This window comes from Myxocyprinus asiaticus, chromosome 46, assembly GCF_019703515.2.
Source record: "Myxocyprinus asiaticus isolate MX2 ecotype Aquarium Trade chromosome 46, UBuf_Myxa_2, whole genome shotgun sequence".
Classification (NCBI taxonomy): Eukaryota; Metazoa; Chordata; class Actinopteri; order Cypriniformes; family Catostomidae; genus Myxocyprinus; species Myxocyprinus asiaticus.
Genome location: NC_059389.1, coordinates 13,867,709 through 13,939,797, shown reverse-complemented (window position 1 = coordinate 13,939,797; position 72,089 = coordinate 13,867,709). Strand labels below are relative to the sequence as shown.

The 72,089-nt window shown below is 37.4% G+C and overlaps 3 protein-coding genes across 8 annotated transcripts; 2 read left to right on the top strand and 1 right to left on the bottom strand.

Moving 5' to 3' along the window:
• Window positions 1–17,489: 17,489 nt before the first annotated feature.
• vac14 (vac14 homolog (S. cerevisiae)) lies at window positions 17,490–35,125 on the bottom strand. 5 transcript variants are annotated; one of them, XM_051689523.1, is made up of 19 exons: window positions 34,517–35,125; window positions 33,670–33,853; window positions 33,388–33,555; window positions 25,674–25,736; window positions 25,407–25,514; window positions 25,109–25,218; window positions 24,865–24,986; window positions 24,629–24,778; window positions 22,665–22,808; window positions 21,918–21,981; window positions 21,514–21,658; window positions 21,329–21,394; window positions 21,096–21,243; window positions 20,799–20,931; window positions 20,452–20,626; window positions 20,071–20,189; window positions 18,733–18,812; window positions 18,482–18,632; window positions 17,490–18,218 (listed from the first exon to the last, which is right to left on the bottom strand). In XM_051689523.1, exons 1-19 carry the CDS (start codon window positions 34,618–34,620, stop codon window positions 18,059–18,061), a joined length of 2,394 nt encoding a protein of 797 aa, XP_051545483.1. In that variant the 5' UTR covers window positions 34,621–35,125; the 3' UTR covers window positions 17,490–18,058. The 5 variants fall into 5 exon arrangements, with proteins under 5 accessions (XP_051545483.1, XP_051545484.1, XP_051545485.1 ...); XM_051689524.1 differs by having other exon boundaries at window positions 24,641–24,778; XM_051689525.1 differs by having other exon boundaries at window positions 33,670–33,820.
• A 1,286-nt stretch (window positions 35,126–36,411) lies between these two features.
• zpd (zona pellucida glycoprotein d) lies at window positions 36,412–40,325 on the top strand. 2 transcript variants are annotated; one of them, XM_051689529.1, is made up of 8 exons: window positions 36,412–36,435; window positions 36,944–37,051; window positions 37,137–37,345; window positions 37,655–37,812; window positions 37,896–38,138; window positions 38,305–38,485; window positions 38,597–38,702; window positions 39,960–40,325. In XM_051689529.1, exons 3-8 carry the CDS (start codon window positions 37,172–37,174, stop codon window positions 40,070–40,072), a joined length of 975 nt encoding a protein of 324 aa, XP_051545489.1. In that variant the 5' UTR covers window positions 36,412–36,435; window positions 36,944–37,051; window positions 37,137–37,171; the 3' UTR covers window positions 40,073–40,325. The 2 variants fall into 2 exon arrangements, with proteins under 2 accessions (XP_051545489.1, XP_051545488.1); XM_051689528.1 differs by lacking the exon at window positions 36,412–36,435 and having other exon boundaries at window positions 36,987–37,345.
• Window positions 40,326–40,534: 209 nt separating this feature from the next.
• mmp15a (matrix metallopeptidase 15a) lies at window positions 40,535–56,174 on the top strand. The gene is made up of 10 exons (XM_051689887.1): window positions 40,535–41,193; window positions 43,728–43,876; window positions 44,493–44,615; window positions 45,874–46,178; window positions 46,639–46,800; window positions 47,831–48,099; window positions 49,172–49,310; window positions 50,034–50,181; window positions 51,106–51,221; window positions 52,906–56,174. The coding sequence occupies exons 1-10, from the start codon at window positions 41,077–41,079 to the stop codon at window positions 53,370–53,372; spliced, it is 1,995 nt and encodes a 664-aa protein (XP_051545847.1). The 5' UTR covers window positions 40,535–41,076; the 3' UTR covers window positions 53,373–56,174.
• The last annotated feature ends 15,915 nt before the right edge of the window (window positions 56,175–72,089 follow it).

Sequence of the window (72,089 nt, the reverse complement as noted above, 5' to 3'; positions counted from 1 at the left end):
GTTTTGGATGTGACCAATGCCTCGGGTTGAACCAGGCATTGGTGGATAGTGGTTTGATTACACCCGGTATCCACCAACGCTTGGTGAGTACCCCCCTTGACACTTACCGGTATCCGGTACGCTCCGGCCCGGTCGGGGGCAGCCTGTGGGAGGTCAGAGACCCGTACCACCGTCCCCAGCTCCATCAGAGGGCACTGATCTCGGAAGTGGCTCGGGTCTCCGCACCTCCAGCAGGCTGGCCCAGGTGCTACACCCGCACTTGCGTCGGCGGGCGCCCCCCCCTGAGGGGGAGAGCGGCGGGGCATTGGAGTAGGGGAAGGTGTCGCCTCCCACACCCGGGGAACTGGTCTCAGGGGCTGAGTTCCTCCTCGTCTGCGTGGGGCAGGAACGGGACCTGGAGAGAGAGCAGATGAGAGAGAGAGAGGGGAGGGGGAAGAAACAGAGGGAGGAGAGAAAACGTAGGAGGGATCTTCCGCCCTCGGGATCGCAGCCATGTGGTCCTCCGCAAGTCGGATAGCTTCCTCCAACGACGCCGGGCGGTGGCACTGGACCCACTCCGCCGTCCCTTTTGGCAGTCGAACTATGAACTGTTCCAGTACCACCTGGTAGATAATTCCCTGGACGTCGCGATCCCCCGCTAGCAGCCATCTTCGGCAGGCGTCACGGAGCCACTGGGCAAAGGCAAACGGGCGGTCAGAGCTTTCCAACTTCAAGCTCCGGAAGAGTTGACGACTTTCCTCCGGAGTGCGACCAACCCATTGCAAGATGGCTTTTTTTAGATCTCCGTAGGCCAGGAGGCTCGATGCTGGCAGTTGTTGAGCCACGAGCTGGGCTTCCCCGGACAATAGTGGGATCAATCGGGCTGCCCATTGGCCGAGCGGCCAGCCCCAGATCTCGGCGGTCCGCTCAAACAAATCCAGGAAAGCCTCGGGGTCGTCCGCCGCCCCCATTTTCTGTAATGCTGGCGGGGGTAACGGCGTGGGTGTGTCCGGGGTCGCGGCTGAGGATGCCCCCTGGCTGAGGAGGCTCCGGATCGCCTGCCGGTCCTCGGCTTGAGCATGCATGAGCTCGACAAACCGGCGGTCTTGATCTTGTCGGAGCTCAAGCAGCGTTTGTTGGTGGTTCCGATGTAGGCTGGCGAGGGCTTGGAGGATCTCCGCCAACTGGGAGGACTCTACGGGACGACCTCCATCCATCTTCGACCCAAACTTCAATCCCGGGTTTCGGCACCAGTGTAAAAGAGGACGCAAGAAGCAGTTTTCCTTCTTCAGGTGAAGCTTTATTTCCCCTCTTCCTCGACACCACTTTACAGTTACCTTTATACGCTGTCTAAATCCTAACACACACTGTTTCTACAAATAAACTTTCACTACTAGGGAATCGTTGCTCTGGCTTGGCTCTGTCATATCCAGTCTCTCTCTTGACTGAGCGTTGTGTCGCTCTCTTTATGCCGCTCTCCCCGTGCTCACTGAAATTAGAGACAGGTGTTAGACATAATTTAGCTCAGGTGTAAGCGCCCTTACCGCTTTCTCTCTCCGGAGAGATGCTTGACCACGCCCCCGCTGCCACACCCATACAGTTCCTTGAGTGCCCGGTCTGTGTCGGCTTGTGGCGGGATGTACACAGCAGTGATAATGACCACTGTGAATTCCCTCGGTAGCCAGAATGGTCGACACAGAAGCATGAGAAATTCCAGATCAGGAGAGCAGAAAGACTTGATAGAATGTACGTTCCTCTGATCACACCAGGATTTGTTGATCATAAAACATACACCACCACCTCTGCTTTTACCTGAGAGGTCTTTCGCTCTGTCCGCTCGGTGCACGGAGAACCCTGTGGGTTCAATAGCTGAGTCTGGAATCTCAGCAGACATCCAAGATTCCGTAAGGCAGATAATGCAGCAGTCCCTCGTCTCTCGTTGGAAAGAGATCTGCGCTTTCAGCTCGCAGAGCTTGTTATCCAGACACTGAACATTTGCCAGTAGAATACTGGGTAGCGGGGGTCGATTTGCGCGGTGTCTTACTCTGATGAGAACGCCGGCTCTGTTTCCCCTTTCCCTCCTGCGTTTCCGCAGTCTGAGCAGCACAGACAAAGGGCTCCGCTTGCGTGTTTGTAAACAGTGGGTCGGCATTGAGGAATTTTAAGTCCGGTTTACAGTGTGAAATTGCTGAACCAATGTCCAAAAGTGTTTGTCTGTCGTAGACAATAAGGCAGACAACATCCAAGACAAAAAACATAAGAATTGTAAACAAAACAAACAAAACACTACCATGTTGTGTCAGAGCTCGCAACGCAGCAGCCATACTCGGCGCCATCTTGAGCGGATCGATCAATATTATGTAGTTTAGAGATGATTTAGATACATTTTGAATGTTACAAATGGCTATATCTATTTAAATAAATGTTGTATTCTTAAAATTTTCTGTTTGTCCAAGAATCCTACTGCAGCAATGCAGGTCTTTGGTATTTAGAAGCTGCTAGTTTAAGACCTGTGAGGAGTCTGTTTCTCAAACTAGAGACTGTGATATACTTCTCTTTTTGTTGTGCATCTGGCCATCCACTTCCATCTCTATAATGCATGGAATAGCCTTAATCTCTCTAAAACAATAGACTTTAGCAGAAAATAGAATTGCAGGAGAAATGTGTTTTTGCCTATTTTAAAAAACAAAATTTGACTTGCAAGTGTAAAGCAACTTGTAAGAACTCAATACCTCAGCAAATGAGGAAAAAACCCACAGTATTGTGATTTCCGCATGGTAGTGCAACTATTTTCAATTGTTCTAATAATAAGATGACTTTAGAGTACTTTTGTAAGGAATAGGTGTCACAGTATATGTTTGCCATCACGGGTAAAGAAAAAATGGAATAAATACCACTTAAAACAGTTATTTCAAACCGTAATAATAATTTGCGATTAATGATTTTGGCAGTATTTTTAATCAATTTAAGGCATTTTTGGTGAAAAGGAAACATTAAATTCTTTGAAGAACAAAAATGTCTCTGTGTTCTAAAAATGGGAGCGTATATACCAGTGTTTCTCAACTGGTGGGTCGTGACCCAAAAGTGGGTCGCAGGTCTATTGGGACTGGGTCACCAATGGCAGGAAGAGAACAATGCCAAGGTTCTCCCATTGAAAACTTCTTGGCAGCCGCCCAAGTGAAATTTAGGGCTGCCGATGTAAATTTAATGATAATCTCGTGATCAGCTAAGGGCTTCTCATCTGCACTGCGATATTTTCGTGGTGCGATGAAAGCTTTCACGTGAATGTCACGGAACCAGCTTGTGCTAATGTTTTGCTCTGCTCTCCGGAATCCCCTTGATATTGCGGCACGCAGACCTCAAAACTGATGTGATCCATTTGAATTCTATGTAAAATTTTCTAGTTTAAATCGCAATGAAGTAAAACCTCTCAAACAGTAGGCAGTAGGGCTGTTCGATTCCAGAAATTTGGGAATTGACACAAATGTTATAGTTTCATGTTAAATAATCTATTAGGTCGAATCTAGACCTCACTTTTATAACAACAGTGGCAGTTGTAGTTAAAATATCTAAAAGTGCTTTGGCTAATATATATATATTTTTTTCATAAATACGATATTATTATTATGATTATAGTGATGATTATTGTTATTAAAGACTAACTACACTGACCTAACCACGGTAACAAGGAGCTATCCATGTTCTTACCTGTGCTTAAATGTCATTATTAAGTTTAGCAAAATTATTAAGTTTTCCTCCTGTGTAATATATGTTCTGTTTGAATGATGTTTGAAATTAGGAAATAAATGGGATCATAAATATAATGGGCTCATATAAATAAATAGGCTCTTAAATTTTTAAAGTATCTTTTGTTGTTGACAGCAACAATACACCAGCTGCCCTTATACAACAGCTGATACTCCTAATATATACAGGTTACGTTTTTTACTATGTTTATACTATGGTGGGTCGCCACTTGATGTCCAATGTAAAATCTGGGTTCCGAAGCAAAACTGGTTGAGAACCACTGGTTCTCTTCAGTTTATTTCTACAGCAGCAGTACTTTTACTTAAAATAATAATAATAATAATAATAAAAATAAAAAAATCAGTACTCTTTCCACCACTGCCTTTCCTTATGGTGCTACTGTTGCGTGAGCAACCTCCCAGGTTCTGGTCCCATGGAAACCAGGAAGTAATCACGTTCACATAAACAATAGCGCAGTTCAGAGGTTGCATTTTAACTCTAAAATTACATTGTTACACCACCGAGAGTTAGGTTTTGGTTTGGGGTTAATAAAATATGAATTCCTGTTGATTGTATTACAACTCGCTTTTGGTGCCACTCTGTAGACGTTTCACCCGGAAACTGAAGCTCACACTTGCCCGTACATCCAACAACACTTCCAATTTCGACCACAGGGGGCATTGGTGCAAATTTTGGTAAGCACAGCCCTACTGTCGCCAAATTCACAGTGCAATCATTCTGGTTGTTTATTGTAGTGTAGTTTCTCTGATATTCTGGTCCCTTCATGGCTCGGTCCCTCATTTAATGTAATTCTGTGGGTTCTTGGCTGTTTTATCATCTACCAGACTCAAATCTTAAGTCTGATTGCTGAGAAAAGTTTCTCCTTAGTATGCATATCTGAAGATTTGAGGTACAATTATGTCTGTAGTGCAAACAAAAGTAGAACAAACCCTAACCTAAGAATGAGCAATATTAATAAATAATGCTTACATTTTCCAAACTTCTTAATGGTGAAAGTATGTAGAAATGAAGTTGCAGTCAGTGATCAATTTTGAATCTGCTATAAATAATGCAGGGAACAGCGTTTGATTATTTCTGCATCAATGCACAATTGTTAAATATAACATACATCATAATTTAACCTTTTGTGCCACTGGGCCATAGGCTGATTTTAATTAATAATTATTGACTTGGATTTATTGAATTAAGTCTTTGATCATACAGCATGAAAAATAAATTTTTTTTTTTTTTTTTTTTTGTTACTCTCAAACTATGGTTAAAAATGTAAAATGACACAGTAAAAAAAAAAAAATCACAAAGAATACTATTAATTAAAATGACACATGACAGAATCATTTCAGACTATTCAGCTGAAAATAAACATTGCATATCCCTGAGCAGAAACAACAAACCACTTGCCTGAGGGCAGCAAGGAAAGTGGGAACTGGCTACAGGGTCACTCACTTATTATTATTCTGTGAGATTTTAATAAAGCTAACCTCACCCGTGAACTGCCAAAATACAGACAGCACATTACATGCCCCACCAGAGACAGAAATACATCGGATCATTGCTACACAACAATGAAGGATAGAGCAGCTTTGGGACTCTCTGAACACTGTCTGGTTCAACTTCTTCCAACCTACAGGCAGAAACTAAAATCAGCTAAACCTGCAGTAAAGACTATAAAGAGATGGACCAATGATCAGAGCTGGAACTACAAGCCTGCTTTTACTGCACTGATTTGAGTGTATTTCAGGCTGCAGACACCAATCTGGATGAGCTCACAGATACTGTGCCATCATATATCAGTTTCTGTGAGGATATGTGCATTCCTACTAGGACTAATTTAACATACAAAAATGACAAACCATGGTTTACAGCAAAACTCAGGCAGCTTCGTCAGGCCAAAGAGGATGCTTACAGAAGTAGGGATAAAATCTTGTACAATCAGGCCAGGAACACACTGAATAAGGAAATCAGAGTGGCTAAAAGAAGCTACTTTGATAAGCTGAAAAACAAGTTTTCAGCTAACGACCCTGCATCAGTGTGGTGAGGCCTAAAAGACTTTACTAAGACACCATCCCCCAAAACTGTAGGGAACCAAAAACTGGCTGATGGCTTGAATGTGTTTTACTGTAGATTTGAAAGGCCCTGTCTCACACCCCACACCCACTCTGACCTTCACTTCACACAAAAATCAACACCTCCGGCCTGGATGAAGGAGCACCACCTGCAACTCATCCCAGGCAAGACTGAACTCCTTGTCTTTCCAGCCAACCCTGCTGTTGAAAACAACATCACCGTGCAGCTGGGTACAACTACAGTAACGCCTTCCAAATCAGCCAGAAATCTAGGGGTAACCATCGACAACAGACTAAATTTCACAGACCACATCTCAAAGACCGCAAGATCATGTAGATTTACACTCTACAATATCAGGAAGATAAGACCCTTCCTCTCTGAACATGCCATACAACTTCTTGTCCAGTCACTTGTCATAACTAGACTGGACTACTGTAACGCTCTCATTGCAGGCCTTCCTGCATGTGCAACTAGACCCCTCCAAATGATCCAGAATGCAGCAGCACGTCTGGTCTTTAATGAACCAAAGAGAGCGCATGTTACACCACTCCTTGTCTCTTTCTACTGGCTGCCGGTTGATGCACATATCAAATTCAAGGCTCTGATGCTGGCATACAGAACAGTCACTGGGTCTGCTCCAGCATACCTAAAATCATTTATGCAGAGCTACGCGCCCACTAGAAGCCTGCGGTCGGCTAAGGAACGTCGCCTTGTTGTACCAACACAAAGAGGCACCAAAACACTTTCCCGGACTTTCAGCTTCATCATACTACGTTGGTGGAACGACCTTCCCAACTCCATCCGTGAAGCTGACTCACTCTCTGTCTTCAAAAAACAACTAAAAACACATCTTTTCCATGAGCACTTAACCAGTCATTAAAAAAATAATAATTCCTGTTGCAATTTATTCTGTTTTGAATACTATTCTGATACTAGTGAAACTTTGTAATACGGCACTATTCATATCACTGTCTCCTTAAGATGATTCACTTATGTTTTCCTCTTTTGTAAGTCGCTTTGGATAAAAGCGTCTGCCAAATGAATAAATGTAAATGTAGTCTGTTTATATTCATCCAACATACCCTACCTCTTCTGCCATACATTCCCTTGCATCTGTATATAACAGATTTGTATTTGTACACACGTATACATATATATTTTGTCTTATTGTGTATTTCTACGTATAAATATATACTTATATTTTCTATTCACTTTTTTTTTTAAATTATTATTCTATTTTTTATTATTATCTCTGTCTTGTTGTTGTATTTTTTGTGCACTGGAAGCTTCTATCACCAAGACAAATTCCTTGTATGTGTAAGCAAACTTGGCAATAAAGCTCATTCTGATTCGTCATCTCTCAACAAAGCCAGAGCCCACAGGACATTCACATTGAGACACACACACACAGTATGAGGATCCTGGAAAGCAATTTACACCGATTCTCATACAAAGCAAGAGACTGCCACCTATGTATCATCTAAACTTGGACAGAGAACAACGGCCTTCCTTTGAGCATGTAGAAAGATGATGATCTGTTCTGTTGTCACTGTCAAAGATTGTCATGACACACACACACACTGGCCACCTAGTGAACACACACACACAGAGAGAGAGAGAGAGAGAGAGAGAGAGAGAGAGAGAGAGAGAGCCCTCAACACAAGACATTTACAGGTGCATCTCAATAAATTAGAATGTCGTGGAAAAGTTCATTTATTTCAGTAATTCAACTCAAATTGTGAAACTCGTGTATTAAATAGATTCAATGCACACAGACTGAAGTAGTTTAAGTCTTTGGTTCTTTTAATTGTGATGATTTTGGCTCACATTTAACAAAAACCCACCAATTCACTATCTCAAAAAATTAGAATACATCATAAGACCAATAAAAAAAACATTTTTAGTGAATTGTTGGCCTTCTGGAAAGTATGTTAATTTACTGTATATGTACTCAATACTTGGTAGGGGCTCATTTTGCTTTAATTACTGCCTCAATTCGGCGTGGCATGGAGGTGATCAGTTTGTGGCACTGCTGAGGTGGTATGGAAGCCCAGGTTTCTTTGACAGTGGCCTTCAGCTCATCTGCATTTTTTGGTCTCTTGTTTCTCATTTTCCTCTTGACAATACCCCATAGATTCTCTATGGGGTTCAGGTCTGGCGAGTTTGTTGGCCAGTCAAGCACACCAACACCATGGTCATTTAACCAACTTTTGGCAGTGTGGGCAGATGCCAAATCCTGCTGGAAAATGAAATCAGCATCTTTAAAAAGCTGGTCAGCAGAAGGAAGCATGAAGTGCTCCAAAATTTCTTGGTAAACGGGTGCAGTGACTTTGCTTTTCAAAAAACACAATGGACCAACACCAGCAGATGACATTGCACCCCAAATCATCACAGACTGTGGAAAATTAACACTGGACTTCAAGCAACTTGGGCTATGAGCTTCTCCACCCTTCCTCCAGACTCTAGGACCTTGGTTTCCAAATGAAATACAAAACTTGCTCTCATCTGAAAAGAGGACTTTGGACCACTGGGCAACAGTCCAGTTCTTCTTCTCCTTAGCCCAGGTAAGACGCCTCTGACGTTGTCTGTGGTTCAGGAGTGGCTTAACAAGAGGAATACGACAACTGTAGCCAAATTCCTTGACATGTCTGTGTGTGATGGCTCTTGATGCCTTGACCCCAGCCTCAGTCCATTCCTTGTGAAGTTCACCCAAATTCTTGAATCGATTTTGATTGACAATCCTCATAAGGCTGCGGTTCTCTCGGTTGGTTGTGCATCTTTTTCTTCCACACTTTTTCCTTCCACTCAACTTTCTGTTAACATGCTTGGATACAGCACTCTGTGAACAGCCAGCTTCTTTGGCAATGAATGTTTGTGGCTTACCCTCCTTGTGAAGGGTGTCAATGATTGTCTTCTGGACAACTGTCAGATCAGCAGTCTTCCCCATGATTGTGTAGCCTAGTGAACCAAACTGAGAGACCATTTTGAAGGCTCAGGAAACCTTTGCAGGTGTTTTGAGTTGATTAGCTGATTGGCATGTCACCATATTCTAATTTTTTGAGATAGTGAATTGGTGGGTTTTCGTTAAATGTGAGCCAAAATCATCACAATTAAAAGAACCAAAGACTTAAACTACTTCAGTCTGTGTGCATTGAATTTATTTAATACACGAGTTTCACAATTTAACTGAATTACTGAAATAAATGAACTTTTCCACGACATTCTAATTTATTGAGATGCACCTGTATATCCAATAATAGCTCCAAAAGCGCTCAACTCGCAGGATTACCCTTTGTTCCAGTTATTACTGTTCGCAACAAGCATACATCTCTGTTGAGTTCGTTTATCACCAGACACTCGGTTGATTCGCGCAATGGCAGTGACGAACATGTGTGGAAGAGAGACTCAGCGTGTGCATGTTTTAAGTGACTGAGTGAACACACAAACTGTTATCAACGCGCTCGAGCAGACTGCCGCCGCACTCATGTTATGTAAAGTGGTTTATAATCAGATTTATATTCGCGGATTTGTCGTTTAATTCATTATTTTTATCCGTTTGCCATTTCTTTTCCTCTATAGCGGTTCAGCAGTGTATCAATACTGAGAATTACCGTAAAGGCTCTAGACAATTGACACCTTAAAATTCATACACATTCAAAATCTTTGTGATGACAACATCACGAGGGCCAAAAAAGATGGTTTGCGGGCCAGATGCAGCCCGTGGGCCACCTGCTGAGTACCATGGGTTTAGTGCAGGGTCGGGAACCTATGGCTCGCGAGCCACAAGTGGCTCTTTCTTAAAAATCAAGTGGCTCGCCAGGTGTCTCACCGTTCACCAACACATGATCATTTAAAACTTTCTAGAGATCATTTTCCTACAGAAAGTTTGGGTGCGATTGCAAAGCTTGAAGTCAATGACACTGTTTTGATTTCCTTTCTTCCGAATCTGTCATACAGCCTACTCCTGGTGAACCAGGTTTGAAATGAACACCCGCCAAATGCGGATTTTTCATGTGGAGTATTTTGCTGATGTACCAGCCACTGTGGAAGGCGACCTGTAAGACTTCTCGGAGTTATATACTGTATGACAAGAAATTAGACACAAAGAGGTGCGTTTGACGAAACGTGTGATTATATTTTGAAGAACAGACGAAAGAAAAGCCGCCCATGCGCATCTGATTTGATATATGTGCGCAGTGAGCTCTTCTATTCACGAGTGCAATGAAAGCGCTTCTCCAAGACATATTTATTAGAGACATTCATAGAGTTCTGGGCCTTGTTTCCCAATAACTATTGATCTTAGCTGTTAAGAGCATTTTCTACGAGCGATTTTATGAACGTTTGTTATTTTTTATGTGTGCCCAGGGTGTGAATTAGCACCCGCCACCCGCAAAATGCGACGAGGCTCAATCCAGTTCGCCAGCTCCTCATCCAAATGTATTTCATGCGCGAGTAAGTTTGCTCATCTACCGCAACAGGTGGGTGACCTGTAAGACGTCTCTGAGTGACACATGACAACAAATACTGTTAGTCAAAAGATACGCACTTGAAGAAACACACGTTATTATATTTTTAAGAACAGACAAAAGAAAAGCCGTCAATGCTCGTGTCTGATTCGCTGTTTGTTCAGAGGCATGCAACGGGACGCTGTCTCATGGAGCAAGCGCATGTAAAGAGTTATCACTCCTTTTTCTCTGTTTCATTCAACTGAAAACTGTTTGGAAGAATAATATAATCTATGAGAATACTGCACATGATCTCCGATCATCTCGTGAGGTACTGTGAGTTTCGCTTTATTTCCACGGAGCAGTTCGCTCTTACACACTCTGCAGGTTCAGAAATATATACAGGTATCTTTGTATTAAAGAAACAAAGACGAAAGTGATTAAATCATAAAGTAATACAAGACACATTCTATTTGTGTAGTTCTATTTTCTTTTCTTTAGGTAGCATAAACTGTATTACCAAAACGCAGAATTTTTGGGAACACAAGGGAATTTATTAGGCTTATTTTATTATGATTATTATTATTATCTTTAAATTTATAATTGACTTTTTGTAGGCTATTAGTAATTTTTCACCTGTTTTCGCCTGATGACAAAAGGGGCCGTTGGAGATGGTAAATGTTTGGATTTGGGGAGGTGGTTATATATAAGATTTTTTAATCACTTCATTATTTTAATTGCTTTTTTCGTTTCGTTTAAAGTGCAATTTGAATTTAGAAATGTCTTTAAGTTTTTCGTGTTTCAATAAATTACATTTTAAAGCAAAATCAATAAAGCAAAAATATTCAACGACCTTGGGGGTTGGCCATATAATGGGATATCGCGATATTTTAAATGCGATTATCATTAAAATATTTTTTACATATCACACTGCCCAAAAGGGAAGTTACATTTTTCATGAACAATTGTAAAATGAAGTAATTTTATGGAGACCTGCACAAATACGTGTACTCAATTCCATATTGCAAAATGTTACCTATTAATTTTTGCATATTTGTTTGTTTTTGAGTAGTCTATGGGCAATATAAACATTTTATTTTATTGAAAAACGTTGTTTTTGAAAATAGTAAATTATTATTTTGTCGTATGGCTCTTTCGAAAAAAAAAAAAATGCATCAACCAAAAATTAAAAAATTGGCTCCTTAGTGAAAAAAGGTTCCCGGCCCCTGGTCTAGTGGGTTGACTGATTATCTAGCTGGGTGGCTGTTTGTCTTTCTGTAATTTCTGTATAGCTTCAAATTTCTGCCTTTCTGTATAGCAACAAAAGGCTGTGTCAAGTCAACATCAAGGCTTGTCTTGACAAACTTTGCCTGTCTACTTTTTTTAGCATTTACATTTGGTGGCAGTAATGGCACACAAATGACATACTTCCCTTTTGCTCTCAAAACAGCCTCAGTTCTTCATGGCATCATGGATTCCACAAGATGTTGAAAACATTCCTTTGAGATTTTGGTTCATGTTGACATGATTACATCACACAGTTTCTGCAGATTCGTCAGCTGTACATTCATGCTGCGAATCTCCCATTCTACCACATCCCAAAGGTGCTCTACTGGATTCAGATCCGGTGACTGGGAAGGCCACTAAAGAACACTGAACACATTGTCATGTTCATGAAACCAGTTTGAGACAAATTTTGCTTTGTGACATGGTGGATTATCATGCTGGAAATAGCCATTAGAAGATGGGTAAATTTTGGCCATGAAGGGATGCACATAGTTAGCAACAATACTCAAATAGGCTGTGACATTCAAGTGATGATTAGCCGTTTTTCCACTATCAGGCCAGTGCGAGCTAGGGCTATCAACAGGCCAGCCGGGGCCCAATAACCTCGGACCTCAAGCCTCAAGACCAAAATCGATCTGTGTTCCCACCATCAGGCCAATAACTCTGCCGCGTTGCCCAAAAACCTGCCCTTAATTTGCTGCTGTGGTGCCAATGTCACACACCCTGCCTAAGCAAGCAAGAGGGAAGCTAAAGCGGAGGTATCATGTTATCTATTTATCTAGAATGTCGAATTCATATAGAATGTAAACAGCAAGATAAGTTAGCTTTGACAACTCACCGACTGTAATTGCCATGGTGTCCCGAGTGGTCTCTCCACTAACAGTGGGATGATGTCCCACCACACCATCTATGAAAGTTCACCGAACCATGGAAAGTAATTTCTTTGTGCACTGCTTTGTCCATTGGGCGTTTTAATGGATTTGTACTGTGCCCGCATTTTTTTAAATAAATTTTTCCCACGAACCTATACCGTTGTGCACTGGATACACAACCTAGAAAGTTCGGTGAAACTCCACCTTTGACGTTGAACCCACCTCTATCCCCAGTTGGCTTTGTTTGGCCCAAGGGTCATCAGCAGGCCAAAGGCCAGCGGCCCCAGGAAGGCACCAAGGAGGCACGATGAAGCCCCAGAAGTGACAGTGGAAATGTGGATTCATTGTGTTGCCGCAAAATTCTGACAATACCATCTGTGTGCCTCAGCAGAAATCAAGATTCATCAGACCAGGCTACGTTTTTCCAGTCTTCAACTGTCCAGTTTTGGTGAGCCTGTGCCCACTGCAGCCTCAGGTTTCTGTTATTGGCTGACAAAAGTTGAACCCGACATGGTCTTCTGGTGTTGTAGCCCATCTGCCTTAAGGTAAGACGTGTTGTACATTCTAAGATGCTATTCTGCTCACTACAATTGTACAGAGTGGTTATTTGAGTTAATGCATGATTTTATGCATTGCACTGTTGTCACACGATTAGGTGATTAGATAAGAGCATGAATAAGTAGGTGTACAGGCGTTTCCAATAAAGTGCTCAGTGAGTGTAGATGGCTTCAAAGCTTATAGAAATGGACTAAAACCACAAAATTCCAACTCTGATTTCATGGGGTCTTTAACATCAACTGGATATTTGAAAGCTTTCATTAATTTGGTAATTCAACTTTTATAGTGCAGTCTTTATTACAAGAGGATCTGATGAAATATAAACTGTGCTGAGTGTTGCTACAACTCAAGAAGATGCACCTGACTGCATGAGCCCAGCCTGAGAAGTGGGAAATGATAAATATCAGACATTTTCTGCACAGCCAGAAAACAGCAAGCCTTGGGGGATGTAGGGACAGACAAAGAACAACTGCACACAGCATATCAGAAAACACTGGTGCCGGCTATCTATTATTAATCCAACATCACTTATAGCTGGAAAATAGCAGTGTTTTCACATTCAGCTGTCTGTTCTTGATGTCCATGGTTTCATCAAAGCTTTCATGCAGCTCAAGTGAGCTTAGGTTTGAATGAATGAATGTTACATTTATATAGTGCTTTTCTGACACTACACTCAAAGTGCTTTACACAGTGAACAGGGGACTCCCTCAACCACGACCAGTGTGCAGCATCCACCTGGATGATGCGACAGCACCCATAGTGCACCAGTACGCTCACCACAAACCAGCTATTGGTAGTGAGGAGAGAGTAGAGTTATAGAGCCAGTTAATGGATGGGGATTATTAGGAGGTCATGACTGAGAAGGGCCAATGGGGGAAATTTGGCCAGGACACTGGGGTTACACCCCTACTCTTTATGAGAAGTGCTCTGGGATTTTTAATGAACACAGAGAGTCAGGACCTCGGTTTTAAGGTCTCATCCAAAGGAGATTTGGCTGAAAGTCAGTCAAGTGAGAAGCTTCGAGAAGATTAGCCTTCACAAATATTGGTACAAGGTGCCACAAGTGCAAGGCAATGTTTGGAATAGCATACTACCATGATACTCTTACTGCTGGGGCAGTATACTGTATGTTTGCACATTGCAATGCACCCAACTTGACATTTTATTTCCCGCCACTATTTTAAGATCTCTTTTTCTTTTGTTACAAATTATTTGCTTGGATTGCCAAATGTTGACTGAAATTTTAAATGCAAAAAAAACTTTTTATTTCCCAGATGATAACTGTTTGCTCTATGTTTTTGTTATTATTTTTCCTTTGCTTTTTGAAGATTTAAAGGGAGCTCCCTGAGTACTATCATATGATGTTTCTAGGGAGAATTATGATGCGAGAAGAACCCCTGATGAGCCAATTAAACCTTACAGAGCATATATATATATATATATATATATAGCAGTATATATACACATGTCACAGTCTGTCTCCCCCATATTCTTCAAGGACTCTTATTTTGAAGTTTTTCCCAGCACTACATTTCCCAGAATCCACTGCCCTCATCACTTCCATCTGTTTCCAATCCTCCTCACCTGTCCTCCATTCCATCATTAGTCATTGTTTGTATAAATACCCTCTAGTTCTGTTAAATCCTTTTGTCACTCCTTGAAGTGTTGCGTTGAGTTGGTGAAGTGTTATGTAAAGACTTATTGTTAGTTCCACTCCAGCATTTGTTCTACTACAACGATTTTAATTAAAGGATTTAAAGAATCTACTCCTGCGTCTCTCCACCACTCCTAGACACCCAACTTTACAACACTGGTGGCCAAACATTTGGAATAATGTACAGATTTTGCTCCAATGGAAAGAAATTGGTACTCTTAATTCACCAAAGTGGCATTCAGCTGATCACTATGTATAGTCAGGACATTAGTAACATGAGAAAATTGCTATTACAACTTATAACAATTTCAGAACTTAAAACTAAGAGTTCTCATCAAAAATCCTCCATATGCAGCGATGACTGCTTTGCAGATCCTTGGCATTCTAACTGTCAGTTTGTCCAGATACTCGGGTGACATTTCACCCCACGCTTCCTTCATCAATTGCCATAGATGTGGCTGTCTTGTTGGGCACTTAACACCTTACAGTCTAGCTGATCCCACAAAAGCTCAATGGGGTTAAGATCCATAACACCCTTTCCAATTATCTGTTTTTCTGGTGTCAGTTTCTTTGCCCACTCTAACCTTTTGTTTTTTGGTTTCAAAAGTGGCTTTTTCTTTGCAATTCTTCCCATAAGGCCTGCACCTCTGAGTCTTCTCTTTACTGTTGTACATGAAACTGGTGTTGAGCAGGTAGACTTCAATGAAGCTGTCAGCTGAGGACACGTGAGGCATCTATCTCTCAAACTAGAGACTCTGATGTACTTATCCTCATAGTTATATCTGGGCCTTCAACATCTTTTTCTGTCCTTGTTAGAGCCAGTTGTCCTTTGTCTTTGAAGACTGTAGTGTACACCTTTGTATGAAATCTTCAGTTTATTTGGCAATTTCAAGCATTGTATAGCCTTCATTCCTCAAAACAATGATTGACTGATGAATTTCTAGAGAAAGCTGTTTCTTTTGCCATTTTTGACCTAATATTGACCTTAAGACATGCCAGGCTATTGCATACTGTGGCAACTCAAAAACAAAGACAATGTTAAGTTTCATTTAATGAAACAAATAGCTTTCAACTGTGTTTGATATAATGGCAAGTGATTTTCTAGTACAAAATTAGCAATTTAGCATGATCACTCAAGGATAAGGTGTTAGAGTGATGGCTACTGGAAATGGGGCCTATCTAGATTTGATCAAAAAATGACTTTTTACAAATAGTGATGGTGCTGGTTTTTTTTACATCAGTAATGTCCTGACTATACTTTGTGATCAGTCGAATGCCACTTTGGTGAATTAAAGTACCAATTTCTTTCCAAAACAGCCAAATCTGTACATTATTCCAAACTTTTGGCTGCCAGTATATATATATATAACATGGTATGTGTAACGTTCTCCTGTGCAAGACTTCAATAAACTAATAAATGTTTTATCAAACCATTTATACTGTCCACTTCAAAAAGAGACTCTCTGCACTACTGAACTTTTTATTGTTTTTCTATTTAGAATTCTGTTTCAGGCTGTGTAAACAGTAAGTATTGCTCTTGAACCTCTGAGGAAATAAATCTAACATTAGAGCTGATCAGTTATGTGGATTGTTATCTAAAACAGGCTATTAAGTTATTTTGTGATCTTTAAAAAATGGTGAAAAGCTTCATTTGTTTTCTTATCTTTCAGTACCCCTTGGCAGAATATAGCAAACCTCCTCATAAAAATTTGACTATTTTATACCTTGTCGAAATTAGAAACCTACTTGCTTGTCATGAGAAATAATGTTTGATCACTGTTAGATGTCATATGCAGGCTGAAATGAGAATAACTTTATGGGAAACAGACATGGTGGATTTGTTTTTCATTGTGTGGATGAGTCTTACAGTGTTCGTGGCAAATCTGCAGTGGCAGGATGTGAGAGAAAGTGTTATGTTTAATGGTAAAGTTTGATGTTTCATGTGGAATGGGAAATGTTCAAAAGTATCCCTGATCAAGGGATGAGAGAGTGAGAGTAATTTCAAAAGCAGATGGGTGGATCTTCATGTCTACTTCAAGGAAACGGCAGTTTTGCCATTCTTAATATCATGTCACTAGTCTAGTGACACTAGAAGAGCATACATTTGAAAAGCTAGCTGTTTGATTAAATGAGCCACTTCCTATGGCAACAAAAAACAAAAAACAGGTTAGCTAAATAGACAAAATTGCATTTCATTTTGTCATTAGAGCGTGAATATTTTGTCTTTCTTACAAAAATGTACTGTGGTAGCCATAGTTTCCATCAAAATTCATAGTCATTATAGTAATTGCTACGATAAAACTGTGGTAGCTTGTTGTTGGCCACCACTGTTATCAGGAAATATGAGGAATGCTTATTAAAGGAGATGGTGTTTCATTATTATGGTTTTACAGTAAAAATTTGGCTGAATTTTGGTCACCATAGTAACTTTGAGGCGAAACGGACATTTAATCTTTTTTTAAAGAATATACCTTAAGAATATAATTGTATTCTCTCCTTCAGGAATTGGGACTCCGGTCTGGGAGTGACAGGCGGGGATACTCACCACTATACTAACGAGGAACGTTCATGTTTTTATTTTGACTGTATATATAAAAATATCTACTGTAAATACTGTTATAAAACTGTCATATTTCTTATGTTGAGCTCTGATTTTTGATTTGTTGGAATGAAAATTTGTCGCTTGAGAACACGCTAATAATGATTTTCATAGCGAATGTACAGTTTTCTAAGCGTGCGAGTCAGTAGGTTATTCTAAAGTTATACAATATTGCCATATGTTGGAGTGTCAAAAGACGAGACAACCTTTTTTATTAGGTCCACCTGGGTTTAGGAAACATGATAACAGATTGAAAAAAACAAAACAGAAAGAAAAAGTATTATACACGGTCCACTTTATTGTAACTTTGTCTTCACATTACAGAGGAATGACTAAGGTTTGCATGTTAGGCCAAGAGTGAATGATGTTGGGTATGGTTTGTGTAAGAGATAAAATCTAGTTAAATCGCAATACAAAGAAAAAAGACAAATATCCACCCAAGACAGCCCACTGGCTCATTTACAGTACATGTCATGAGCAGATGTCTGCTATATTCATGTTTTAGATTAAAAGTTCCTAATTAACATATAGGGGCACATGCAAGGTGTTCTGTATAAATGATCTGGAGAGGATTCCATTTGCTTGGGAATGATATAACCATTGGACCATAATCTGTAACATATTAAATTTCGTTCAAGTGTTCATGTACTATATACAATCTCCAGCACCTTAACATAAAGCACTTTAAGTATCATTAAAAAAAAAAAATAAGACACAAAAAGTCCCTCATGCATGTAGTAGCTTGAATACATTAAAAACCAAATGAGTTGAATGTGAATGCCAACTACAGGCCCTGCTGAGATTGAAGTTCACTGAGATTGCACTTCATTCACTACATAAGCTTTCTGTCTGGGTGCTCTGAGCGGCCCGCCCTCTGATGCCTCACTTCCAGATGTTTGCCCTGGACTTGGTCAAAGTGCTGGAGCAGTTCATTGTAGTCTATGTGTGGCTGGGCTAATCGTTTGTCCTTGACAGGTGCCTTTGGATCTTCCCTGGAAAATGAAGTAGTTTACAGAGTTTGACAACAGCACTGTTTAATGCCAAAGTGAGTCCCCGTTCCCAACCCGTTTTACCTCTGTAATATGATGTATTTTTAAGAAAAAATATATAGGTACGTTACTTGATTTCATCCAAAATACCAATTTACTGAATTATTCACAAAAAGACCAGGAACATGCACTAAGAAAGCAGTGTCATTTTTGATATCGCAATGACTTCAAAGGTTCGGTTTGTTCAGTCTAGTGTTGGTACTCACACAGTCCTCATGAGTTCAGGGTTTGGCACACAGCTCAGCCGATGTGAAAGCAGTTGGAACGCTTGACTCTGAGGAAGCAGCATCAGCAGGCCGTACAGAGCTTTGATGAGATAAGGGTTATGCTCTACATCCAGTAACTGCAAACGGAGATCTGCAAACATAATGAGTGTTAATCTTAAAAGCTGAAAAAGTATAGTACTGATAATATCAGTATGATGAACAGTTTTATGTGATGGAGGAATGGAACTCACAGGTAAAGATGGGGCTCTCAATTAGCTGCACGAGTTTATCCACCTCCATGAGGAAGTCCACAGTCACCTCCAGATCTCCACTGATCAGATCAAGTCAAGGGGTTAATCGTCATTTAAAATTATTCTTGGGTTCCCACACATTTTGAACAATTACTTTTTTAAAGTATTTTTTATTTTATTTTAAGTTTGACATTTTTGGATTTTTCCAGGCATTCCATAACTGTAGGAACCTTGTATTTCATTGTTTAAAGCTGAAGTGTGAAATTTCTGCGCCACCGAGCGGAATTGCGAAAATAAACATTGTTTACAAACAGTATTCAACATACATCTTCTGTTGAACAAACAAACAGCTAGTCCCGGCCCCGACTCACGCTATTGGTTGATCAATGTTGTTGTGTCGTGCTGGACGAGTCGCTCAAAACAAACAGGAATATTTATAGTGCCACAGAGACACAGTGTTTACAGTTTGAGAAAATTAACCTACAAATAACTTAGTTGTCTCTGCATATTAAAGGGATAGTTCACCCAAAAATGAAAATCCTCTCATCATTTACTCGCCCTCATGCCATCTCAGATGTGTTTGACTTTCTTTGAACAAAGATTTTTAGAAAATATTTCAGCTCTGTTGGTCCTCACAATGCAAGTGAATGGGGGCAGGAACTTTGAAGAAAAAGCGTATAAAGGCAGCATAAAAGTAATCCATAAGACAGTGGTTGAATACATATCTTCATAAGCGATATGATAAGTGTGGGTGAGAAACAGATCAGTATTTAAGTCTTTCTTTACTATAAATTCTCCTCCCTGCCCAGTAGGTGGCGATAAGCTTGAACAATGTGAATGCCACAAACAAAAGAAGAAGAACTCTTGGGAGAGAAGAGTGCTTAGGAGGGCTGTTTAAAAGTGGAGATTTATAGTAAAAAAAAAAGGACTTAAATATTGATTTATTTAATCACCCATACCTATCATATCGCTTCTGAAGACATTAATTAAACCACTGGAGTCGTATGGGTTACTTTTATGCTGCCTTTATGTGCTTTTTGAGCTTCAAAGTTTTGGACCCAGTTTACTTGCATTTAATGGACCTACAGAGCTGAGATATTCTTCTAAAAATCTTCATTTGTGTTCTGCTGAAGAATAAAAAGGCATACACAGATGGCATGGTGAGTACATGATGAGAGAATTTTATTTTTTTGGGTGAACAATTCCTTTAAGATGGGATAGGAGAAATAATTTAACGTCGAAAAAGTTACACACTTTAGCTTTAAGACTACCAAAAAGAGTCCAGTATAGAGTCAGTACGGAACAGAATTATATATGACACTTAACAGCAGAGGATACAATTTCTGGATTAGGTCATAGGCATGGCGATAGTTCTGGGTCAGGAAGCAGAGGGACACAGTGGCCACTGGATTGTGACACCAAGAGCGATAGAGGCAACAGAAAAGAGCACAGCTATCCTGAAGAGTCAAAAGAAATGGTCAACAAAGCTAACTGTGCATTTTTATAAATTAACTCCAAGATGAAATATTAAGTGTCAGATTAGGTGTCTTCTGGAATTCTAAGAATGTTCGAAAAAAATGAAGTATCTAGCTTTTAGAGAGAGTTTACGCCTCTCATTTACACTGGAATTACTTTTGAAAAACACTCCAATTTGGAGAACAATTATGTGAGGAAACATATTAGTGTGGACATGGTGTTAGTCCTCCTAGCAGGTGTTACCTGGGTGTGTAGGTCTTTGAGCTGGTTTCGCAGCTGGAACAGTTCGGCAGAGGTAAGCAGAATAGTGTTAAGTGTTTGCACCATGGTGGAGGCAAATTTCAGATCTTCCTCCTTGAGTAAAATGTCTGCCATAGAGTGGAATATGTTTTCCGCGTGCAGGAGGAGACATAACTGTCTGTGAAGGGAGGTAAAAGATTCTTATCAGCATTGGCAACTTAATCTGTACAACTTTAAATTGTCATCGGTATAGAGTTAAAGGGGTTTCTATTTGGACTAGAACTATTCTCCTGGAACTAAACTTTGAGGAACTGCTGATTATCTTTATTACGGAACTAGAGTGGTTTTACCTGATAATGAAGGCTCCCCTCATTTCTAGAAGTTTCCTCTCTAAACTGAAGCGTTTTAGCAAATTAATCATGAACTTGTAGAAGTATGAATTCATGCTCGGGGTGGAGGGAGACAAGTCAGCCATCTTCGATCCTGTAAATCAAGTGTATATAATAGCTATTTTAGATCACTACTGTTTGCACATATGCATACACTTGGTTTATTCAAACAAAGTTAGTTTCTGATTTTTACGGGTTAAAAAAAAAAAAAAAAAAAGACTGAGGGACAGGAAATGAGTATCTGACCTTGATACTTACCCACCACCATTTGCTGCCCATCTTTGACTCCGCCTGGTATATGGAGTTGCGATTTGCTATCCGAGTTGTCACATGATCCAGAAGTGTCCGTCTGTCCAGCAGGCGATGATGCAATCTCTGCTAAAACCTCTAGGTCTTTTAAAATCACCTGTGAGAGATATTCATTGTTCTTTAAAATGGCTGTGCCTGGTAGATTAGTGCTGAGACAATTCGAATTAATGCAGAGTACTTACTTCATCGGACTCGTCTGACAATGTCTTTAGTAGCATGGGGAACAAACTATCTGTGTGCTTGAACATCTGCCATGGAGATACATTTGCATGAATTACTTTTAAGCATTGCACAAATTTTAACTATTCATTGGAACAAGTATATATTAATTAAATTTCTCTCATGATTTAGTGAAATTGTGTATCACCTTGCGAGGGGTCTTGATGTAGAGATGGTACAGCCACTTCAACACAGCAATGCGAGTCATCATTCCAGTGGATGAATCATGTAAATGTCGGTCCAGTACCTGTACTATGCCATCCAGGTCCAAAGTTACAGTAGACCTGTCAGAACTACAGATCACAGAAAATGCAAACAGTTAGAAACCAAATGGAAATCATTCGTCTGCTCTTTTAACTGGGCTGTTATCTGTTATCATATTTATTCCGAATATTTATTTATTTGGGTCTAATCAGTGATGTGTAAAATACTAAGCTTTAAAGCCAGTGGCTGATTCATCTGCTTAGAATTAGGAGTAGCCTAATGAAATGTTGTTAGATCCTGAAAGAGAAATTCACTAAGTGTTTTCTTGTCAAAACTGTCAAAGGGTACCTTGCTGGCGTAAAGAAAGAGATGTTGCTGAAACCCACTGACTCCTGTGACTCATTGAGGGAATCTAAAAATAAAAAGAGAGATATCATTTCATACTAGGCAATGTTATCAGATTACTTTTTTTTAGTATTGCAATGTATTTAACATATGTGATAAAATGAACATATTAATGAATATATAAAAAATAAAAGAAATAATTAATAATAAAAAAGTATCTTTGCTTATATCTAAATATACATCACATAATTTTTTTTTTAAATAAAGAGTACATGTGTGAAATATAAACCTAAAAAAAAGAGAGGTTGCATTGGCTGGGAATCAAACCCGAGTCTACACCTACATGGCAGGCAAGAATTCTACCACTGAACCACCAATGCATTTCTCTTGAAATACTGCCCCCTGCCTTCCAAAATTAGACTGCTTCTTCATTGCACAGGGGTATTTTTGAGGCGCTGTAAGTGGCACTGCTGTATTTCTACGTAAACCTATTGCACATTCCTCTTATTAATACGCAGGGGTCGACACTAAACATTCAGGAAAGCATTGGTGGATCAGTTGTAGAATTCTCGCCGCCACGCATGGGCGGGAGGCCCAAGTTCGATTCCCAGCCAATGCAGCCTGTCTTTTATTTAGGTTTATATTTCACAATAAAACTTAAACCATAAACAGGTTTTGTGGAAAAAAAAAAAAAAAAAAAAAAAATTTTCAATCACATGTAAATTAAAAAAAAAAAAAAAAAAACTTCACCATTCAGATCTCCCTCTTTCTTAGATGGAGTCTCGTCACTAGGAGGGGAAATTTTGGTCTGCGAGTCTTCATCATCTTCATCATCTTCAGGAGTCACAAGCTTCATCAGGCTGTGATTACATGCACTGGCAGCCTCTTTAGTGCCTAGAAATACAGTTAAAGTCAGAAGTTTAGGAAGAAGGTGTATACCTTAGCCAAATACATTTAAACTCAATTTTTCACAATTCCTGACCTTTACTCGTAGAAAACATTCCCTGTCTTAGGTCAGTTTAGAATGTGAAATGTCAGAATAATAGTAGAGAGAATTATTTATTTCAGCTTTTATTTCTTCCATCACATTCCCAGTGGGTCAGAAGTTTACATACACTTTGTTAGTGTTTGGTAGCATTGCTTTTAAATTGTTTAGCTGGGGTCAAACATTTTGGGTAGCCTTCCACTATCTTCTCACAATAAGTTGCTGGAATTTTGGCCCATTCCTCCAGACAGAACTGGTGTAACTGTGTCAGGTTTGTAGGCCTCCTTGCTCACACACGCTTTTTCAGTTCTGCCCACAAATTTTCTATCGGATTGAGGTCAGGGCTTTGTGATGGCCACTACAATACCTTGATTTTGTTGTCCTTAAGCCATTTTGCCACAACTTTGGAGGTATGCTTGGAGTCATTGTCCATTTGGAAGACCCATTTTGCAACGAGCTTTAACTTCCTGGCTGATGTCTTGAGATGTTGCTTCAATATATCCACATAATTTTCCTTCCTCATGATGCCATCTATTTTGTGAAGTGCATCAGTCCCTTCTGCAGCAAAGCACCCCCACGACATGATGCTGCCACCCCCATGCTTGCAAGCCTCACCCCTTTTCCTCCAATCATAACAATGGTCATTATGTTAATTAGGTTATGCCAACCAGTTAAATTTGTGTTTCACCAGACCAGAGGACATTTCTCCAAAAAGTAAGATCTTTGTCCCCATGTGCACTTGCAAACTGTAGTCTGGCTTTTTTATGGCGGTTTTGGAGCAGTGGCTTCTTCCTTGCTGAGCAGCCTTTCAGGTTATGTTGATATAGAACACGTTTTACTGTGGATATAGATACTTGTCTACCTGTTTCCTCCAGCATCTTCACAAGGTCCTTTGCTGTTCTGGGATTGATTTGCACTTTTCACCCCAAACTACGTTCATCTCTAGGAGACAGAATGCATCTCCTTCATGAGTGGCATGATGACTGCGTGGTCCCATGGTGTTTATACTTGCGTCCTATTGTGTGTACAGATGAATGTGGTACCTTCAGGCATTTGGAAATTGCTCCCAAGATGAACCAGACTTGTGGAGGTCCACATTCTTTTTCTGAGGTCTTGGCTGATTTCTTTTGATTTTCCAATGATGTCAAGCAAAGAGGCACTGAGTTTGATGGTAGGCCTTATAATACATCCAGGAGGTACACCTCCAATTCAGTACACCTCCTATCAGAAGATAACTGGCTAATTGTCTAAAGGCTTGACATAATTTTCTGGAATTACCCAAGCTGCTTAAAGGCACAGTTAACTTAGTGTATGTAAACTTCTGACCAACTGGAATTGTAATATAGTCAATTAAAAGTGAAACAATCTGTCTGTAAACAATTGTTGGAAAAATTACTTGTGTCATGCACAAAGTAGATGTCCTAAACGACTTGCCAAAACTATAGTTTGCTAATATTAAATCTGTGGAGTGGTTAAAAAATGAGTTTTAATGACTTCAATTGAAGTGTATGTAAACTTCTGACTTCAACTGTAGCTTATTAAGGAAAAAGATCTGAGCATTGAGTATGAAACATCTGTTTGTGAATGCTAGAAAAACAATACACAGACATTTCGCTGAATGCCACTGTAAGCGAAATGTCTAACAAAGATTTATCATTTTAGCTGAGTCTATGCAAAACACGTATAATGCATTTTGCCCTTCGTTATGTAAATATCAAATGTAACATGCAATTTAGGATACTTTTCTTGCGATCATCATAGGAAAGGCAAGGCAGCACTGCTGTCAATATGCCAGAGGAATACGGCAGAACCACTCTCCCTGCGAGCTGGATAAATTCTCTCATCCAGGTCATAGCCGTCAATTGGATGAGATCGTTAGCTGCAAAAAACAAGAATAAAATATGTTATAGAGGATGCTAGATGCCTAGTTCCAAATCAGCCTAAACATTATTACATCTGACTTACTGGATTTTGATTCATCTGACACTTGACAGTGGATGACTAAGATGTTGGCCATTTCTGCAAACTTGACACTGGAAGGATTCTTCTTGATTTCTTTCAGGAATTCCCCCAAAACCACCTCACACCTAGTGCACAGTCTCTGTTAATATTCTTTCAAAAAGAAGAAAAAATACCAGGAAGGAACAAACGCAGAAAAGAGGAAGAGGGAGAGACAATGGCAGGTAAATGGGAAGATGTTGAGACGAACATTCGTCTGATCTCTTTGCTGCTGTCCCCAAGAATCTGAAAGAGTCCATCTAGAATTTCTGGCAGGTAGTCCAGGAGGTTGATATCAGGTACTGACTCTAACACGTGGATCTGGAGCAGAGAGTTTAAAAAAAAAAAACAACGTTACAGGAAGTTTCATTAGCATTTAAGGCAACTATTTAAAGCAACAACAAAATAACAACCAAGCAATGTACTCTGATGTACATCACATGTACTCTGATGTATTATAAATGTTATGGTAAATATACTGCGCAAAACAGTTTAAGTGCTCAACTCACCCAGGAGATAATGAATTGGCGGGCATACTGGTTGTTGGAGTAAATCCTCTCACGCAACAGGGGTACAAATGCCACTAGATCAAATTTGTTACTCTCCGTCACAATGTCCTTAAAATAAAAAAAGACAAATAAATGCTGAGTAGACATCACAGAGGTTGGTTTATGCCATTATGTCATGTGATTCCTTCAAGCTGTATCTGCTTAACCGTTGTGTTGATGGTATGTATGCAGTTTTAAAAATTGTAATTTGTCTTATTTCAGATTCACCTTAAGAAGCCGATCCAGGAGCTCAGATCCACTCTTTACATTGGGGTCAGGATCTGCAGCAAGCTATAGACAACATATCATGTAGGGCACTGATCAATTTGACTATACAGAAGGAAAAACTAAATGATTGTGTACTCCCAATGAGAATAGCAGAGGATACCAAATTTAAATTAACATGCCTGTGCTGTTATCTCTAAAAGGTTATATATTGTATAAATTATAATAAAAATAAAGAATAAAAATATTTTATTATTAATAATAATGTAATAGTAATTTAATAAGTAATATAAAATATATATTAGATTTTTAGTATAACAGTATAATAAAATAGAATACAAAACTATATGTATATACATATATTGTATGTACAGGTGTATCTCAATAAATTAGAATGTCGTGGAAAAGTTCATTTATTTCAGTAATTCAACTCAAATTGTGAAACTCGTGTATTAAATAAATTCAATGCACACAGACTGAAGTAGTTTAAGTCTTTGGTTCTTTTAATTGTGATGATTTTGGCTCACATTTAACAAAAACCCACCAATTCACTATCTCAAAAAATTAGAATACATCATAAGACCAATAAAAAAAACATTTTTAGTGAATTGTTGGCCTTCTGGAAAGTATGTTAATTTACTGTATATGTACTCAATACTTGGTAGGGGCTCATTTTGCTTTAATTACTGCCTCAATTTGGCGTGGCATGGAGGTGATCAGTTTGTGGCACTGCTGAGGTGGTATGGAAGCCCAGGTTTCTTTGACAGTGGCCTTCAGCTCATCTGCATTTTTTGGTCTCTTGTTTCTCATTTTCCTCTTGACAATACCCCATAGATTCTCTATGGGGTTCAGGTCTGGTGAGTTTGCTGGCCAGTCAAGCACACCAACACCATGGTCATTTAACCAACTTTTGGTGCTTTTGGCAGTGTGGGCAGGTGCCAAATCCTGCTGGAAAATGAAATCAGCATCTTTAAAAAGCTGGTCAGCAGAAGGAAGCATGAAGTGCTCCACAATTTCTTGGTAAACGGGTGCAGTGACTTTGGTTTTCAAAAAACACAATGGACCAACACCAGCAGATGACATTGCACCCCAAATCATCACTGACTGTGGAAACTTAACACTGGACTTCAAGCAACTTGGGCTATGAGCTTCTCCACCCTTCCTCCAGACTCTAGGACATTGGTTTCCAAATGAAATACAAAACTTGCTCTCATCTGAAAAGAGGACTTTGGACCACTGGGCAACAGTCCAGTTCTTCTTCTCCTTAGCCCAGGTAAGAGGCCTCTGACGTTGTCTGTGGTTCAGGAGTGGCTTAACAAGAGGAATACGACAACTGTAGCCAAATTCCTTGACATGTCTTTGTGTGGTGGCTCTTGATGCCTTGACCCCAGCCTCAGTCCATTCCTTGTGAAGTTCACCCAAATTCTTGAATCGATTTTGTTTGACAATCCTCATAAGGCTGCGGTTCTCTCGGTTGGTTGTGCATCTTTTTCTTCCACACTTTTTCCTTCCACTCAACTTTCTGTTAACATGCTTGGATACAGCACTCTGTGAACAGCCAGCTTCTTTGGCAATGAATGTTTGTGGCTTACCCTCCTTGTGAAGGGTGTCAATGATTGTCTTCTGGACAACTGTCAGATCAGCAGTCTTCCCCATGATTGTGTAGCCTAGTGAACCAAACTGAGAGACCATTTTGAAGGCTCAGGAAACCTTTGCAGGTGTTTTGAGTTGATTAGCTGATTGGCATGTCACCATATTCTAATTTTTTGAGATAGTGAATTGGTGGGTTTTTTTTTTAAATGTGAGCCAAAATCATCACAATTAAAAGAACCAAAGACTTAAACTACTTCAGTCTGTGTGCATTGAATTTATTTAATACACGAGTTTCACAATTTGAGTTGAATTACTGAAATAAATGAACTTTTCCACGACATTCTAATTTATTGAGATGCACCTGTATATATAATATATACAACATTTCGGTTAACATGCCTGTGCTGTTATCTCTAAATGGTTACATAAGTAATAAAATAATACAATAAAATAAAATAAAAGAATTAATAAAATATTAAAATATTTTAATTAATAAATTAATATGTAATATAAAATATATATTAGATTTTTAGTATAACAGCATAACAAAATGTAAAATATTAATTAATAAAAATAATTAATGGTACAGTAGCAATGGAACAGTAATGGAATAATTAATAATGTTACAGTAGGATTAATGTTTACAGTAAGACAAACGAAATTATTGTGCACTCCTAATGAGAATGTAAGACGTTACAAAATTCCAATTAACATGACTGTGCTTTTATCTCTAAAAGGTTATATATACAGAGGATGCATTCAATTGATTGAAAATAACTGAAAAATTACAGTAAAGGCATTTATAATTTTACAATTGACTATTTCTTTTAAAATAAAAGATGTATTCTTCAAACTTTCTGTTCATCCAAGAACCCTCTACTTTCAGCAATGCAAGTGTTCGGCATATGTTAATTAAAGCTGCTAGTTTAGGACCTGTCAGGAGTCTTTTTCTCAAATTAGAGACTCTGATGTACTTGTCTTCTTGTTGTGCATCTGGGTTGTCCACTTCTCACTCTGTCCCGGTTAGATCAACTTTGTTTTATTCTTTCAAAACAGAAGTGAATGGAATAGCCTTCATCTCTCAAAAGAAAAATAGACATAAATTTGAGGAGAAATATATTTCTTTTTGGTTATTTTTAAAACTGAAATTTGACTTGCAAGTGTAAAGTAACTTTACTGTAAAGTAACTAAAAAAATGCAATACCTCAGCTGGAAAAAGACACTATATTGCAATTTTCACACTTCATTAAGTAGCACTACATTTTTAACTGTTCTAAAAAAAGAAATGTTAATTTAGTATGAAGTTAACATATTAAATGATTTCTTAAGGATAATGTGACATAACTTTCTTAGTAGACTGGAGTAATGGCAGCTGAAAATGGGTCTCTGCCATTATGGCTAATTGAATTTTTTTATAAATCAAAACATAAATCTGATTTCAGATTATAGAGATTATATCTCTGTAATCTATAACCACATTACACTTGAGAAATTAAAAGTCTTGGTCGAAACTAAACATTCTGAACACTTTTTTCTTTTCTTTTTTTTTTCTTAAAAAAATTACAGCCAAATCTACTGGATATTTTCCTTTATTTTAATGAATGGGCATTTGCTGTCAGCCATGCTAAACCATGGCCCCAGCATTGTGCACGTGCGTATGTAAAGACTGCAGAACAGACATTCTCGAAGAAGAATAATCTGGCCCATTCACCAAATGGCCCAGCATTTATTTGTGCATTAAATTACACACACACTTACAGCTGAAGTCAGAAGTTTACGTACACTTAGGCTGAAGTCATTAAAACTCATTTTTTAACCACTCCACAGATTTAATATTAGCAAACTATAGTTCTGGCAAGTCGTTTAGGACATCTACTTTGTGCATGACACAAGTAATTTTTCCAACAATTGTTTACAGACAGATTGTTTCACTTTTAATTGACTATATCACAATTCCAGTGGGTCAGAAGTTTACATACACTAAGTTAACTGTGCCTTTAAGAAGCTTGGAAAATTCCAGAAAATGATGTCAAGCCTTCAGACAATCAGCCATTTATCTTCTGATAGGAGGTGTACTGAACTGGAGGTGTACCTCTGGATGTATTTTAAGGCCTACCTTCAAACTCAGTGCCTCTTTGCTTGACATCATTGGAAAATCAAAAGAAATCAGCCAAGACCAAAACACCTGAAGGTACCACATTCATCTGTACAAACAATAGTATGCAAGAATAAACACCATGGGACCACGCAGCCATCATACTGCTCAGGAAAGAGACGCATTCTGTCTCCTAGAGATGAACGTAGTTTGGTGCGAAAAGTGCAAATCAACAACAGCAAAGGACCTTGTGAAGAGGAAACAGGTAAACAAGTATCTATATCCACAGTAAAACGAGTCCTATATCAACAGGAAGGAAGAAGCCACTGCTCCAAAACCGCCATAAAAAAGCCAGTTTGCAAGTGCACATGGGGACAAAGATCTTACTTTTTTGAGAATTGTCCTCTGGTCTAATGAAACAAAAATTGATCTTTTTGGCCATAATGACTATCGTTATGTTTGGAGGAAAAAAGGTAAGGTTTGCAAGCCGAAGAACACCATCCCAACCGTGAAGCATGGGGGTGGCAGCATCATGTTGTGGGGGTGCTTTGCTGCAGGAGGGACTGGTGCACTTCACAAAATAGATGGCATCATGAGGAAGGAAAATTATCTGGGTATATTGAAGCAACATCTCAAAACATCAGCCAGGAAGTTAAAGCTCAGTTGCAAATGGGTCTTCCAAATGGACAATGACCCCAAGCATACCTCCAAAATTGTGGCAAAATGGCTTAAGGACAACAAAGTCAAGGTATTGTAGTGGCCATCACAAAGCCCTGACCTCAAACCGATTTGTGGGCAGAACTGAAAAAGCGTGTGCGAGCAAGGAGGCCTACAAACCTGACTCAGTTACACCAGTTCTGTCTTGAGGAATGGGCCAAAATTCCAGCAACTTATTGTGAGAAGCTTGTGGAAGGCAACCCAAAACGTTTGACCCAAGTTAAACAATTTAAAGCCAATGCTACCAAATACTAACAAAGGGTATGTAAACGTCTTACCCACTGGGAATGTGATGAAAGAAATAAAAGCTGAACTAAATCATCCTCTCTACTATTATTCTGACATTTCACAATAAAGTAGTAATCCTAACTGACCAAAATCTAATATCACGATATGAGTAATTTTATATCACAATAACGATACATATAACGATACAGTAAAAGTTTTCTGGAAAATCAATAAAAATGGGTAACAATCTATTAAATAACCATATTGTAATGCCTATTTTTGGAATTCCAGTCAGTGAATTAAATACTTTATAAATAAAAACTACTTCCTCTTTATTTGGAACAAGACAATGTCAAAGTAAATAAATAAATAAAAATCGACCTTACCAAAATGCTAAATATAACAGTATGCCACATTTCAGATTAAAATGTTGTTGACCAATTACGAGTGATTATCGTGCGATACAGTTTGCAGATTACATTTTTCTGCTCCATTTCGTCTTTTGTGAACCCACACCACAGATGTCGCACCTGTTTTAACAACAAGCTCCTCTTTTCTTGACCTGTTTGGGAGTCGTCCTGTTTTGTGGAGATTTCGTTCTCCATTCCTGAGTCAAAAATGACTGAGTGGCATGAGTGATCCCACTCTGAGCTCTCCTGTCTCTGAAGCACAAATATCGGAAAGTCTGCTGGACTTGCGTGCACTTCAGAGCTCCAGAGACAGAGCGCCAAGGTCACGTGAAACAATTGTGTGTCAAATGAGAAGAATATTTAGCTCTTTTAAAGTGCCAAATTTGCTTGGGAGGCCGCAGAAAAATATTGAGTGCCGGAAAAACCCTGTCCATGATTCTTCAATTCTCTCAGTCTCACGTGAAGTGAATAGGCTCCTTTGAGATGAGCAATTTCTGCGCAGAACCGATCACTGGTGATCACCAGCAGGTGCATGTCAGTTAGAAATCTGTCTGACTTCTTTAATGTTTTAAGGCAGTTGGCAAACCAGCTTAAGGTGCATTTCCACCACCTACTAGGATGGAGTGTGGAGCCTTGATATTTAGGGAGACCAAAAAAAAACCAAAAAAAAAAAAAAAAACCAACAAAAACGAAAAACACATTCTTAAATCCTGTTCCTCAAGTCTGTATCCTTCAGCTATACTAGCAGAACTTTACTCTTGAATCCTTATTTTATAGACTCTGCAGTGAAAGCTGAGAAATTCCTAAAGACTTTAGTGCATCTATAATCTGTAATCTTTCATTCTCATATCCTATACACTATAACAGGACATGTTCAACTGTTTCAAGAAGGCCACATCTAGCACAGTAACCAGATTCATGTTTGCCTGTGATGTAGAGTGACTGATTAAGTGAGAAGTGCCCAATTCTGAGTCGAGATATTATGGTATCTTCTCTTCTATTGCCATAATTGTTTCTCTCAAACCCAACTAACTAATCTTTGGATAATAAATAAATGTCACCCCTTTTTCTCTGTTCCATTTTCCTTGTCACATCCTATTTACAGCCCCTTTAATTACTCCTTTAACATCAATTTTACTCATTGGATCACTAAACTCTATATCAGAGTGTCTTAGAGCCTGTTTAGCTATATGATCCACCTCCTCATTTCCTTCAACCCATACATAAGCGGGTACCCATAAAAAGGAAATTACAGTGCTTAATTGATATATCCTATATATATATCCTATATAGACTTTGAAGTATATCTAATAAAATGTCCTGCCTAGATGAAGATTTTCCACTCTTTAAGCTTGATAATGCCGAGTAAGAGTCAGAACATACACTTCAAGTGGATGGACCTCTTCAACCCACTGAAGAGCCAATATGATAGCAAGCATTCCGTGTTGTACACTGAAAGATGATTTGATGTCCTTTTTGATATTCTGTATCTGAAGTATGGTATGTACACTGTATTGTAACCATTTCCCGTATTCGTGATCTCTACCGTACCTTGCACATCACTGCTTCCCTTTACAAACAGCTGCCACATACCCATACTTTTGACATTTAAAGCATCTAAGCAGAGGGGGAACATATGGTCGGACAACATAACTTATAAAGCCAAGAAACACTCTCTCTGGCAGCTTTTCTTTGTCAAAATGCACCATTATAGAAAGGCTTTCCAACCTTTCTTTATTTCTGACATACTTCAATCGCTTGACATCTACTACTGCTGCCCCGGATAAACTTCTCTTGATTATTTCTTCTGAAACATCTGTGGGAACCCCTGTAATAACTCCTTTCGTCCATTTCTTATCTTCCAACACAGAATACACAATTTTCTGTCCCAACAATGACTCAAGCCCTAGTGCTGCTTTTTGTTGTTTACCATTCTTGCAAATAAAGCAACAGTTTATCGTTTCGTAACATTTTCGCACCGTCAATTTACCCAATGCTTTAGTCACTCTCAATGGGTTCAAATCATTCATATTCTCTGACATGAATTGTATCATTACCTTGAATTCTTCCTTTTTACTTTTATGCTGTTGTTTTTCCCTTTCGCTATCCGATCCTGAAGGTTGACCCCACAATTTCTTCCTTTTCCGATTTTCTACTATGGTCCAATTACTTTTCCTCCTACTACCTCCTCTTTCCCCGCCACAACATTCATCCTCCATTTTCAGCTCACTTCCAGATTCTACGTCACGTCCCTCCATCTCTGCTCCAGTCACAACCCAGTGTAAACTGTGTTTACAGTAGGAAAATCTAAACGATTGTGTACTCCCAAAGAGAATAGCAGGTTACAAAATTTCAAATAACATGCCTGTGCTGTTATCTCTAAAAGATTATATATATTATATATATGAAATAAAATAAACATAATTAATAACATATTAATACAATATTTTAATAATTAATAATTAATAATAATTTAATAAGTAATATAAAATATATATTATATTTTTAGTATAACAGCATAATAAAATATTTAATATTTATTAATAAAAATAATTAATAGGAGCACGACATGTGATTATTTTTTAACCTTTATTTCTTTTTCTTTTTTGCTTCTTTCTGGAACTTTACATTTTGTACCAAGCATGCATCTAGACATGAAAGGTCACCACTTTACCTTACTAAGCCCATCAAACAGCACATTGAAGTGGGGCAGCACGGCTCCCCTAGCAACCTTCACTATGTTGTAAAGAGCCTCACAGGCGTAGTACCGCAGACGGCTATCAGAATCATTGAAACAGGTAAGAACTGGATCAATGAGTTCTTTCAGGTACAATCCAGAATCCTGAGAAAACACAGCATGTCATGTGGAAGATAAAATAAACATAAGTGATGCCACCTAATTCTGAAAATATCCACAAATAAAGGCTGTTTCTATAAAAACCAGTAGTTCACATACTTTTCCCAGGGCAATGGAGCACGCAGCCAGGCCGATGAGGCCCCCTTTTCTGCTGTGAGGGTGCTGGGAGAGCGCAAACTCTGAGGCCAAAATCTGGATGACATGTCTGATCTGTGCAGAGTTGTTCTGGGCTACAAATTCCCTTACAAGCCTGGCAGAAGAATGCGAATCAGAAACCTCAGTGCTATTCAAGTGAATTACCACAACAACAAAAAAAAGTAAAATAACTAAAACATATTATTCTAATGTTTCATCTCAATACTCTAGCACCAGGGGTCCATGGACAGATTCATAAAACATTACAAATTGAAAAATATTCTATATAGACCTATATGATATTTATTTCTAATGAACGGTTGAGCATTATAAAATGTAGTAAGTTATTAATCAAAGTTATTTAAAAAAACTACAGAGAAAATCTTGCTCTTTTATACTGGGGAGGTCCCATGATCTGTAAAAGTAGGAAACTCCTGCTCTAGTAGACATTCACTTTAATAGAAACACTTACATTTATAAATCAACTTTTCCTTCAGTACTGTTTGAAAATGACTGAACTATGGGTAATTGATCTAACATGACTAATGGGATCACATGGCATGTCAGATGATTAGCTCTCCCTTGGAGCACAGCAGCAAATACTGATCCCCATTTACTTATTACAAAGAGGTAATAACTACATGTGCTTAATTATCATTTGCATGCAGTGGAGTGCGTGTCAGTGTCATAAAATGGGAATAAATATGTCATACAGCAACTGCATGCAGCTTAATCTAATATTTGTGCTCTCTAAAAGCTTATCTTCTTTCAGTTTAACAGTAGTACAAGTAAATAATAGACGAAGACTCACTTTTCAATCTCGAGAGCTGCCACCTTCCTCTTCTCGTACAGTTTGTCGTTGAGGGCTCTCACAATGTTAGGGGTCAGGGGTGAAAAATCCTTTTCTGTGTTCATTTTTTTAAACTGCCAAAAGCCTTCTCAAATTACGCATAGAACACTATGAACTGTAAAAACTGACCTTTGAAAACAGCTCAGTGAATTTTCAGAGTAAACAGATACATTAGATGAGAGTTCAGTTAATGTATCTCTAAATTAATGTAACAATGTTACATCCAAGAGCTATTGTCATCACTCGCGACGCCTTAAAATCTGTTTGCATTCTAACCTAAACAAGCATCACTAGCACTTATAAAATAACTGGACCTGCTGCTATCTGCGACATTAAACTGAAAGAGCTGCCGTTACAGAAAATGCAGAATAAAAGCCTTACAACATTTCTTAAACGAACACTTAAATAATTCAGAGCCTATGACGCGATGACATCTAAACGGAGCAACAAATCAGATGAATATTTCCTCGCAAGTAATGATGACAGTAGCAGATCATCAGCGTTTTTTAGTACAAGCTTTTGATCACAACCGCCATAGGTCGCGGCTCACATGACTTCCTAAAAACAGCGGCTGGTAAATTGAGCGCCGATCAATGGATTTATTTTGATGACGTCATGAGAGTCACGTGGTTTTCAAAACCAACAGGAAGTGGACTTTTCTTTTTGATTGAGCATTTGTTATTTATATTTGTTTTATTTATTTTTTTAATGTAATGCTAGTTATTAATTTTTATATTATATATTGTATTTTTATATAAAATATAGAAATAAATTATATAACTATAATTTAAAAATTATAATTTATTAAAATGAATTAAAAAAAAAGATTATACAGCAAGATATGTTTAAAACTACTTATAAAACACAAAAAAGAAAAAGAAAATTAAAAAACAGTGCCAGGGAGAGGTAATAATATATATAACAAAATAAAGGCACAAAAAGTACATAATTCAAATAAATGCTTTATAAAGCTCACAAATATATAAAGTGTTAATAGGTTTTATGTTCAGAGTTACTAACATTGTCAATGTACAGCCTTGCTTCACTCAAAAAAAAAAAAAACAAAAAAAAAAATTAGGTTTACAAAGAAATGTGCATTTGTAAATATGACATTTAGTCAGTATTATATAAGATGAATTAAACAAAAATATTTTTAATCTTCTTTAGGATAATCAGTAAAGCCAAAAGTACTACAACAACAAAAAAAGCTTGAACAATTGATGTTTTCATTAATACAATGTACATTACACCACAATGTAACTAAATGATTGCAATGCCAAAATAAATGCAACATAGTTTCATGGTAGTCACTGCAGAAAAAATGGTATATATTTATATATTTTTTAAATTTCTCTAAATCATGACTTGCTGAATAGAATCTGTGTATAAGTTTTATAAACACCTCCCTTGTTTCTGAAATGGTACGTGGGTAAAGGAATAGTTCACCCAAACATGAAAATTCTCTCATCATTTACTCATCCTAATGCATATCTTCAGAAGCGATATGATAGGTGTGGGTGAGAAACAGATCAACATTTTAGTCTTTTTTAACTATAAATTCTCCCCCTGCCCAGCAGGTGGCGATATGCAAGAAAAATGTGAATCTCCAAAAACAAAGAAGAAGAATGTGAACGTGAATGTGCAGATTTATAGTAAAAAAGGACTTAAATGTCGATCTGTTTCTCACAAACACGTATCATACTGCATCTGAAGACAAAAAACACTGGAGTCATATGGATTACTTTTATGCTGACTTTATGTGATTTTTGTACCCATTCACTTGCATTGTATGGACCTACAGAGCTGAGATATTCTTCTAAAAATCTTTGTTTGTGTTCAGCAGATGAAAGAAAGTCATACACATCTGTGATGGCATGAGGGTGAGTAAATTACGAGAGAATTTTCATTTTTGGGTGAACTATCCCTTTAATGTTACTAGTTGTCTTGTTTTCTGTCAGCAGGTGTCACTCATTAAATTAATTTAGGATCTCCTTTCTGAAGTATTTAATCCATATTTACTTTTTTTGTGAATCCTTTCACTTGTAGATTACTTAAATAAATCGTAAAAAAACGTTAAAAAAAAAAAAAAAAAAAACTACATATTTCCAATTACTGACATAAAACGGTTTAAATAAATAAAAGTGTCAGGATTATTCCATCACAAATGACACGCTTTCAGAATTTAAAGGTGTGAACCCTTCACGCGCAATTTTACTAAGGATAAATTATAGGCAGACTCAAACTTTAAAATGTAATTTTCCTCTCACAGGTGTTTCTGCGTCTTCTAACTTTTCTGTGTGCTGTTGGCTCCGTTCCTGGTAAGAGAAAACGTGACGGACAGATGGCGTCGTAGTTAACTACTCACTAAAACTAATTTTGTTTACACAGGTGAATGTGATATTTCACAGTGTATTGACCCAAGCACCTGCACTGTGTCGCCAAACAGGAGAACATGTAAATGTGCATTTGGTTACTTTGGAGATCTTTGTGACCAGGGTAAAAGAGTTTATCCAAAGTCTCCGAATTCATGTTGTTTTAATCACCAATTTAAAATCACTGAATGGAATGTTTCTTTTTAAAGTCGCAACAGTTAATGTAACGTGTGGGAAAGACTTCATGTCCATCCTAGTGGGCGAAGAGTTCTTCAAGTACCACAAAGTGGACGTGGACTCCGTTCATTTAACAAACACTACCTGTCGTGCACACAAAGAGGAGATCAATGGATCGTCTTTCTTCGCAGTGCAAACACCAATGCTCCAGTACACTGTCTGTGGAGGTAAACCTCTTGAGGTGAGAGTGACAATGCCTTTGCTGGCTTTCTCATTTCATTATTGCTGTTTCTATTCTTGCTTGGCCTACCAAAAACATGAAAGCAATCTAGAAACCTGACTACCCAGGATAATTACCAACCCGTGTGGGTTCTAAAGTAGCCTATTTATAGGCTTATACATGCCTTTTGTATGCAAGTATGGCCTGTGTGAAACATGGAACAAAATAACTCAGGATTGAAACCCAGGGTTTCAAGTGTGAAAAGCCAATGACACTGGGTTACAATCCATTAACCAAAATATAACTTCAATTGATTTCTAACTCTAACAGAAAAACATAACGCATGTTGCATACTCCCTAACACTGATGTCTGACCCATCTATCAATGGGGAAATTGTGCGAAGTCCAGCTGTTCAGATCGAGTACAAATGTGTCTATCCATACATCCGTAGACTCAGCCTGGCATTTCCTATCTTCTCTTACTCCAGGTAACGCACTAATATTTATTGCTATAAAAGAAATGGGTGTATATTCTGTGTACTTTTGGTCTTTGATTTTCTTTTTTCTTAAGTGAAGTAATGTTCAAGGTGGATGAGGTGGATGCCAGGGTGGAAATGAGTTTGTTCAAAGATCACACATACACCGAGGCTTTCACCAGTGCACCTACAATAAAGCTCAGCGATCAAGTCTATGTCCAGATCCAAGTCACAGAGCCAGAAGACTTTTTCCATCTGAAAGTGAATGAGTGTTGGGCCACTCAAACAGCTCAGTCTCATGACAAATCAGGCTTTACCCACACACTGCTGGCAAATGGGTGAGTTAGTACTGGGAAGTTTACTAAGAATTCCCTTTATTTTAATCTTGTTGTAAATAATTAACCCAGATGGCTGTCATTAACACTCTTAATCGACAAGTAAACATTTGCCTTTCATTATATTTTCTTGAAAAATTTTTCGGTTCGCTCTCCATTATGCTTTAAGGTGTGCAAGTGACAAAACGACTTCATTCGTAAAACACTCGGCTCAAGAAAGGGGAAATGGCGAGGGATCGACTGTCCGATATTCCTTTGATATGTTTCGTTTTGAAAGCGAGCCCCACGGTTTCTACCTGCACTGTACTGTACATCTTTGTACAGCAGAGGATAAAAATTCTTGTATTTCTGTAAGCATAAACTGCACAATTTTCTTATCGCAAACAACCAGATGCCTTCTATGCTAGTTCTGTTTGTTTACTTGATAACCTTTCTTTTTTAATATTTATTTATTTTTATAGGAGTGTAAATCTGTATCCAAAAGGGAGGTGGTTTTGAATGAGCAGGCACAAAACCTCCTGTCTTACGGACCAATCAAACGTGAGGTCCCAGATAGGCCCATGCCAAGTAAGTTTAAACTGTTTTGTACAACATTTTAATATATGGATACCTTTTTAATGCAATTGAGATACAACAGGTACAGTGGCCACAAAACGTATTTGGATACATTTAGATATCGAAATCAAGTTAAAGGGAAAGTTCACGCAAAAATGAAAATTCTCTCATTTACTCACCCTCATGCGATCCCAGATGTGTATGACTTTCTTTTGCTGAACACAATCAAAGATTTTTAGAAGAATATCCAAGCTTTGCAGGTCCATACAATGCAAGTGAATGGTGGCCAGAACTTTGAAGCTCCAAAAAGCACATAAAGGCAGCATAAAAGTAATCCATAAGACTCCAGTGGTTAAATCCATGTCTTCAGAAGCTATATAAATGTGGGTGAGAAACGGATCAATATTTAAGTCCTTTTTTTACTATAAATCTCCACTTTCACATTCTTTGTGTATATAACCACCTACTGGGCAGGGAGAAGAATATATAGTAAAAAAAGGACTTAAAGATTTTTGTTTCTCACCCACACCTATCATATCGCTTCTGAATATATGCATTTAACCACTGGACTCCACTGTATGGATACATTTTATGTAGCCTTTATGTGCTTTTTGGAGTTTTAAAGTTCTGAGCACCATTCACTTGCATTGTATGGACCTACAGAGCTGAGATATTCTTCTATAAGAAAGTCATATACATGTTAAAAGGCATAAGGTTGAGTAAATGATGATAGAATTTTCATTTTGGGGTGGCATGTATTAAAGAATGGTAGCACAAGAACACTTCTCTTAAAAAAAACATTTCACAAAAAGATGTTTGTAAGGTTTCAAATGATAAAACTATATAGATTTTAGTAATTCATAATAAGTATATTTGGACACTTTCTAGTTGTCAGTGTTTTCAACTACACCTGTGGATATTATTGTGTAAACTTGAGGGGAACTGACTTCATACATCCAGTAAAAATGACCTTGTGAACAGTTGGTTAAAAGTAATTGCAAAAATGCTTTAAAAAAAGTGAAGTTAGTTCTGAGAAAAATGGTCTAGCATCATTTGTTTGCAGATGCCACTAGATGACATTTTAATCTGCACAGTAAAATTCACAAATTTAAAGTGTCAATCATTTTTGGGGCCACTATATTTCAACTGGCAAGGAGACTGGGTTAATTACCAAATGATTGTTCAGATTAGGCTTATTGTTATTCCTACAATTAGAGGAATGCAGCTGTTTTTCGTTGTTTGAACAGGATTGATTTGATCTCATTTTAGATATCCTGGCATTGGTAATTCCGTTGGGAGTGATTTGGACTCTGGGCATCTTCCTTCTCATCCTGATCAGCATCGCTAAGGCTGGAATTAGACGACACATGCCAAATAGTTAAATAAACTTGCTGTTCTGCAGCACATAGTTGGGGGGGGGGAACTGTAACCAAGTATGCACTGCTAACCTTTGTAATGTTGGAGAGAAAATCGAGTGGTCTTTATCCAGCAATTGTTTTATTTTATTCACATCATCTTGAACGTGTTGTCCTGAGATGGGCATTGATTAATCAAATTGGCTTCTACTTTATTTTTGTTTCCATAAGAAACATTTACAGTACTGAATATGAACACAAGGTGGCAGTGGGGATTAAAAAATTGGAACAAATCACATTTAACGCTTTGAACTGTTTTCATTCTTTAAATAAAGCGATTTCAATACATTGCACACTTTTTTTTATTTTTATTTTTATTTTTAAATTATTTTTATTCTAAAGCGATTAGTTATTAGCATGTAAAACAATAACAAAGGGGATTGTGTAGAGAGAATCGGGCGCGGCTGCGTGCTGCAGATCCTCATGAGGTTTCATGCTCATATTTGGCGTCCTCTGGAAGCTTGAAGCCCATTTCGCCTTAAATCGTCGACGCGCCGCCTGGTCCTCGCCAGTTCCAGATGGTATCAACCGGGCGGCACGTATCAGCAAAGACGATACGGTCATGCAACTATCAACAAGTAGCTATATTCTTCATTATGTAGTGGGTAGATAGCTACTTGTCAGGCCAACATTATAGTTTTCCCAGGACTGAGTTTACAAGCTTTTGCGCCGTTGGAGAAGGGAAGTCAACTTTTTGTTGCAATATTGCGAAACTGGCTTCTAATTAGCGGGCAAGTCGAAAGTAGCGAATAACAATGTAATTACAAACTGGACGAAACTAGAGACGTGTCCATTAGGTTGGTGGGTTTGTAGTGCCTTTTGTGTTTCAAGGAGAACAATGGTTTTGTTTTGATGAAGAAAGACTGTATACACAAGCTCTCAGATTGCAGAATAATCTAAGGACAGTGTGCCAGGGGAGGAGAAGCTTGTGTGTTTAGAACTGAGCAGCTGAGCGCACATTGCGCGGAGAGATGTCAGCCCGCAGCAGTAGATCTCACCGGTCACTGAGAGCCGTGACTGCGATTTTCATCCTGCTGTTTGTCAACATTGTTGGAACAGCTGCAGAAGACGACGCTTTTAATGCAGAGGTTTGTAGGGTCCTCAAAGCCATTGTTTGAATGTTCTTTAAAGTGCAACTGATTTATGTGAAACAAAATGTACTTATAGTGAAACAATGCAATACATGGTCAAAGATTTGTGTTTTCTTTGGCTTTGGGAGAAAAAAAGTATTTTAGGCTTAAGTTAGGCTAGGTGAAAATACATAAATATTTACCTAGTGCATTTAATTAGCTATATAGATATTACTTGATTATTTTATATTTTTATAGAACAGGCTAGTGTAGACGGAGTGTAGTTTTACCTATTTTTGCTGTACTGCACAAATACAGAGCAGAATAAACATGCAATTATTATTATTTTACATGAGATACCTTTATCTGTCTACCAACAAAATAAATGCCAAAAACCTGCATGCATTGTTCTGTTTTCTACAATTAGTGTTTGAAGACAAGTAGTGCTTTTGTTGCAACTGTCCCCATATCAGGTACAGTTGTAATGTCCTAAATAAGGCATTATGCCTAACTTAAGTGGAATATACTGATTCATTTTATACTCTTGATTGTTTTCAAATATTTATAATGCTTGAATGTGCATTATATCTAACACAGCTGGAATTACTGTTAGTTTTCCTAACCCTGACACGAGGCATCCTGTGACATACACAAGCATGCAAAGAAAAATACACATTTACAATCATATTTTTGGTCTAGATCTACTTTACAGAATCATTTTCATGACATAGTTCTATCTATCCATCTGTCTATTTGTATCTATCTGTCTATCTACCTAAGTAAAAGCCAACAAAACTCTAGAAGCATTGGCAACAATGTTTCTTATGGCACGGTTATAGCTGTAACGCATTGTTAAATCTGTCCCCTGCTGATCATCTTGCCTGTTTGCCAGATTTTATTTATTTTTTTTTTTTTTCTTCGGTGACCTTACATCCTAGGATGTCCCAAAATACATTAAATGTAAGTAGACAAATCAATAATTACAACAAGCAAAGTTTCCTTTCATGGTCAGTCAAGGATAATGATTTATTCACAATAAAATAGGAGTAAGAAAATTGAAAAAATAAATTACCTCCCAAAACTGATGTTCTCTAATTATTTCTCATAAATGTGGACTATGTTCTTCAAATTTTCCACGCAGAGCGAGGATGCAAATGTGAATATGCATACTGAAAATGAAAGTTCAAACTTGCATTAGAATGGAAATATTCTCTGTGTTTCAACTGTACTCGGTCTACCCTACATATATATATATATATATATATATATATATATATATATATATATATATATATATGTGTATAAATATATGTGTATATATATATATATGTATGTGTGTGTATATATATATATATATATATATATATATAAATACATTATTGAGAGTAAATGAAAGTGAGGGAAATAAAATGGGAAATAAAAGAAAGGGAAAATGTTATTGTTACTAAACTTTTCCCACATGTTGGCCAGTATCTTAAAGGAACACTTAGTGGGGCTATTATAATTGTTTTCACTCATTAGTTTTTAATTGTTTATCTGTAAATCTGGTGAATGTTTCCATATCCACAGCGTCAGTTGTCTCACATCTGTACTCACTCATCTGGGAACACATCCAGCTGCTGATTCCTGTTTATAAGTTCATAATCCTAACATTCAAGACTTGTTTCTGGTGCACAAATGATATGTTATCTTTCTTAGATATGGTTTGCCTTTGTTTTTAGGCAGAATTTACAGTATGTAGTTTAGGGCTTATCTTGTTCTAGAGCTCCATAACATTTACCATTGCATTATTAAAGGAATATTCCAGGTTCAAAACAATTTAAGCTCATTTGACAGAATTTGTTGTATAATGTTTACTACCAAAGAAATACATTTCAACTCATCCCACCTTTTCTTCAAAAAAAGCAAAATCTGTGTTACAGTAAGGCACTTACAATGAAAGTCAATGGGGCCAATTCATAAATGTTAAAATACTCACTGTTTCAAAAGTATAGCCACAAGACTTAAACAATATGTGTGTTAACATAATTTTAGTGTGATAAAATCATTTAACTTTTTCTGTGCAAATTTATATCCAATTTTACAACTTCGTTGCCATGACGACGTAATGCCGTAACCCAAACTCTAAAACGGCCATAAAAAATATTAGAAAAACATTTACAGCTCAAATAATGAGTTTTAACAGAATAATTAAAGTGGTTTTTATTACATTATAAGCTTCATATTTCTGCATTTAAACTCTTCAAAAATTGGCCCCATTCACTTCCATTGTAAGTGCCTCACTGTAACCCAGATTTTTGCTTTTTTTAAAAAGCAAATCAACATTATGCTACCAATTCTGTCAAATGAGCTTAACTTGTATTGAACCTGGAAGATTCCGTTAAGGTTATTTGGAGACAAAGCAGTTATTCTGCCCATAACAAGATGGGGCCTGTATTTGTGTCTTATTTTTCTTTTATAATTCATCCTTTATCATACTACTCAGTAGTCCTTTCAGTTCATTGTCAGCTTTCCATTTTAAACAACTTTTGTGTCTCTGTTGTCTCTTGAAGTCATGGCTGAGAATGTATGGCTACCTGTCCCAGGCTAGCAGACAGATGTCCACCATGCAGTCAGCCCAGATACTTTCCAGTGCCATCAAGGACATGCAGCGCTTCTATGGCCTGGAGGTCACCGGACAAGTGGATGTGGCCACTCTAAAGTATGATTTCCTCTGGTGCACCCTCTCATTGAATTGCCCATTAAACAACAACAAGAGCTCAGTCTGTTTTGTTTGAGCGGAGTAATGAATGTATACTTTGAAGTTAACTGTGAGGGAATGGAAAAAATTGATTAGTGACTGTCCTACAGTTGTGTAACTGGGTCACACGTAGCTTATGCATTGCAGTAACGGTTCAGTGATTTTAGTATGTTAATGGAAAGATATTACATTTTATTTTAACGCTAACATATAACATTATTTGAAGAAAGTGTCCCTAACCCTAAGTAAAAGTAATAGTGATGATGTCTTCGGCAAGCACCACTTATAACCACTCTTCTTGTAAAAGTAAACAGACAAGATTATTTCAGTACCTTCACGCAAAACCGTTAACCCTTTATACACGTTAAATATCTCATGGGCAATTTCTACATTTTTTAGAGATGCTTAAGTTTAACAGTTACCCAAATGCAGTCTCATGGGATAGCGACTGACCCTTAAGTCCTCATTTTTAATTTGTAAAAATGCTCTTAGGCACCAGTAGTTTGACAGAAGTAGTTTTCTCATGAGCTTTTGACATTTGGTGTCCCCAGACATGCTAAGATCTCTGTATTTTCAGAGCTATGAAAAGACCTCGCTGTGGAGTACCCGATCGTTTTGAGGAGTCAACCGAGGGAGGTTCACGTCGCAAGCGTTTTGCACTTACTGGCCACAAGTGGGATCAGGATAAGCTCACTTACAGGTGAATTAAAACTCAATACATTGCAAAGCAATTTAGACAACTGTGGTGCAGTGGTAGTGCATGTGGTTATAGTTTTAAAGGAATATTATGGATTCAATACAAGTTAATCTCAATTGACAGCATTTGTGGCATAATATTGATTACCAGAAAAATTCATTTTGACTTGTCCCTTTTCTTTAAAAAAAAAAAGCAAAAATCTGGGTTCCAGTGTGGCACTTACAATAGAAGAGATTTGGGGCCAATCCTTGAATGTTAAAGTACTCACTGTTTCAAAAGTATATACAAAAGACATAAACAATATGCGTGATAACATGATTTTAGTGTGATAAAATAACTTACTAACCTTTTCTGTGTAAAGTTATAGCCAATTTTACAACTTCGTTGCCATGACGATGCAATGTCATCAAACCCTAAAATGACTGTAAAATGACGATTTAAAAAAAACTTTACATCTCAAATAATACATGAGTTTTAACAGAAGAATTAATGTCGTGCTTTAATAAAAATATAAACTTCACATTTCTGTCTTTAAACCCTCCAAAAATTGGTCCCATTCACTTGCACTGTAAGTGCCTCACTGTAACCTCAACTTTTGCTTTTTTTTTTTTTTTCTTCAAGAAAAGGAGGGACGAGTCTACATTATTTTTTGTGGTAATCAGCATTATGCCAAAAATGATGTTGAAAATTGAGCTTAACTTGCATTGAACCCGGAATATTCCTTTAAATCCAGCCTACATCAAGTTTCGAGCTATTTGGCACTCAAATAATACAAACTTTTATACTGAATTTTACTTCTTAACAGAAACAAAATAGCAATGTTCAAACAAATACCCTATAAGATAAGTCTTATAAAATAGTATAGATGACACTTTCAAGGTAGAATATGTGTGTCTATGTGGCAAACTGTGATTTCTCACAATGGAGGAGATCAGTTATTATCTGGCTAATTTATTTAAGCTTTGTTATATTTATGATACAATTGTCATTCACTGCGTGATTTCCCAATTCCATTCCTTCTCTTTCTCCACCAACTTCCTGTATCTTTCTTGACTTTTTGTTAAATTAAAGGCAAATAGGCCATAAGCAAAAGTTTCATTTCAACTTTCAGTAATAATGTGCTGAAAGAAAAATGAATTTAGGTTGACATTTAAGGGTTTATGAACTTTTCTATGGAAATACTGATATGGGTTTGGATTATTTTGGATGACCAAATAGTAAATAAACCCTTTCTTTTTCCTTTTTCCCCTTCCTTTTTCAGCATTCAGAACCACTCACCTAAAGTTGGCCAAGAGCTAACTCTCGAGGCTATTCGCAGGGCCTTCAATGTTTGGGAGAAGGTAATGCCTCTGCGGTTTGAGGAGGTCCCGTACCATGAGATAAAGAATGGAAGCAAAGGGCCTGACATCATACTAATGTTTGCCTCTGGATATCATGGTGATATGTCTCTGTTCGATGGGGAAGGAGGCTCTCTGGCTCATGCTTTTTTCCCTGGTCCCGGAATGGGTGGAGACACACATTTTGACATAGACGAGCCGTGGACCCTAAACCAACGGGATGGCTCAGGTGTGAACAATTAGCTGGGTTTTTTTTCTGCACTCAAAGTCACTTTGTTTTCTCCCTATGAATGAATGAATGAATAAACGTTACATTTATATAGCGCTTTTCTGACACTACTCTCAAAGCGTAGTGTCGGGTTAGTTAGTTACTTTTCAGCAGAGAACCTTGTGATGTGAATGTTGAAGTGTGTATTTTTATGTTAAAATACTTTCTCTGATTTCATTTTACTATGCCGAGATAACTGTAATAAGCCTTAGGTTGATTTCCCCAAAAAGTGTAAACATTATTAAGCAATCAAATCATTGCTCTCTTTGTTTGAGCAACCCCTCAAGTTCAACCCATCTGGTTGAGTTTGGGGCAGGACTATCCGTTTGGCTTGACCAATAGAAGACTGAGGGAGTGTTCAGGAAACCTGTTTGAAATCCATGTATGGTTTAGTAACTTGGATTGCTGTTTGTGGTTGTAGGTGTTGACTTGTTTCTGGTGGCAGTTCATGAGTTGGGCCATGCTCTTGGGTTGGAGCATTCCAATGACCCAACTGCCATCATGGCGCCATTCTACCAGTGGATGGACACAGAAAGCTTCTCATTGGCTGAGGATGACATAAATGGCATTCACCAGATCTATGGTAAGTACTCTGAGACATTACCTGTTTCAGTTAACTTAACTTAGTAATTTCTTTTGGATACTGTCAGTCCATTCAGCTGATGTTTCATCTGAAAGTTTATATTAGCGCTCCAATGATCTGTGTAACAATAGAGCAATAGAACATTTATCTTGCATTTTACATCTTAACAGAAACAAAGAAGCACTATAAATGCAAAATATCCTTTGATAAGTCTTAAAGTCAACATTTACCCTATTGTTTTCCATTCCGTGCATTATTCCATGCTTTGTGGTCTTTCATCAAATTACTTGCTGCACCTCTTTTCTTTTTGGATGATGTCACCATTCCAAGCCCTCTTATTTTTCAACCCCTTTTTTCCAGCTGCATGTTTTTTTCACAATCCAAACAATTCCCAGTGTATAAAATCAAGTCCCACCCTACATTTCTTCTTGTTGAACACATTACGATAGTTAAATGTCATATTGCAGGGTAAAATATGTTGTGAACACCATATGTTGCAATATGTTAACTTTAAGGAGCATTAATACTTGATTTTGCAGCGAAAAAGCAGAAGCAAGCAGTCAAATAGGAATACCAACAGTACAGCAACTTGGCGACATCCACCAATGTAGTTGCAGTCAATGTGAACACCCGTTTATACAACAGTCCAAATGATACTTTCTCAGTGGAAAATGTGTTTTTGGTGCAACTGTGGAGGACATCAGTTATTTTCTGACCAATTTGCCACATTTACAATACAGCTGTCATCCACAATCATTTGTTTTACAACTTTGTCTTCGATTTAGCTGCATTCAGTTCTGCCCTAATGGAAAACTGTCAGTCTAAACTTCATTTCACAGTGTATGTATCTTCGGTTGAGTCTGTTTTCTCCATTGAAATGTCTTCCAATGCTGTGCTGACTCAATGAGCCTCTTGGGCTTCCACAGCTGGTGTTCGATGGAAAAAGTGTGGCACGCTCTGTGTGTATGAGTGTGAGAAGATGAGCTGTGAAAAGGGGCAAGTGTGAAAATGTATGCGTTTGTATGTATAGGACCTCCAGAGATTGTGACCACTCAGGCACTGCCTACCACAACCATGTTTACAACCACTGCTGAGCCAGAGACCACCACCACGATGGCCTATCCGAGGATAACCAAACCCTCACTGCAGCCCACTAAGCCCTGGGTGCCTCCAGTCGACCCAACCAGGAGGACCTACAGACCCCAGCCGACAGCACGCACGGATCAGGACGCACCTGACATCTGCGAGGGGAACTTTGACACGGTCACCGTACTGAGAGGAGAGATGTTTGTGTTCAAGGTTAGGACCTTCAGTAAATGCTGTTATATAAAACCATTTAGTTACTAGTGGTTCTTGCTAAGGCAAGTATCTATTTTACAACTGCACATACCATTAGACAGGAATGATACCCAATTTGTGTGGCTTGTTAAGAAGTAGAGGGGTGCTATTACTGTTCTAAGTCACCGGTCGTGTGATTTTCACTTGCCAGAAAACAAAATGATAAAAAATATCCCATGTGACCTCAGCCATATCTAGAGACCAGAATATCATAGAAACTTGGGGTTGGGCTCTTTTTGACTGGCTCTTTTTTTATTTTTTTTTATTTTTTGTGGCCAGCACATTCTCAAAAACCTTAGCAAATGGGGGCCAATTATATTGACGCTGACTACCACCCCTGGAGTCGCAAGTTCGAATCCAGGGTGAGCTGAGTGACTCCAGCCAGGTCTCCTAAGCAACCAAATTGGCCCGGTTGCTAGGGAGGGTAGAGTTACATGGGGTAACCTCCTCGTGGTCGCTGTTAATGGGGCATGTGGTAAGTTGTGCGTGGATTGTAGAGAGTAGCATGAGCCTCCACATGCTGGGGGTCTCCACGGTGTCATGCACAACGAGCCACGTGATAAGATGCGCGGATTGACTTGTCTCAGAAGCGGAGGCAACTGATACTTGTCCTCCGCCACCCGGATTGAGGTGAGTAACCGCGCCACCATGAGGACCTACTAAGTAGTGGGAATTGAGCATTCCAAATTGGGGAGAAAAGGTTTTTAAAACCTTAGCAAATGCATAACAACACCTTGGCAACCACCCTAGCACCCTAGCATCGGTGATGGTGACTATTGCATGGGCAAGAAGCACTTAAGTTTTTTTTTTATGTAAAATCTTTAAAGTTTTTCATACCAATTTTAATGCAACTTTATCCCTAGTTTGCTGAACTGTCTTGTATTTGTTTTTTTTATTACAATTTTTATTTTTTTTTGTGTGTGTGTGTGTGTGTGTCTAAAAATGTAGCTGTCCAAAGAAGCATAAATTTCCCAGGCTCTCTGTGGTGTGTTATGATCAAATAAAGAGTTCTCAAGTTGTTTTTCTTTGGTAGGGTCGTTGGTTCTGGAGGGTTCGGAGGAACAGGGTTCTGGATAATTACCCAATGCCTATCTCCTTCTTCTGGATGGGGCTTCCTGAAGACATAGATGCTGCATATGAACGACATGATGGAAAATTTGTATTCTTTAAAGGTCTGCATCCTGAAGTAATTCCAGGACTTTCAGTAGCCAGAGAAAAGTCTATTTAGTCTGCACAAAAGCAGGGATGTAAATCGTCTTAGTATCATGATGATAGGGTATGTCATCTCCTAAAGACACAAAGTCAAATTCATTGAATATTTCCGAGATATCAATCTACTTCTCTTTTAAACATCTGTTGCCATTGCTGTAACAGCATCTTGAAGTCAAATTATGTCACTCGTAAAACACTCAGAAATGGGGGAAGGAAAACCTGGCAGCATCGTAGGACTCGGCCTGCATTGCGTCAGCTTCGGCCCCAGATGCTGACTGATCTGGATTTATTTTAAGAGAAGAAACCTGGAGCACTTGCAGTAGGGAAGGTGTAGTGGGATGAGCGTTAGTCTCTTGTAGCCAAACCTTTGTCTAACTGGTAAAAGGTCTGGTCTACATTGCATCTTATTCTGGCCAAGTACCACCTACTTAGACAAGAAGAGACAGTCTGACCGACATATAAAGTGATCAACCACAGTTTTTGTTTTTTCAGATTTCACTTTTGCATTTGTTTGATGGGAACTATGCTTTTATGCTGCACAATGGATCTTCTGTGCAATCTCTATAAGTGAACAGAAGGCTGTATGATATCATCTCTCAGTCATGCAACCCCTGCCATTTATGTTTTTCCCTCTAATGTGGCTTTTGTCCATCCTCTCTCTGTGTTCTGTATTGCTCCTGCAGGAAGTAAATACTGGCTTTTCAGAGAGGCAGATGTGGAGCCTGGATACCCGCAGGACTTGTTTCGTTACGGTCAAGGCATGCCTGACAGAGTGGACACTGCAGTGTGGTGGGAACCATCTGGTTTTACCTACTTCTTCAGAGGAGACAGGTAAACATGCTGAGGCCTTGGTGGAAAAGGCCAGAGTTGTCAAGTGGTAGAGAGTTAGCAGTCAACAGCATAAAATAACATTCACTTTAAACTGTTTATCTTTAGAGAACAGTTTGATGTGGATAGTTCACCTAATAAGGAAAATTCTGTCATTATCTATTCACCCTCTCGTCACTCGAACACTGTATGATTTTTTTCTTCTTCTGTGGAACACAAAAGTTATTTAGTTTAGTTATTTAGCAGAACAATCGGATGAATGAAAAAAATATATATTTTGCATAAAGAAAATATATGTTAAGATGTTTTTGCACTAACATTATTTTTTAAATAAAAATCAAGCACATTTTATCACTAAATTCTCATTAGCATAATGCAAAAAACATAAATAAATAAAATAAAAAATGATCATACTGTAATGTCTAAAGGTTTTTTGTAATTTCCATTATCTCATTTTTTGTAAATGCCTTTTTTAAACTCAGCATAAATTAAAGGCAGTGCCAGAAATGCTATGTATAAATACATTAAAATTTCTATAAAAATTTTTTTTTCACATTTTAGTTTTGACAAAGATCTTTTGCATTTTGTAATGAGAATATAGAGGATAAATGTGCTTAATTTTCATGACAAAGATGCCACAATGCAAATATGGTTATAAAATAGGCTTAGTTTTGATTTATTTTCGTTTTATTTTATTTTATTGGACAAAGTACCAAAAAAGTAGTCCCTTCTACTCATGTACTGTATTCCATATGTTCTAAAACCATACAATAACTTTGTGTAAGGAACAGACCAAAATTTTTAATTCGCTGAAAATATTTTGACAAAATTATATTTTTTTGGTGTGTAATATACCTTTACTGCATTAGCACACGAGAAGGCATTTTCAACTGTAAATTTTTTCCTATTGCTGCTTTTATCTTGCAGATATTGGCGATTTAGTGAAGAATCCCGTGCCGTGGATAAAGATTACCCCAAACCAGTGAGCATTTGGGGCGCCATTCCTGGCTCCCTGAAAGGGGCCTTCCTCAGCGATGATGGATGTAAGTGAGGCAAAGGGGACAGGTGCCCAAGAAAATGTTAAAGCTGAATGCAAGGAAAAGAAAAAAAAAATCCATTAATCCAAAGCCGAGTGGGAAAGAGTGACCTCATCGCTGAAAATCTAGGGCGCAATAAGACCTGACTTGAAAGTGTTCTGCTCTCACTTCTAATTTCACGGTTTTTTTCGCCTTTGCCACTTCTTTTTATAGCTGTAGTATTTGGTGATCTTACGATTGGCTAGAATCTTGTGTAATTAAACGTTTGGTGATGACTACTATTACTAGAAATTTCCATTTCCACTAATTTATTTAGAATCGGTCGGATAATTTTATCACGTCTTAGTCACTAGTCTATTTATTATTATTGTGCTTGCAAGGCGAATTTCTTTTTATTTTTTATGCACAAATTTATGCAATGAATTGATTCAGTCTGAACCTAACTTTTTGTAGATATCAGTCTTAGGTGTGCTATCTATTTATTTTTGTAAACAAATAGTTATTTACTGGACTTAAGAAATGTAAGATTACATTTAGAAAATCTTCCATTTACTTACATTGGTAGAATGTTCAGAATTCAGAATGTAACAATGACATCATTGTAACATTTGTATAAGAATTCCAATTAGTCTTCTGTCTAACACATATTATGATTATTTTAGACTTCACATGGTCTTACAATGAGGTGCTTATGGTGCAAGACACAGAAAAAACAGCGACTCAATGTCCAAAGGTGTCAGCCTTTGCACTTCACGGGCACAAATGCTGCATTTTTTTCTAGTGCACAGGCTTAAAGTGATCGTTCACCCAAAAACAAAAATTCTCTCATCATTTACTCACCCTAATGCTATCCCAGATGTGTATGACTTTCTTACTTCTGCTGAAAACAAACAAAGATTTTTAGAAGAATATCTCAGCTCTGTAGGTCCATACAGTGGAAATTAATGGTGGCCAGAATTCCAGAAGATCCAAAAAGCAGATTAAAGCAGCATAAAAGTAATCCATATGACTCCAGTGGTTAAATCTCTATCTTCAGAAGCGATATGATAGGAGTGGGTGAGAAACAGATCAATATTTAAGTCCTTTTTTACTATAAATCTCCACTTTCACATTCACTTCCACATTATTTTTCTTTTGTTTTTGCCGATTCACGTTCTTACATACTGCCACCTACTGGGCAGGGAGGAGAATTTATAGTAAAAAAGAACTTAAATATTGATCCGTTTCTCACCCACACTTCTAAAGATATAAATTTAACCACTGGAGTTGTGTGGATTACTTTTATGCTGCCTTTATGTGCTTTTTTAACCTTAAAAGTTCTGGCCACCATTCGCTTGCATTTTATGGACCTACAGATCTGAGATATTCTTCTAAAAATCTTTGTTTGTGTTCTGCAGAAGAAAGAAAGTCATATACATCTGGGATGGCATGTGGGTGAGTAAATGATGAGAGAATTTTATTTTTGGGTGAACTATTCCTTTAAGAAAACTAGACATGCACTGAGTGTCATGACAACGTCTAAGTGGCTCTGATGTGGCATTTCATTCATTTGCCCAGAGCCTAGAACCTAAGCTTACCTAAAATTTTAACTAATATTTTGCTGCCTTGCAAGCGCAGCTATTTTCTTTCAGGAAATCTAATATTAAATTACTAACACTAATATGCATTTTATCCAACTCTTTTTACACAGTGTACACTTACTTCTACCAAGGCACCAAATACTGGAGGTACGATAACAAACTAAAAAAGGTAGATGCTGGATACCCCAGATCTGTTTTAAACGATTTCATGGGCTGCCGGGTGCACTTTGACGCTGATTCAGACACAGAAGTAAAGCCTGGCCACAGGTGGCCAGAGACTACAGACAAGAATCAGAACCCTGATGACTACAAAAATGATGATGATGAGGATGTTGCTGTTGAGGACGAAGATGATGGAAATAATAATAATGATGAAAAAGAGGAGAAAAAGGAGGTGGACGTTGTTCAAAGGGTGAATGAAAATGAACACATTACGACCCTCATCTTGGTGACAGTGCCTTTGGTCCTGGTGCTATGCATTTTGGGAGTGATCTATGTCATTATTACCACTCTTCAGAGAAAAGAGACACCCAAAGTGTTAGTTCACTGCAAAAGGTCCCTGCAGGAGTGGGTCTGATGCTCACTAACAGATATTGGCTCTGTTCCAAAACAGAGTGAGCTTCCTTCCGAGACAGTATTTTTAGGTATTGCATGCACACTCCCAACATGAAGGCTGTTTGAGTTGGCCGCAGTGTTATGCTGCCTTTTAAGATGTCTCATATGGCCAATATTTAAGGTAGCATTGCATGCATACTTGGTGGAAAACACAATCCCATTGCAACGATCAGTCAGCATGTATACTTAGACAGACAGATATAGACTATAGCTAGACTGTGCAAAAACCTGCTGTAGCTCGAGTCATAAGAAATGGCCAATTATAAATATATTTCAATATCAAAAAGTATCACTAAAAATAGTTCAATATTATTCAAAATAGAGGATTTTATTTAATATTTGTGTGTGCCATGTATTTTTGTGCGAATTAGAGTATAACGTTGTTAGCTTAGCTACATGCTAATGCCAATCCCAGTTGGAATCAACTGTAAGCATGCAACGTCCACACTAACCAATTAAGTTTGAACCCTCCGTTTTCAGTTTCCTAATGTCATCGCTTTCCAAAGTATGCGGTTTTGGAGAGCAAGTCTCCGTTTTCGGTTGAGGAAAACTGCATTTTAATGTGGATGAGAGGCATAAACAATATTTTTTCAAAATTGTGGACTTAGTCTGTGTTGTGCATGTAGTTGCTGTCTTTGAAGAATGTTTCAAATCAGTCTCTTGTGAAGTTCCATTTCAGTAAGGATGCTGCCTTAGAAGGAAGCTGCCTATGTAGGCAGTAGACAGCAAGGATGCTCACTAAGTTTTAAAAACAGAGCCACTTTTACTACCCTGTAGCTGATATTTATGCACATATGTCTTCTACGAGACACACACCTTTGTCGTTTGATTGTTTATGGTGCTCATCCAATCAGAACCCTGTTCTGAACAGAGAATTTGCACTTTTGATAGATGATTATGATTTGTTAAGTGGTCATTTTATGTTGTGGTTCTTCTCTGTGAGTGAGTTTGTTGTATGTTATGTGTATTTTCCTGTTGAGCCTAGACTTTTTGGTTGTACACTGTGGGAAACGCTGGATGTATTAAAAAAAAAAAGAAATCTTAGATCAGCAAATTTCCGCACATCTATTAACCGGCCTCGTTAATAGAGGAAACCGCGAACTCTGTGACAATGTCTTGCGAAAGCACAGGGTTAAAATAAAAGTCAGGCTTAATTGTCTTGCACACATTTAGAAGGGTTTACAGTCTCTTCCCCGTGGAGCCTGGCCTGGCTTGCATTACACAGATGTTGCTGATTTTGTACTTTATGAAGAGAAAAAAGAGGGGGATGGGGGCTTTAGCCTGCCAGCATTTCCTCTGCCTGAGTTCCATTGAGCATGCCAAAAAGGATGAGGAGGAGGAGGAATAAAAGTGAGGCGTGGCTGTACTGTCACCGTGACCTACATATAGTGTACAGTACCCCCCCCCCAATTACTTTTTTCTTCCTCTGGGACTGTTTTTTCTTCCTCTGGGACTTTTCGTTGTTTTCCCTGCTGTACTACCAGCCACAGTCTCCCCCAGCCCTGGAGTCTTTGTTTATGAAAGACATTCCTAGCCTTGGGATCCTGTCCATCAGTGCCTTGGAAGGCTGTATATGTGCCTTAATAATGCAGACCATCACGAATGAACAGTGTTGGAAGTGTATTTCTTTATTTTTACTGAGCATGAGCCCAGAGTCTGCAGGCTTTTTGTAGTAGTCACAAAAATTTGAAATTTGTGGTCTCACAAATTTGAAATTTGTGCATTTTTAGCCAAAAATGCAAATGCCTTTAGTATTTTAAACCTGTGTCATTTTTGTATTATCTCTGTTAAAATGAATGTGTTTTTTATTTTCCCTGCTGCAAAAACAGCTTAAAGGGATAGTTCACCCAAAAATGAAAATTCTTTCATAATTTACTCACCCTCATGCCATCCCAGATGTGTTTGACTTTCTTTCTTATGCTGAACACAAACAAAGATTTTTAGTATCTCAGCTCTGTAGGTCCATACAATGCAAGTGAATGGTGGCCAGAAATTTAAGTCCTTTTTTTTTACTATACATTGTTCTCCCTGCCCAGTAGGTGGCGATATGCACAAAGTGCAAATCACCAAAAACAAAGAAGAAGAATGCAAAAGTGAAAGTGGAGATTTATAGTAAGAAAGGACTTAAATATTGAACTGTTTCTCACCCACACTTATCATATCACTTCTGAAGATATGGATTTAACCACTGGAGTCGTATGGAATACGTTTATGCTGCCTTTATATGCTTTTTGGACCTTCAAAGTTCTGGCCACCATTCACTTGCATTGTATGGCCCTACAGAGCTGAGATATTTTTCTAAAAATCTTTGTTTGTGTTCAGCAGAAGAAAGTCATACACGTCTGAGATCACATGAGGGTGAGTAAACAATGAGAGAATTTTCATTTTGGGGTGAACTATCCCTTTAAACAATCCTAAGCTGGTTTGCTGGTCTCAGAGCCAGGTCAGGCCAATCTTTTGGCTGGTTTTATGGCACTTTTTGCTGGTCAGGCTGCGAGACCATCTTAAACCAGCAACAACCAGCAAACCACTCCAGGTTTAGGTATAAAAAATGTTTTCAGCAGATTTAGTTTAGACTTTTTGACAAACGAAGGCTTTGAGAGTAGAGAAACTCCCTCAATTAATTTCATGTTTTTATTTTGATTTCAGACATTTATATTGTTTTGTATTAACAATCGAGTAAATCATGCAGGGCATGTATCGCTTTCACAGATATTATCTGGTATGTAGCTTGTTCACAATAAAATGGAGTATGCAGACGTAATCATCCTTTTTATTTTGGTCTTCCTCTGCTGATTTTGCACTTCCTTTGTTTTGGTTTGAGTTCAGTAAAACCTTTAAAGTGTATAGCATGCATATCTGTTCTAAGCATATCGGTTACGTTATGATATTGTTAGGTAAACCATGCTTTTCCTGAGATTGTGCTGAAAGTGTTAATTGTGTATCTAGATGTGCTGGATAAGTGTATTCTGAACTCTTGCCAGTAGTGGAGATTAAAACTTCATCCTGTATAGGAAGTAATGAGAAACTTTTTAGAAATAATAACTTAAAATCTTATAATAATGAGAAACTTTTTCATAATTATGACTTGAAATGTCATAATAATTAGAAATGTCCTCCTTATAATGAATTAGTATGCCATAATAATAAGAAACATTCTAATAATAATGACTTAGTATTTCATAATAATACTAAACCTTCTCGTAATAATGGCTTAGTATGCCTTCTTCAAATGAGAAAACTTTACATAATAATTACTTTGTATCTCATAATAATGAGAAACTTTTTCATAGTAATGACTTAGTATCCCATAATTGTTATTATGACTTATTGTACGCAGTCAAGAATCTGCGTAGCTGTTGATAGCAAAAGGATGGCACCTAATGAATTTGCTTAAAATAAAGTTTTAATGAAAATGTGTGTCCATAATATTTTTATTATATAATAACCACATTACAAAAACAGTGAGGCAATCGAGGCTGTGCTGTATTTAGAATACAGGGTTGGGGAGTAACAGAATACATGTAACGGGATTATGTATTTAAAATACAAAATATAAGTAATTGTTACATCATTGGTATTTAGAATACAGTTACATTCAAAAAGTATTTTGATTACTGAAGAGATTACTTTACATTTTATTGTCATTTGTTTCATTTAATATTTAGTCCTTTCAGATGGAAAACATTTATACATATAAATGATGCGATCCAAAGTGCATTTGAACAGCGGTGAAATAATTTCTTATGATGTGTTACATTCATACGAGCAGACAGAGAAGTAAGCTTGAAGTTTGGAGCACAAGAAATAGAAATAAACCTTGTGTAAATTGTCAGCTTTACGCTAAGCTAAAATGCTATTTCTAGCCATTTTACATGCACGTTACCAGACACGATCATATTTTTTATCAAGAAAATTCACATTGGATCATAATTTCTTTTTTCTAGTAAGATCTTTGATATTAGGACAAAAATCATATTCTTGATAATTTTTGTATTGTTTTCCTGTAAAAATATCTAAAAATCCTTAAAACAAGATTAATTTGATTTATCTTGTTTTAGAAACAACACTGCATAAGAGATTTAGGTTTTTCAGTGAATGTATTTTTAACATGTGTATTTTGTCTTACTGTATTGGCAGAGTTTTTATAGTCAAAACAAGTGAAAAAAATCTACCAGTGCTGAAGAAGTAATCCAAAGTATTTAGAATACATTACTGACCTTGAGTAATCTAACGGAATACATTGCAAATGACATTTTACAGCATGTATTCTGTAATCTGTAGTGGAATACATTTCAAAAGTAACCCTCCCAACCCTGTTAGAATATCATCACTCTTCTGCCAGACAACACCCTTTAGCCATGACTATTCACAAAAAAGGGATAGCCTTTCATATTGCTTAATTTTAATATACCAAAACCTCTCGAGAGTTGAGGCCAACCCCTTTTCTTCACTCTCTCCCCTATTATCTTATTAGTGGATTAGATTGGTTCTCTTCTCCATTTCCTCCAATCACAAGCGTGGAGGATGACGTAACACGGGTCTGAGGGTGCTGATATGCAATGCACTTTAGTGGCTTACCTGAGATCAGTTTATGGTTTCTCTGATAATGGTCATGGTTTGTGTTTGAAAGGCAATAGCTTGTCCTTGATCAGTTGTATTTGCCCGTCTTTGGTTCAAAGCTAATCCTGCCTTTATCTCATTATTGGATCTCCTGCCTTTTAGCTGCTCAGACCTGGCATTGCTATGGCATCAACTTCTGAAGGCAACAAACACAGATGCAGATGCCCTCAAAAGTCAAAGCATCACTGTAAAACTGTTACTTAGTAGCATTAATATCAATAATATAGAGGCAATGTTTGTACAGGTGCAGGGCATAGAGAAGTTTAGTAAGCTAAAAAAGTTTTGCGAGTATTTTCTGTGCAAGTTCTCTTGCTGTCACCTCTGATTAGTTAATTACATGCAACCCAAATCTTACTGATTAGGTGTGAGGACATGTTTCTCTAGACATTACAGTACTACTTGGATCTGTAGCTTATTTTGAATAAAATATCCAGGGTTAATCTGGGAGAGGATTTAAATCCTGTCTAAAACTGTGGTTATGGCCTCACACACTGCCATTAAATGCTAATTATCTTCATTGCATGAAGCCCCAGCCACGGCATGTATCATCAGAGACTATTTAGCAGATAAGTGCCACTTCTGTTAAAATGAATGGGAGAAATGGGAAAGCCCAACAGTTAAGAGATGTAGACAGGAAGTCCTGCCTTACAGGTAAAAGAGCCAATCACCTTTTAGATTCAGACATCACCTTTCAACCAACTTTAGAACACGCAAGCGCAATAGCTATACAAGCTGGGAAATTTGTGTTTTTTTGTGTAATCTGAGGAAAAGAAGCACAATTTAAGATTCCAGTGTTGTCAGATTTTACTGCTGATTTGAAATATGTTATTTGATCGTTATTTTGACAAACTATTTTGGAGATTTTGGTCTTTCCCCATTCAAGTAGATAGGAGATGCACCTAACCCTAACCCTAACGTCACTTGATTACATAAAAAAATAGCTGCCCGTGAGCTGTCCTAAGACGGCCCCCAGTGGACTGACTTGCTAGAGCGACAAGCACCACTAATATTTAGGGTTAGGGATTTAGGGTTAACCCCCAAAACTAAGTATTAAACTGTGGCACTTAACTCATTCTGTAGGGTTACCAACTGTCTTGTGTTAACCGGGATGTCACATATATTCAGGGTTGGGAGGGTTACTTTTGAAATATATTCTACTACAGATTACAGAATAGATTATTGAAGGTCAGTAACGTATTCTAAATACTTTGGATTATTTCTTCAGCACTGGTAGATTTTTTTCACTTGTTTTGACTATAAAAACTCTGCCAATACAGTAAGACAAAATACACATGTTAAAAATATATTCTCTGAAAAACCTAAATATCTTATGCAGTGTTGTTTCTAAAACAAGATAATTCAAATTGATCTTGTTTTAATGATTTTTATATATTTTTACAGGAAAACAACAGAAAAATTATCAAGAATATGATTTTTGCCCTAATATCAAAAGTCTTACTAGAAAAAATAAATGATGATCCAACGTGAATTTTCTTGATAAAGAAAATATGATCGTGCCTGGTAACATGTGCAAGTAAAATAGCTAGAAATAGCATTTTAGCTTAGTGTAAAGCTGACAATTTACACAAGGTTTATTTCTTCTGCTCCAAACTTACTTCAAACGTACTTCTCTGTCTGCTCGTATGAATGTAACACATCATAAGAAAGTGTTTCACCGCTGTTCAAATGCACTTTGGATCGTATCATTTATATGTATAAATGTTTTCCATCTGAAAGGACTAAATATTAAATGAAACAAATGACAATAAAATGCAAAGTAATCTCTTCAGTAATCAAAATACTTTTTGAATGTAACTTTATTCTAATTACCAATGATTTAAATTGTAACTGTAGTGGAATACAGTTACTAATATTTAGTATTTTAAATACGTATTCCTGTTACATGTATTCTGTTACTCCACAGCACTGCATATATTAGGCAAATTAAAGAAGTCCCACTTATTGTCCACTATTTAAGTGATATGAAGCACTCCCATATTAGCAGGACGAAAAGTTGGTAACACTGCAAGAATATCATAGAGACTTGTTGGGCTTGTTTGAATTGGGCCAGTAAGCAACATCTAGCAACCACACAGAACATTGTAGGAACACCCTAGCAACCACCCAGAACACCTTAGCAATCACATAGCAATGACTAAAAGTGGATTTTTTTTAGAAAAAGCACAAAAATAAGCACTTTATAGCTCAGACAACACTTCTGAAAACTTTTATCCCAACATACAGATGTTAGGTGAAAATTTACATGAAAGTACATGGGAAAGTGTGTATTTTAGGTGCTGTGACAAGTCAGCATTTCTTCCAAGTTTTTAAAGATCTTAATCACCTTTCAACTTTTTTCTAGAAGTGCAAATAAACTACTGTCTTAGTTAATATGAGGTTGTGGACACAACAAGTATAATAATAATATATATGTGTATATATTGCTATACAAGATCATTAAATGTTGTTTTCAAAAATAGTTAGATGAAGTAAGTGTCACCCAGCAGGACATTGATGACAGTGCTTAAAATTTCATGTCAGTTACTCACATAACTATGTGTAAATGTTTATTTTTAAAAATCAATGAAAACTAATTTGGCCAGAATATGTACATATATAAATATAAACAAATATAAATATATGTAAAATGAATAAATAAAAATACCTCTTACAGTGTAGAACTTTGCAGATATTTTGCAGATTAATTGCTAATTTTTTCACTCTGTGAGTTTGTTGCATCTTTATATCTGCAGTGTTTCAATTCCTTCCCGAGATTATTTTTGAGAAAAAGTGAAAAGCACCATGCTTTGACAAGTGCTGTTTCTACTATCCTTTAAACAAAGTATGACTCAAATAGCCACAAAGTAATATTGTTTATGACTTATTTTCTGCATTTTAATCAGGCGTGTGCATTATTCAGCAAGCCGCACTTCAGCTCCCACTAATGCTTTGCGGTATGAATAAATTAGGCAAATTACTATTTACTGCTCATAGCTTTACTGTTTGCCGATTTTATTTACGCTGCTGTTATTGTATTTGTTGTAACTTGCAGTTATTTGTCATTTTGTAATTATTCAGAGCTCACCTTATACTTAATACGTTGTTTTTGGTTGTCACAATTATTGTGATTTGTATGTCAAATAATGAGGTCCACGCAAGGTACGGAGTTAATCCGCACATATACATGTATGTAATTTCAAAATAAAAGCCATTACATTTTTTGAAAAATGAAAGCAATTGTATTTGCTTACCATGAAGAGCTTATTGAATTTTTGCTTTGTTAAGGGGTCCGCGGGGGCATGTTGGAGCCCAGGCCGGCCACCTATTTGGTCTGTAGGTCGGGCCGGTGCTTGTGCAGCAGCGGGCCAGCCCAAAAAAAATACGCCCGTGCTCCCAATGGCCAGTCCTCCCCTGGCTCGCGGGGTGATTAAAAGGCAATGTCTGTATCTAAAATGTGATTGTCTCTTTTACCTGTAAAGCAGGACTTCCTTTCTACATCTGTAAATCGTTGGGCATTCCAATTTCTCCCATTCAGTTTAATAGAAGTGGCCAGTCTCTGCTAAATAGTCTCTGACTATGTTCATATTCACAGGACGAAAAGTTGGTAACCCTACAAAAATATAAAAAACTTGTGGTTGGATTGGGGGCCTGGGAAGCTCTGTGGTAAAAGACGCTGGCTACCACCCCTGGAGTTCGCTAGCTCGCTAGTTTGAATCCCAGGGCATGCTGAGTGACTCCAGCCAGGTCTCCTGGCATCCTCCGCCACCCAGATTGAGGCAAATCACTATGCAACCACAAGGACTTAAAAGCGCAATGGGAATTGGGCATTCCAAATTGGGTGAAAAAAGGGGAAAATTGTTTGAATTGGGCCAGTAAGCAAACATCTAGCAACCACACAGAACATTATAGCAACACACTGGCAACCACCCACAATACTTTAGCATCAAGCTAGAACCAAACTCTAAACCAAAAACTGTCTAATTCAGCATAAAACTTTAACCCATTTGCCTTATATTACCGAGAATTGATTATGCCTGATTATCAGCCCCCATTGTTTGTACGCCTAATCTTACGTGGGGTAGCACTGTCCTTCAAGATTTAATCCAGTTAGCCCAGTCCTGCCTCAATCCTAATCCTCACAGATTGCTGAAGTCTGCTGTGGATGGTGTCAATCCCTTTGGAATGCACAACCACTGCTGAGCATTCAGGTAAGAAATTTGATTATAAATGTCTTTTCTTCCAGGAATCTTGTTAACAAATCAAGCAGTATTATGATCATGGTGCTCTGCCGTTAGTATTTAAAGAAATTACAGTCAGGTTATTGTATGTTATTTTGCAGTTTAGTTTAAAAGAAATGTATTTTTGTTTTCTTTTTTTTCTTCTTTTTTTTTTTTTTACACATTTTCAAAATATTTTTTTTAAAATAGACTTAACTTGATGGATATCTATATATATGAATGCACATCTGAATGAGATGAAGAGCAAATTGTAAGCTTTTAAAATGGGCTACATAAAAATGAAATGTATTTACCTATCAGACATATATATATATATATATATATATATATATATATATATATATATATATATATATATTCAAAAAAGCAAGAATCTGTTGATGCCTGTGTGCTGTATCTTTGCTTATGCACCAATATTGGACTTGTAATTGGAATCGGCAGTATCACTGAAACTGGACCTACAGTAATTGGCGGATAGTTAACATATTGGTCTCCCAGTTTAAACGTGATACAAGTGTTCATTTAGCTTTTTGCTAAATATTTTTGTAAACACATGACCAATAAGAAGACACTGAGGGATAGATTCAGTTTAGAGTGAGTGAAAGGTCAGGGAAGCGATTAACTGACTTTTGCTTTACTTCCTGTTCATCCATTGCAGTGTCCAATAACAAACTAGCATGAATTGCTCTACTATCTGCTTATTTAGGTCTGAACTATCTATCACAACATTATGGTAGCTTCTGTCTACAATGTGAGAAAATACCATCTACATCTCTTTGAGAATATTAGTGCAACTCTGCCTTGAGAACTATTCTGTACACTGTAGAAAGACTGTTGACTGATTGTCTTTCCTGGTTTCTGTCCTTGTTCCCCTCACTGGTCTCATTGTTCTCCCACAAGCATATCAAACCTTTTCTGTTTGGTAAGGGATGTGGCAAAAACTTGACATCATTCTGTTTCTGAAACTGTTGTGGGGTTTCCCAGGAAACAAGCCCTGTTGGCCATCAGCTTTAGAATGTTTGGACTTGCACTTCATTGGGCTTTTCCAAGGGAAAAATCCTTTCCTCGAAACCAATTATTTTCAAACAATGTTGTTGACTGTAAGATCACTGAAGCATTTATAAATGAATTAGGCCTGAGGGAATGTTCTCAGTTGTAGGATAAGCTTGACCTTAAAGGGATATTTAAAAAATGAAATTTTTCTCATCATTTACTCACACTCATGCCATCCCAGATGTGTATGACTTTCATTCTTCTGCAGAACACAAAGAAAGATTTTTAGAAGAATATTTCAGCTATTAGGTCAATACAGTGCAAGTGAATGGTGACCAGAACTTTGACACAAAGTCACACAAAGTCTGCATAAAAGTAATCCATATGACTCCAGTGGTTAATATATGACTTCTGAAGCGATATAATAGGTGTGGGTGAGAAACAGATTAATATTTAAGTCATTTTTTTACTATAATTCTTCTCTTTTACTTTCACATGCTGAAAAAATCCTTATACATGCTGAAAGTGAAAGTGGAGATTTATAGTAAAAAGCATTGAAATATGGATCTTTTTCTCACCCACACCTATTAATTCAGAATATATTTAACCACTGGAGACATATGGATTACTTTTATGCAGACTTTGAGTGATTTTTGGAGCTTGAAAGGTCTGGTCACCATTCACTTGCATTGTTTGGACCTACAGAGCTGAGATAATCTTCTAAATATCTTCAATTGTGTTCAAAAGAAGAAAGAAAGTCAAACACATCTGGGATGGCATGAGGGTGAGTAAAATATGAGAGAATTTTTATTTTGGGGTGAACTATCCCTTTAACTGTAACTCGTGCTTTTATCTATATTTTTAATGTATTTGTAATGCATTTTGTAATGTAATGACTCAAATAACTTTTGCTGTAAAGCAAACTTGAACTATGGAAATATTAACTTTTTTTTTTCATAAACTTCTAATGCTTACTATATATTGATTCTTCAAATGGGAGTTTACGCTCTATAACATGAACGTATAGGATAAGTTCACCCAAAAATGAAAATTCTCTCATGATTTACTCACCTTTAAGCCATCCGAGATGTGTATGACTTTCCTTCTTCAGAAGAACCGAAATAAAGATTTTTATAAGCACATTTCAGCTCTGTTTGTCCTACAATAAAAGCGAATGGGTGCCAGCTGTTTGACGATACAAAAGTCATATTTAGGCAGCATAAAAGTAATCCACACGACTCCAGTCGATCAATTAATGTCTTCTGAAGCAAACTGATAGGTTTGTTTAAGAAATAAATTGATAATTAAAATGTTTTCAACTTTAAATCGTTACTTCTGACCAGCGCTTCATTGCTGTTTGAAATGACATGTCTCTTGTGTGACTTTCATTCCTCTGTTGTAAACAAAGAATGCGCTTCCGACTTCTCACGTGAACGCGCCATCACGCTTACGTCACTGATGAGTCGACTGCTGGCAGGAAGCGTTTTTTTAAAGATAAAGTTTTAATTATCAATTAAATTTTTACACAAACCTGTCGATTTGCTTCAGAAGACATTCATTAATTGACTGAAGTTGTGTGGATTACTTTTATGCTGCCTAAATATGCCTTTTTGTCCATCAAACAGATGGCACCCATTCACTTGCATTGTATGGACATAAAGAGCTGAAATGTGTTTATAAAAATCTTCATTTCAGTTCTGCTAAAGAAGGAAAGTCACACACATCTGAGGTGGCTTAAAGGTGAGTTAGTCATGAGAGAATTTTCATTTTTGGGTGAACTATTCCTTCAAAGGGATATTTCACCCAGAAATTAAAATACTTACAATCATCATTTATTCACCCTCATGTTCCAAACCTGTATACCTTTCTTTCTTTCATGGAACACAAAAGGAAATGTTAAGCAAAATGTTCACCATTTACTTTCATTTTAAAGAAAAAGGTGCAATGAAAGTGAATGTGACTAAGGCTAACATTCTGCCTAAAAAAATAAATAAAATAAAAGTCATACAGGTTAGGAACAACATGAGGGTAAGTAAATGATGACAGAATTTTCATTTATGTGTAAATTATCCTTATGCCAACATTGTAGATGCAGTATGTGTGTGTGAGAATTGATAGGCCTATCTATTGCTTTAATAAAGCTTTATCCTTCTATCAGGATGTTGAACTGGGTAGCGAAGGTAGTGCCACAGCCCCCTGATGGACAGGACAGTCTGGGGGAGGAAACGGCCTTAGCGGTAAACCATGATTACATCACCCACAAGCCCATTAATGTGGTCTTGTAACACACCCCTCACAAATATCTGTTGCTGTATTTAACATTAATGGTGCAACTAATCCAAGATGTATATCAGCTTTGACAGTGACTGTGTGTTGGGGCCATGGCCTAGTTGTTAGAACAAGCGCTCTGACACATTGTGACACAGTGGGGCTCATGTGGTCCTGATCCCGTCACCCGCCTGTTCCAAACCCTTGTGACTTTCTTTCCAAATTGAAACAAGATTTGTATGTCAAATAATGAGACAAAAAGACATGTTAAGCAGAATGTTAGCCTCAGTCATCATTCACTTTCATTGTAATGTTATTGGAGAAGGTTTCTTTGGAAAAAAGATGCAATAAAAGTGAAAAAAATCTCCTTTTGTATTCCTAAGGAAAAAAGTTATACAGGTTTGGAACAACATGAGGGTGAGTAAATGATGACAGAAGTTTCATTATTGGGTGAACTACCCCTTTCACTTTAGCTTTTATTGTTATTATACTTTTATTTAATCTCTGGTGCATTTTTGGACTGCCGCCTGCAAATTTTCACACTCAACTTTAAAAGCTCACCATTTACAAATTGTATTCAAAAGACTCAAATTGTTCATAAATAATATTTTATATGTTTACAATCTTAGAATGAATAGAATTTAAAAAAAAAAATAAACCTCCATCACCTTCCATCACAAAATGCCGATCTGAAATGTATGTGGTGCTCGCATTTTACTCCTCAGATGTTCATGCACCACCCCCATTAATTCATTGAATATCTCAACCTCTGAGTGGACTAGAAGCTCAATTTAGGTGTCATTAGAAAGCTAAGATCCTCCTCTTTGCAGTGATGTATGAAATGAACATTTTATCATCAGTAGTCGATAACACAGATTTCTGATGATTTGTTTAGCATGCATTTCCTGCTGGACCATATGTTTTGTTCTGGACATCTTAGATATTGCATTGGATCATTCACACACGCAAGTTCACAGACAAGTGAAAAATGGCTTATTGTTTAGAAAAGTGCCTAAGGTAAAAGCAGATATAATATTTTTAGCTATTTAGAGCTTTCAGCAGCAGTGATTGGCACATAAAAGAGATGTTTCTATTTTATGTCTTGCAGAAATCATATTTCACTTTATGATTCTTTTGAAAATTTTTCGAACTGTGCAACAGTCACATTTCTGAAAATTATGAGCTTTCATTTGATATATGATTTGTCTATTTAAATGCTATGTGAAAGACTTATATATTCATGTTAATGTTTCTACCACATTACCTTTGAGACACAAATTATTTCAAGCTATATTTTGTTATTTTATATAACATAAATGCAGAAGTGATGGTTATCTAATAAAAGTTCAGATTCTAAGCTTTCAAACGATACCACGTATGCTTACTGTATGTATTCGGAGACTTGAACATTTTAAGCGTAAACTTTTTTTCACGACATAGCATCTCTGTGGCTGGTCCACAGAGTTGAAGAGGTTATATTGTGTTTTGCGATTAACGCATGTTTTTTTATTTTTTCAAACACATTTGCCAGACCCCAAGTTGAAGACTCTTAATCTTTCAATCAAAGTGGCAAAAAGGACAAAAACAATAAAAAGGAAATAAGAAAAGAAACTGAATGAGTCTGTTTGTCAGCCACAATCAATGATCCAAAGGCATATTGAATATATGCCCTCTTATATATTATCTCTCTTGTTTTCCTGTTTTTTTTTGGTTTTGTTTTTTTAAGGATGGAAAAACATCAAATCAAGGTACATTTACAGTGTTTTATACTAGGTTTTATAAAACAAAATACACAATACTATAAAATCAAGACGTAGTATACAAATACGCAATGAGTCCCTATCTCTCTTATTCTCATGCAGTCAAGTTAAAGTCATCCAAATCAAACAGGGAGGAAGACCAAACATCTCAGATCTCACAGGGCAGGTAAGTTACAGGAGCTTTGAAAAATCCTTTGTGTGAAATATGAAAAATATTTAGTATTCAGTTGAATGTTTTACTTGAAATATGCTTAATAATTCTGTCTGTCAGTGTTCAGAGTGGTATGATGAACTGGTTCTCCAATGGTTTCGCAAGCGCACTGCCCCAACCTGCAGGGAGTCCTCTTCTTTCCAGAGCCAATGTCGAATCTAAAGTATTGATCTCCCATTGATCTCCTTTCTAAAGTAGCTTAAAGTTTTGATATTTAACACTTATCAAACCTGATATTTAATCAGTTAAGATTGCCTTTGCACCTTTTTTAAATGACTATTATTATGTGTATAACAAGTATTAAATTCTCTTAGATTTAAAGGATTAAACAGCACATCTTTCCCAAGACATTTTCTTTAGAAATGAACTGTTTTTTTTTTGTTTTTTTTTCTTGCAGTCACTTCAAGGAGAAGATACCGGAGACAGGTAAGACAATCGATAGTCTTCAAGAACATCATAATGCAAGTGAATTGATTATCTGCTCAAAAATACATATAAGATGTAGCCTATATGAGCAGTTACACTGAGCACTCTTTTTCTTCCAGGACTGGAGTTATTGGTTGGATCTCACAGGGGATTGGAAAGGTGGTTCCTCAGCCTGATGAGAAATACAGACAACAACAGACTCCAGACTCTGAAGAAGTCACAGAGGTTAGAGAATTATTACAGTGCTTGCATGGATATTTTCTTGTTCTTCTTCTTCTCCAAAATTTTCTGATTTGTTTGCGGATCATTTTAGCCTTAGGTGTGATGTCTATTGTTGTTTTTATAAATACTATACTTTTTAAGAAATGTAAGATCAGAGTTTTATAATATCCCATTGACTTACATTGGTAGACAGTGATCAAAATCCAACAACAATGACATCATTGTAATATTTGCATCCAATTAGTCTTCTTTCTTACATCTATTTACATACTGAATTGTGATTGGTCTTGTCTCCCTAGCATATAATTAACCCTTTATAGCCACTTTCATACTGCTAAGACAGTTTCGCATTACTGTATGTGTTGAGAGTGTTATTATGACAATGACAAAGCAGCACTGGTGCAGCATTTCATTTATGCTAAATCAAAGCTTAAAAACTAAACTTACCTAAAACTTTAGGTCAAATGTTTTGCTACCTTTTAGGCACTAGTATTTCTTTCAGGACATGAACATTTTGTTTGTTTGCTTGTTTTCTAGACCCTATTGAACAGTCTATGAGAAATAACTAAAAGTAATTTTAAATGAAAATTAAAAACAGAGGAATACCCTCAATTAAAAGTCAAGAAACATCGCTTATTCAAATAAATGCAATGTACTGTAAATAATAAGTATATAACCTTATATAACAATAATAGTACCATCAGTAATGGAAACTTTATGATATGATTATTTCTAATCATTCTGTTTTCATTTTTTGTTTCTGTTTCTGTCAGATATATGATGCCAAGGACCTCCCAGGTGTGTATCAACCAAACACTTATTTTGCAAAATGGAAAATTGCAAAGTTGTGAGGGATTAAGTATTATTGAAGGTCATGCATGTACATGTATCTCTTACACCAGATGTAGAGCCCTTGCCACATATACCAGTTGTAGAGATGTTGTCAGAAGATGAGCAGTCTGAGGTGGAATCCTCTGCTCAGTTTCCTCCCAAGTAAGTGATGTATTATTCTTTGGCATTCTATTAAGCACATGCAGTGAGAACTCGTTTGTGAATTAGGTGCAAATTAGGTGCCTCAATTGCATGACTGTGCAACCACCCAGAACACCCTTGCATTGTGTTCACAGGTTTTGCATGGGCAAGCACCACAAACATTTTCAGAGACTGTTAAAAACTAGTTAAGATTTATTAATTTACAGCCTTGCTGTTAACATGAAGTTTCCACAAAGTTGCCATGTGAATTTGTTTAGTACACTGGCAAAAGGTCTCTAAGAAAGAATTTCTTAGAAAGCTTTATTCAATGTGTAAACAGAGTAATGAACTGGATAAAGAGTGGCTTCCAGAACGCTCTGCCTCAACATGTGATTAGACCCCCAAATAATTCCACAACATCTTCACCGAGGTCATCACAGTGCACAAACAAAGGTACCAAACGTGTTCAAACCTTACAATACTGAAAACAATGATATTATTCCTTAGATATTATTTTCCTTAGTAAAAAAACAAACAAACAACAACAATAAAAAAAACATGATTTTTTGAATAAACAGCTTATTCGCCTCCTCCAGAGTCAATTACCAGCTTGACCAGTGAGGTTGATTTAAAAGCAACCAGGTGAGTCATATGCCAAAACTATATTCTTTTGTATTTTTGTCTTGTTTTCTAGTAGACATTTCTAAATATCCAACCCTTTAAAAATTAATCACGACAATCTTGACCAAAACAAAATAGGTATAATTTTAAAGCTTAGAAGCTGTACTTTACAATGCATGTAAGCATTATGACCAAAACTGTGCTTTGAAATCTGCAGACAAATCAGAAGTGTTCCATTTTGACCATTAATTAATAATTTTGCACTGCACAATTTATTGTAATCGGTAAAAACATCAAACTGATCAAATGTGACATACTATATGTCATTGGAAAGCTCTCTAAGAATAGAATACATCCAGCCTATTTGTTTTACTCACAGACAAAAATATAGCGAGTAATATTGTAGCTACGTATATGTGTTTGACATCCATGTTACATGTAAAAAGGTGTTGTTATATGGCGCGATTTTCACTTATAACTTTAAGAAAACTAAACAGAACATAAAATATGTTTCTTACTTAGAGGAGGTGATTATCTTTAAAATTAGCCTATACACAATGTAATCAGATGCATAGATCATTAGATAATCCACATGAAGCACAGTGTGCACACAGCACATAATATGCTAACTGGCTAAAAACAAGTTAGCTTTCCTGGATCAGATGACTTCATCAGAAATGATGTAGTATGTTGTCCAGTGTCATGGAATGCTAAACCAATCATATTAGGATTCAGATCGCTGCAACCAGAGGTAGAAGTCATCCAAATATGGGCAGAGAAGATCGTTCACTCTAATTACATATGGCTGCCAGGAGATGGCCCCAAGTACATGACACAGACTTGATGGCTCAAATGACACAGAATGGAACTGAATGAGATCTCGTTATTCATGCCTGCATGTTTTATTTGTTTAGAGAGGCTTTTGGACACTTGGAGACGTTTTAGGACACTAGGTTTCAATTATTTTTGCAATGCTATAACACAAAATTTTACTCGGTTACAAAAAATAAGAAAGAAAGTACATTTTTGGCTCAAGTTTTTAAGGCTGAGAGCCTCAGAATTTATTATAATTTATATCATCAGAAAAATGTAAAAGTTTTCTTTAAAATGACACCAGACACTTGACCTCCTTGTTTTGTTTTATTTTATTTTTTAATTAAATAATTTTGCCACTGAAACAAGAAATCTTTAAAAACACCGTCAGAGTTTAAAGCGTTAATAAAGTTAGAAAAGCAAAATGTATTGTTACATATTAGATATTTATGGCCTTTAACATATATACTAAATCAAGTTTATTTTTCTTACTCATTGGCCCATTTATCTTGTTTTAAGGGTTTTTAGATATTTTTACTGAAAAACAAGACAAAAATACTGATTACGAAAATGATTTTTTTTTTTTGCAATGTTCTCAAGCTAATTCCTTTTGCAACTTTTGTCCCATGTGTTTTTGTTCTTCACATCTTGTTTTCAGTATGGTGGGCAGGATTGTTCACGGTCTTGGCCTTTCACTGCCACAACCAGTGCTGAAAAACAAGGTGAGTCATGTGATAAATGAGGGTCAATGTGCTTACAACATTTCAAGTTCCTACTTCAAGTTAATAGTTCTGCCTCCAGACTGACTCCATTTCTCTCCACCAGGAGGACGGTGAGATTGTGCAAAATGGTGAGTAAGATGTTCCTTTTTCAATACTGTTTACGTTTCATAACAAACTCCTGTAAACTCTAGTGTGGTTTCAGTAGAATATGAAAACACATAAAGATCATTGCATGGATAACAAAATGACCCACTCAGGGATACAACAAAAAACAATTAGAAAGATAAAAGAGCCTCCATGGGCCGCAAGCTCATTGGCTCCTCAGGGTAAGCAGTTCTGTTGCAGTGTAGCACAAACTCATAACTCAGTCCATCTTCTCTTTTTGTTACATGGGGGAGGACACTGAGAACCCCTTAAATAAAAGGAGAAAGAGAGCGGTTAATGAGGAGGAATCTGTCACTGTCACAGAGTTCAGAGAGCACTGAAGCAAAAAATAAAATAAAAGAATTTATTATACAATTTTTATGGCTGGTTTTCCAGTAAAAATTTCCAAGCTTTCTTTTTTTATTTATTTTTTTATTCCATGCAGCACATCAAATAGACAGAACAGAAAATGCAAAATCAAACCACATGAAATCGCAACTTTCCCCCCCGAACATTAAACCCCCCACCCGACACAAACAAGCACCCTAGTGGTCAAAATCCAACTGACATAGACACACAAATAGACAATAAAACAGCAGAAAATATTTAGAAACATACATTTTTAAAAAAGTAGTCTAGTCTCTCTCTGCTGCCCCTCCCCGAGAG

What these genes read in the sequence shown, in the direction of transcription:
- mmp15a (XM_051689887.1), top strand. Translation starts at nt 41,077, where the DNA reads ATGTCAGCCCGCAGCAGTAGATCTCACCGGTCACTGAGAGCCGTGACT. An exon ending in AAACCAACGGGATGGCTCAG is followed by an intron (nt 46,179 to 46,638) that starts GTGTGAACAATT and finishes TTGTGGTTGTAG; the next exon opens with GTGTTGACTTGTTTCTGGTG. An exon ending in CTTCCTCAGCGATGATGGAT is followed by an intron (nt 51,222 to 52,905) that starts GTAAGTGAGGCA and finishes CTTTTTACACAG; the next exon opens with TGTACACTTACTTCTACCAA.
- vac14 (XM_051689523.1), bottom strand. Translation starts at nt 34,620, where the DNA reads ATGAACACAGAAAAGGATTTTTCACCCCTGACCCCTAACATTGTGAGA. An exon ending in TGTTTGATGGGCTTAGTAAG is followed by an intron (nt 25,737 to 33,387) that starts GTAAAGTGGTGA and finishes TGTTGTCTATAG; the next exon opens with CTTGCTGCAGATCCTGACCC. An exon ending in GTCAGATGAATCAAAATCCA is followed by an intron (nt 24,779 to 24,864) that starts GTAAGTCAGATG and finishes TGTTTTTTGCAG; the next exon opens with CTAACGATCTCATCCAATTG.
- zpd (XM_051689528.1), top strand. Translation starts at nt 37,121, where the DNA reads ATGTTTCTTTTTAAAGTCGCAACAGTTAATGTAACGTGTGGGAAAGAC. An exon ending in ATAAAAATTCTTGTATTTCT is followed by an intron (nt 38,486 to 38,596) that starts GTAAGCATAAAC and finishes TTATTTTTATAG; the next exon opens with GAGTGTAAATCTGTATCCAA. An exon ending in CCCAGATAGGCCCATGCCAA is followed by an intron (nt 38,703 to 39,959) that starts GTAAGTTTAAAC and finishes ATCTCATTTTAG; the next exon opens with ATATCCTGGCATTGGTAATT.